Here is a 68,595-nt window from a genome sequence, read left to right on the forward strand (position 1 = left end):
ATGTCCAGTCTCCTCCCTAGCCCTCTCCCCCAGCCATGTCCAGTCTGCTCCCTAGCCCTCTCCCCAGCCATGACCAGTCTCCTCCCTAGCCCTCTCCCCAGCCATGTCCAGTCTCCTCCCTAGCCCTCTCCCCAGCTATGTCCAGTCTCCTCCCTAGCCCTCTCCCCAGCCATGTCCAGTCTCCTCCCTAGCCCTCTCCCCAGCCATGTCCAGTCTCCTCCCTAGCCCTCTCCCCAGCCATGACCAGTCTCCTCCCTAGCCCTCTCCCTAGCCATGTCCAGTCTCCTCCCTAGCCCACTCCCCAGCCATGTCCAGTCTCCTCCCTAGCCCTCTCCCTAGCCATGTCCAGTCTCCTCCCTAGCCCTCTCCCCAGCCATGTCCAGTCTCCGCCCTAGCCCTCTCCCTAGCCATGTCCAGTCCCCTCCCTAGCCCTCTCCCCAGCCATGTCCAGTCTCCGTCCTAGCCCTCTCCCTAGCCATGTCCAGTCTCCTCCCTAGCCCTGTCCCCAGCCATGTCCAGTCTCATCCCTAGCCCTCTCCCTAGCCATGTCCAGTCTCCTCCCTAGCCCTCTCCCAAGCCATGTCCAGTCTGCTCCCTAGCCCTCTCCCCAGCCATGTCCAGTCTGCTCCCTAGCCCTCTCCCCAGCCATGTCCAGTCTCCTCCCTAGCCCTCTCCCCAGCCATGTCCAGTCTGCTCCCTAGCCCTCTCCCCAGCCATGTCCAGTCTCCTCCCTAGCCCTCTCCCCAGCCATGTCCAGTCTCCGCCCTAGCCCTCTCCCTAGCCATGTCCAGTCTCCGCCCTAGCCCTCTACCCAGCCATGTCCAGTCTGCTCCCTAGCCCGCTCCCCAGCCATGTCCAGTCTCCTCCCTAGCCCTCTCCACAGCCATGTCCAGACTCCTCCCTAGCCCTCTCCCCAGCCATGTCCAGTCTGCTCCCTAGCCCTCTCCCCAGCCATGTCCAGTCTCCTCCCTAGCCCTCTCCCCAGCCATGTCCAGTCTCCTCCCTAGCCCTCTCCCCAGCCATGTCCAGTCTCCTCCCTAGCCCTCTCCCCAGCCATGACCAGTCTCCTCCCTAGCCCTCTCCCTAGCCATGTCCAGTCTCCTCCCTAGCCCACTCCCCAGCCATGTCCAGTCTCCTCCCTAGCCCTCTCCCTAGCCATGTCCAGTCTCCTCCCTAGCCCTCTCCCCAGCCATGTCCAGTCTCCGCCCTAGCCCTCTCCCTAGCCATGTCCAGTCCCCTCCCTAGCCCTCTCCCCAGCCATGTCCAGTCTCCGCCCTAGCCCTCTCCCTAGCCATGTCCAGTCTCCTCCCTAGCCCTCTCCCCAGCCATGTCCAGTCTCCTCCCTAGCCCTCTCCCTAGCCATGTCCAGTCTCCTCCCTAGCCCTCTCCCAAGCCATGTCCAGTCTGCTCCCTAGCCCTCTCCCCAGCCATGTCCAGTCTGCTCCCTAGCCCTCTCCCCAGCCATGTCCAGTCTCCTCCCTAGCCCTCTCCCCAGCCATGTCCAGTCTGCTCCCTAGCCCTCTCCCCAGCCATGTCCAGTCTCCTCCCTAGCCCTCTCCCCAGCCATGTCCAGTCTCCTCCCTAGCCCTCTCCCTAGCCATGTCCAGTCTCCGCCCTAGCCCTCTACCCAGCCATGTCCAGTCTGCTCCCTAGCCCGCTCCCCAGCCATGTCCAGTCTCCTCCCTAGCCCTCTCCCCAGCCATGTCCAGTCTGCTCCCTAGCCCTCTCCCCAGCCATGTCCAGTCTCCTCCCTAGCCCTCTCCCCAGCCATGTCCAGTCTCCTCCCTAGCCCTCTCCCCAGCCATGTCCAGTCTCCTCCCTAGCCCTCTCCCCAGCCATGTCCAGTCTCCTCCCTAGCCCTCTCCCCAGCCATGTCCAGTCTCCTCCCTAGCCCTCTCCCCAGCCATGTCCAGTCTGCTCCCTAGCCCTCTCCCCAGCCATGTCCAGTCTCCTCCCTAGGCCTCTCCCCAGCCATGTCCAGTCTCCTCCCTAGCCCTCTCCCCAGCCATGTCCAGTCTGCTCCCTAGCCCGCTCCCCAGCCATGTCCAGTCTCCTCCCTAGCCCTCTCCCCAGCCATGTCCAGTCTGCTCCAAAGCCCTCTCCCCAGCCATGTCCAGTCTGCTCCCTAGCCCTCTCCCCAGCCATGTCCAGTCTGCTCCCTAGCCCTCTCCCCAGCCATGTCCAGTCTGCTCCCTAGCCCTCTCCCCAGCCATGTCCAGTCTCCTCCCTAGCCCTCTCCCCAGCCATGTCCAGTCTCCTCCCTAGCCCTCTCCCCAGCCATGTCCAGTCTGCTCCCTAGCCCTCTCCCCAGCCATGACCAGTCTCCTCCCTAGCCCTCTCTCCAGCCATGTCCAGTCTCCTCCCTAGCCCTCTCCCCAGCCAAGTCCAGTCTCCTCCCTAGCCCTCTCCCCAGCCATGTCCAGTCTGCTCCCTAGCCCTCTCCCAAGCCATGTCCAGTCTCCTCCCTAGCCCTCTCCCCAGCCATGTCCAGTCTCCTCCCTAGCCCTCTCCCCAGCCATGTCCAGTCTGCTCCCTAGCCCTCTCCCAAGCCATGTCCAGTCTCCTCCCTAGCCCTCTCCCCAGCCATGTCCAGTCTCCTCCCTAGCCCTCTCCCCAGCCTGTTCTCCAGCCATGTCCAGTCTCCTCCCTAGCCCTCTCCCCAGCCTGTTCTCCAGCCATGTCCAGTCTCCTCCTTAGCCCGCTCCCCAGCCATGTCCAGTCTCCTCCCCAGCCCGCTCCCCAGCCTGTTCTCCAGCCATGTCCAGTCTCCTCCCTAGCCCTCTCCCCAGCCATGTCCAGTCTCCTCCCCAGCCCGCTCCCCAGCCTGTTCTCCAGCCATGTCCAGTCTCCTCCTTAGCCCGCTCCCCAGCCATGTCCAGCCCGCTCCCTAGCCCTCTCTCCAGCCTCTTCCCCAGCCCATTACCCAGTCATGACCAGCCTCCTCTCCAGCCTGTTCCCCAGCCCATTACCCAGCCATGACCAGCCTCCTCTCCAGCCTGTTCCCCAACCCATTACCCATCCATGTCCAGCATGCTCTTGCCCTTCCTAGGACCTCCAGGGTATAGGCTGGAGCATGACAGGGGAAGTTGCCCAGGGCATGGGGGTCTATTTGGGGGCTTGGATAGTATGTTTGACCCTACTGTAATAGATGGATGGATCTATAACCCTAAACCTACCCTCCAGATTGTATTTGAATTCCCATGCGGTTGATTTGGCTGGGTGATTTTAAGTTGACTGTGTCTCCAGTGTGTGTTTGGATGAGGGGTGTCTCCAGTGTTTGGATGAGGGGTGTCACCAGTGTGTTTGGATGAGGGGTGTTTCCAGTGTGTTTGGATGAGGGGTGTCACCAGTGTGTTTGGATGAGGGGTGTCTCCAGTGTGTTTGGATGAGGGATGTCTCCAGTGTGTTTGGATGAGGGGTGTCTCCAGTGTTTGGATGAGGGATGTCTCCAGTGTGTTTGGATGAGGGGTGTCTCCAGTGTGTTTGGATGAGGGGTGTCTCCAGTGTTTGGATGAGGGATGTCTCCAGTGTGTTTGGATGAGGGGTGTCTCCAGTGTGTTTGGATGAGGGGTGTCTCCAGTGTGTTTGGATGAGGGATGTCTCCAGTGTGTTTGGATGAGGGGTGTCTCCAGTGTGTTTGGATGAGGGATGTCTCCAGTGTGTTTGGATGAGGGATTTCTCCAGTGTTTGGATGAGGGGTGTCTCCAGTGTTTGGATGAGGGATGTCTCCAGTGTGTTTGGATGAGGGATGTCTCCAGTGTGTTTGGATGAGGGGTGTCTCCAGTGTGTTTGGATGAGGGATGTCTCCAGTGTGTTTGGATGAGGGATGTCTCCAGTGTGTTTGGATGAGGGGTGTCTCCAGTGTGTTTGGATGAGGGATGTCTCCAGTGTGTTTGGATGAGGGGTGTCTCCAGTGTGTTTGGATGAGGGGTGTCTCCAGTGTGTTTAGATGAGGGATGTCTCCAGTGTGTTTGGATGAGGGATGTCTCCAGTGTGTTTAGATGGGGGGTGTCTCCAGTGTGTTTAGATGAGGGATGTCTCCAGTGTGTTTGGATGAGGGAGGTCTGCAGTGTGTTTGGATGAGGGGTGTCTCCAGTGTGTTTGGATGAGGGATGTCTCCAGTGTGTTTGGATGAGGGATGTCTCCAGTGTGTTTGGATGAGGGGTGTCTCCAGTGTGTTTAGATGAGGGATGTCTCCAGTGTGTTTGGATGAGGGATGTCTCCAGTGTGTTTGGATGAGAGATGTCTCCAGTGTGTTTGGATGAGGGGTGTCTCCAGTGTGTTTAGATGAGGGATGTCTCCAGTGTGTTTGGATGAGGGAGGTCTCCAGTGTGTTTGGATGAGGGGTGTCTCCAGTGTGTTTGGATGAGGAGTGTCTCCAGTGTGTTTAGGTGAGGGATGTCTCCAGTGTGTTTGGATGAGGGAGGTCTCCAGTGTGTTTGGATGAGGGGTGTCTCCAGTGTGTTTGGATGAGGAGTGTCTCCAGTGTTTGGATGAGGGTAAACAGTGGAGCCTGCATGCCGTAGTGGTAGTGGCCCAGGGGAAGGGGCCTATTGTGGCCTGGGTGGTGATGCAGAGAGCTGCCTCTGGATCCCTGAGGGATATGAATGTTGATTAAACATGTGCTCAGCCTTGGATATTAAGTAATTGGACGTGGAGCAAATGTCAAGCGTTTGTTAATTTCGGTGTCATGCAGCTCCGGGTTTATGGGCTGTGATCAGACAGAGGGGTGAGTGGAGGGAGCGGAGGGAGCGATGGCTAAGGGGCTGATGAGGCGTGACCTTACGGCGGGGTGTTGAGGAGGAGTTGCTACATACTACGCGGATACAGACACACCCCGGATCTTAGAGCAAATCAAGGTCTGCCGTAGTAGTTACAGCTAAATGTACCTGTTTCACACTGTTGTGTCAATCTGAACGGTGCTGACTTGGATTCTGTTTTCACATTGTGCTGTACAGCATTGTTCCAGCAACTATGGTGGATGTGTAACCAGACCAGCGCAGTACAGCTCTACTCGGTTCAGCTTGGCTCAGCTCATTAGTGTGAAAATTGTATTTTCAGTAAGCAGTACATCATACAAGGAGAATGTATAATCAAAAGCCAATTCCACAGCCAATACCACAGCCAATTCCACAGCCAATATCACAGCCAATACCACAGCCAATACCACAGCCAATTCCACAGCCAATACCACAGCCAATTCCACAGCCAATATCACAGCCAATACCACAGCCAATACCACAGCCAATACCACAGCCAATACCACAGCCAATTCCATAGCCAATATCACAGCCAATACCACAGCCAATACCACAGCCAATACCACAGCCAATACCACAGCCAATTCCATAGCCAATACCACTGCCAATACCACAGCCCCTGATCCATCCATGCCAGCCAGGCGGAAGACAAGCTTTACCCTTCAGATTATGGAACTGCACACTCCTCCAGGTTTCTACCTCCATCTTCTCCGTTCAGTGTACTTTGAATGTGAACCCCGGTCTTCCTTTATTTCTCCCAGTTCAGTCTAATGAGTATCATCTCAGTCCCTGGATGCAACCCCCTCTCTCTCTCTTTCTTTCTTTCTTTCTTTCTTTCTTTCTTTCTTTCTTTCTTTCTTTCTTTCTTTCTTTCTTTCTTTCTCTCTCTCTCTCTCTCTCTCTTTATTTCTCTCTCCCACCCTCTCCCTTTCTCTTTCTTTCTCTCTCTCTCTCTCTTTATTTCTCTCTCCCACCCTCTCCCTTTCTCTTTCTTTCTCTCTCTATCTCTCTTTATTTTCTTTCTCTCACTCTCTCTTATTCTCATACTCTTTCTTTCTTTCTTTCTTTCTTTCTTTCTTTCTTTCTTTCTTTCTTTCTTTCTTTCTTTCTTTTTCTTTCTTTCTTTCTTTCTTTCTCTCTCTCTCTCTCTCTCTCTCTCTCTCTCTCTCTCACTCTCTCTTTCTTTTCTTTCTCTCACTTTCTCTTATTCTCTCACTCTTTCTTTCTTTCTCTCTTTCTCTCTCTCTCTCTCTTCTTTCTTTCTTTCTTTCTTTCTTTCTTTCTTTCTCTCTCTCTCTCTTTATTTTTTCTCTCAATCCTCTCTCTCTTTCTCTCTCTCTCTCTCTCTCTCTCTCTCTCTCTCTCTCTCTCTCTCTCTCTCCCTCTCTCACTTCCTCTCTATCTCTCCTTTGTGCTGGCTGGACAGGTGTCTAACTGAATGATGAATGTCCCTGTTTCTCCCCATATAATTGGCTCCTGGCTGTTTGGCCCGAGTCTGGCTCAATGTCTGCTGGGGCGGCCACCTCCATCTGTCAATCACCAACCTGCTGCAGCCTGGCTGGACCTCTGATAGCTATGCTAATAACCAGCCCAACAGACGATTGGTTGGGACCTGCGACGGACCAAACAACCAAGCTAATCCATTACAGCTCTGACAGTAATAATCTCCCCCCAAACACAGGGTCCCGTGTGCTAAATGTTATTTGACCGTTCCTGTCACGTCTGCGCTGTCTGGCGAACCGGGCTGGATGATGGATGACCCGGACCAGAACCCCCTCTCATTCATCAACTGCTGTCTGACGCTGGAGCTCTTCTCATTTTGGAAATCTGATGTTTCTTTGTGATCTTTAGATTACTTTAATTAAGATGTGTACCCACTATAACATTCACTAGAAGCATTGTAGGTGTGTGTGTGTGTGTGTGTGTGTGTGTGTGTGTGTGTGTGTGTGTGTGTGTGTGTGTGTGTGTGTGTGTGTGTGTGTGTGAGAGAGAGAGAGAGAGAGAGAGAGAGAGAGAGAGAGAGAGAGAGAGAGAGAGAGAGAGAGAGAGAGAGAGAAAGAGAGGCAAACCAGTTTAGGCACCACCTTTGCCCAGTCCTGATACGTCCATAACCAGTGAAGAAAACCTTAAGGCCGGAACTACCGCAGCTCGTTATCTCACGCATCCCATGCAGTCCCTGCAGATTATTCTGCCCATGAGCGATTAGTGTGTGTGTGTTAGTTTGTACACACGGTACATATGTGCATACTTATGTACTGTATGTACTGTACCTGTACTTGTGTATGTCTTGTGTATTTCCTTGCATTTCATCTTAACTCTGCCTTACATGTAAAACAGTATCATAACAACAGGACACTGGCGTGATGAGTTATGGATGGTTACAATGGAGCCGCCTCGCCATCCTTACAAGTGGCGAGTGGATCGGCAGACATGTTTATTTTGGAGAGTAATTGCAGTAGGCTCACTGTGGTAGATGTAATCAGAATCAAACGGCCTCACCTGACAAGGGCAAATCAACAGCTCCTAAACTATGGGGCACACCCAAAAACGCCAATGGTTTATTTTCTCACTCAGCAGCTGTGGACTCTCACACTGGACCTGGGATAGAATTCCACTTCTCCGCTGACCTGTATGAGAGAAATGTAATTAGATTCATAAAGAGTCTCTGTCAAAAGGTTCAGAAAATCCAAGACATAAAGAAGAAGAAGACTTTCCATGATCTGAAAATAAAATGTAGAACAAGATGTAAATTCAATTGTCCCAAGTCTTGCACATTTTTTTAACATGAACATTTAACCTGAAAAGGGTATTGAGAAATGAAGTTAAAACTAAACAATATCAGAAACATGTCTTTGGATCAAATGCCTGTTTTGTTATGGTGCTCTCTCTGTGAAAAGGCAAAACCACCGTTCTGCATTTCTGTGTTGTCGGCTCCTGTGGAGATTTATGTGATGTGAGTGGTCTGGGCACGTTTCCTCTCTGTGATGACCCTGTCAGATCCCATCGCAGGCGGAGGGCAGAGGCATTTGTCACACGGACACGGCCGTGAGAGATTCTCACCGCGGAATTTCATCCTATCCAAAAGAGGGGGAACTAATGTTTTTTGAAAATGGCGTTCACCCCTGACCCCTTCCAGAGAGACTCTGTCTTGGAGCAGTGTAACCCAGAGAAGATGTAGAGATCAAACACAGCGGTACAGCACTACTCATCCAGGATCACAGAAACTGCAAACAATCCATGATTCAAGCTTGAGCCAAAATGTAAGAATCTGTTATATAATTTACTATGTTAAATGTATTTTTGGCCAAAAGTTTTGAGAATGACACAAATATTAATTTTCACAAAGTCTGCTGCCTCAGTTTGAATGATGGCAGCAGTACAGAGCTTGCTCAGGAATGGCAGCAGGCAGGTGTGAGTGCATCTGCACGCACAGTGAGGCGAATACTTTGGAGGATGGCCTGGTGTCAAGAAGGGCAGCAAAGAAGCCACTTCTCTCCAGGAAAAACATCAGGAACAGACTGATATTCTGTAAAAGGCACAGGGATTGGACTGCGGAGGACTGGGGTAAATCCCCTTTCCGATTGGTTGGGACATCCGGAAAAAAGCTTGTCCGGAGAAGACAAGGTGAGCGCTACCATCAGTCCTGTGTCATGCCAACAGTAAAGCATCCTGAGACCATTCATGTGTGGGGTTGCTTCTTGGCCAAGGGAGTGGGCTCACTCACAATTTTGCCTAAGAGCACAGCCATGAATAAAGAATGGTAGCAACACATCCTCCGAGAGCAACTTCTCCCAACCATCCAGGAACATGTGTATGTGACAAATACATTTGATTTGATTTGAACAGTTTGGTGATGGACAATGCCTTTTCCAGCATGATGGAGCACCTTGCCATAAGGCAAAAGTGATAACTAAGTGGCTCGGGGAACAAAACATCGATATTTTGGGTCCATGGCCAGGAAACTCCCCAGACCTTAATCCCATTGAGAACTTGTGGTCAATCCTCAAGAGGCAGATGGACAAACTCCAAGCATTGATTATGCAAGAATGGGCTGCCATCAGTCAGGATGTGGCCCAGAAGTTAATTGACAGCATGCCAGGGTGGATTGCAAAGGTCTTGAAAAATAAGGCTCAACATTGCAAATATTGACTCTTTGCATCAACTTCATGTAATTGTCAATAAAAGCCTTTGACACTTATGAAATGCTTGTAATTATACTTCAGTATTCCATAGTAACATCTGACAAAAATATATAAAGACACTAAAGCAGCAAACTTTGTGAGAATTAATATTTGTGTCTTTCTTAAAAGTTTTGGCCACGGCTGTAGAGATGAAACAGACCCACTCACCAGCATGAACTTGAGGCAAAATGGAAGAATCTGCTGTATAATTCACTATACATAAACACATGTTCATCGTGTCAATATCACCTCAGAGTGAAATGGTGGTGGCGATGAACTACTCTGTGGATTAAGAGGGATAAGTTCCTGTTTATAAATACACTCTGGCCCAGTCCTCATCTGGAGCCTTGTCCTCTGTCTCAACCCAGACTGTTCCCCCTTAGAGGCCCCACTTTACCTCTGTCTGCCCAGGCACCCGTCAGGCCCGACCCAGACTTTATCGTTGTAATGGAGAACCAGATGAGCTCAGCGAGGTCACCTGGTGCTCACACTCACTCCTGTTTGGGGGGGGGGGGGGGGGGTTGTCGTCCTGCAGGAAGGGGGGTCCTGGCTCAGTTCAAGAGTGTGCATTTGTGTTTTTGTGGGAGTGTTAAGTCTTTGCTTCTAATGCATGTTGGGAACATATGAATGTTTAATTAATTATGGGTTTAATTAATAGTCAAATATTGTGTGACACTTGATCTGCAAGGACCTGAAAGCTAGAACATATAGGTATGAAATCATGTTCACCAGGTCAGTAAAACCGTATAGTGACCTAACGTCTGAATATCTAAATGTGCTTTTTAAAACAACAGTCCTTTCCTGTAGTATTAATTTGTCTTTTCGTCATGGTGCCTTAGACAATATGCCTAAACAAATCTCACTGCTGTAGCTCTCAGCCTCTCAGTGGTTGCCCAATGACTTGACTGCTTGTGACAGTTGTAGCCAAACAGAGGGGCCGGCTAATCAAAATCATGTGTGCGTTGTGAGGTCCCATTGTGACCTCTGACCTTTAATTTCTCATTAATTTGTGCTGACATACAATATCTCATTTGTCAATGCTTTCCCTATTCAGACTGTTCTGCATGTGCGATTAATTACGTTACACGTTGGTTGCTCATATAAACCTATGTTCAACCTTTTTGAGACTCAGTTATTAGGCTACCGATGTATTTTATTTTCTGTTACATTAACATTAGCATTATATACTATCCAGTGGAGGCTGCTGAGGGGAGGACGGCTCATAATAATGGCTGGAAGGGAGCAAATGGAATGGTATCAAACACATGGTTGTCATGTTTTTGATACCATTCCATTCACTCCATTCCAGACATTATTATGAGCCGTCCTCCCCTCAGCAGCCTCCACTGATACTATCACAAGTGTTACTACTGAAGGTAAACATTACCCCAGAAAGGGCAGACTATGGGTTTACTTTCATTATCAACAGAGACGTAAAACATTTAAAAGCTTATAATTGAATTACATACATTGACCTGATAGTACCTGAAGTTAATTGGAAACGAAAACGATAGTAAAGATTTAGGGCTAGATATTGTAGTTTTATAGGCTAATCATGAGCTGCTGAGGACAATTAAATAGGTGGTAAATGTGTCTGAATGAAGTAGGGTTCCGATGTGCCGGCTACAGTGTGAGAGTCTGTCACATAGACTGGACAACAGTGGAAACTAAGTTGTCAGGTGAATAACCTGGGACGATATCTGTCACTTTGATTGTCAAAGCAGCGTCCAGTGTTGCTAGATCACTGTCCAGCGTACCTGTGTGACTTCTCTCTCTCACCCTAATGTGAGTGAAGACCCTCATGTCTAAAGATCCTAGACGCAGAACGACAGGGCTTGAGGGAGAGGCTGGACAGGATGAAAGGAATTCTAGAATATCATCTGAAAATGGAAAGGATTCTGATGTCAACAGACATATACTCTAAATGCAATATAAACATAAACCCTTATGACATCAGAGACACTACACTGTTGTTAGGTAGCAAATCAATGTGCTCTCATCAGAAAATGTGACATTAATAAAATACCAAAATTATGCACTCCTGTCCTTTTTCCCAATCCAGTGGAAAACTTAACAGCATGTACTGAATAGCGAAATTAACAGGACATTCAAGTAACCATGGTGATCACTATTCAGTCCCTGTACTACCATTCTCTCAAATAAAATGGCTGTTGAGAGATTACAGAAGTGTTACAAGGTGTCTTTCCTCTGAAGGGAAAGTGTTTCATTGGAGATATGAGGTCACCATTCACTACAGAATGATATAATAGTATCTCCCTGCTTCGTGCCATGACACATCAAGGTCGATACCAGAGAGAATGTTTAGAAGAGATGACACATCAATCATCCCCATTCACCATCCTATAAAAATCCAAGCCAAATTGTCTTATTTCTGTATTGCTGGCCCCTCTCTCAACTTTGACCCCTGACCTCTGGCATGCATTGCTATAAAACAGATGAGAGTCCTCCTGCTGCCCCACCTGATTTTCCTTATCCCAAATATCCCCAATTTAAACCCCAATCGTTTCCAGACAGGGAATTGAACCGGGGGATGAACATCTATCCATGTTGCAGGGAGTCTCAAAGAAAACCTTCAGAGATTCCGAGAGAGGAGATATACACATATGAGATTGTGTTTGACAAGGCTGATTCAGGGGTCTGTAGCTGTTACTCGGGTTGCCTTAACTGGGATCAGCAGGTCGGTGAAATGATCCAGGGGGTGCAGAGTAATTATATGCATCTAACAAAAGGGGGTTTACTACTGGTGTTAGCCAAGTATGATTAGTGGGTGAATGTTGTCATTACTGCTCAAATCAATACATCAATCAATAAACCATTAATAAATACGGTCTTCTATTCAAATATCCTGCCATAAAAATGTGGCCTATTTTTAGGATATTTTAGGTGGATGACAGTGTCTCCAACTTAGAAGAAAAAAACTGAACCATCATCTTTTTTTTCGTCACAAACCTGTTTTTTTCATAACCCTTAACCCTGAGCACTGTTTTCTATAGCTTACATGTCATGGCAGTAAACGTGTTGACCCCCTGTGGATAATACCACATTTCCTGCCAGAGGCTAGATTCTCACAGCATCTTCCAGGCTGTAGGACTACCGGTACAGGGCCAGAGCCTGGAGACCTCCCCAGCCTGTTCTGGGTGATGTCAGTCTGTATCTGGGACATGTATGCCTGGCCTGCTGCCTTGACAGGATGAAGACATGACTGAACAGATGAGTTGGGCGAGTAGGCTACGATTTTGTGAAGTGAAACCACCAGCATCACCCTCCAACCATCATTGATTGAGGAGAGAGAGAGGGGGAGGTGTGCTTGTGTGTGTGTTGGGCAAAAAGGGTAATAGAGGGAGCAAGATCCTCAGATTAGAAATGACATTTGTTGATTTGGAATAAAAAACATTTAGAGCCATTTCAGAGGGCACAGTCGCTGTAGCCATAAGAGCATGGCTGTAGCGTGCAGAACATGTTGAACAGAGCGTTCACCTACTGTTCACTGTTCAATGTTGTTCTGCACGTGCAAACTTGTTGGAGAAAACACAGTGAACAGAGAAACATGGTGTTAATTTTCTGAGTGACTGTTTTCCAGATTTTTACCATGCATCTATCGTCTCGTTAATCTTTGTCAATGTATCTATATGGTATAAATTAACTGGACATCTGGCCTATTATAATTAATTCTTTATTGACTTATTTCGGTTGTAGAGGCGCAGGTACTTTCCATTTAGCGGAACAGAAGAGTTGGCAGTATTCATGCGCCAGAGAATGGATGTGTTCTGAAAATAAGAGTTTTCTCCCACGTGATGCTGCTTTCTGCGGGAGGAATGACCCATATTTCATGTGGATAGGCGCTTGTTTCCGGCACCCTTCAAAACGCATTTATCTACATCCGCGAAGGCTGCATGCGTTTTAGTATGCTCTTTGTTTTTATGTACAGTACGTATGGAAAATGCATGGGGTATCTAGACGTATGCAGAGGATGTATCACAATGGGTTTAGCTTGTATGCCGACTGTACATTTATATTTCTCTATTTTTCTGTTGTGGTTTTGAACTCATGATCATCTCCAATTTTAAAAAAATGTATTGGAATATTCAACCGTCCAAACGTTTTGTTGTTGGATAAGCAGGTTTGGTTTATAAGAATTTAAATAACACGACTATAAAGAAGCCAATGGTTGAACTTGTTTTATTTTTATAATTTAATTAGGCCTATATCAAGTTCATTTACAGCTATAAAATTACGAATTAAATAGCCTAACAAACAAATACATTTCCTTATCATGGATTAAACCACTAGCCTACGGCCATTGGTCTGAAATGGTTGTCGTCTTTATACGTCCATTTAATTGACATATCCATTTAAATCAATAAACGTTATCCGTAATGTTTGACTTACAAGCTGCTCTTTTGACTATCATATTTCATATTTGACAGAAAAAGTATCGCCATCAACTGATCAATGATGGTGCGACGCACGATTTTCGACGCAGGTTTAATGACACCAAAATCATTTCGAGAAAACAAGTTCCCTGGGTTTTCTTTTTAGCTATACCATTGCAAAACGAAAATACTACTATTTTTTATTTCGCATGCAGTTATCAGAGCTAGAATATTGAAATTAATTTGATTTTACAACGCAAAAAGCTCTTAAATAAAATCCTACATTTAATCTTAGAAAACCAATGGTAACTTTGATTAGTTATCTAAAATATTCACTGATGTGGAGGAATTTCTATTCGGTGAGAGATAAAAATATAGGCTAAATCTAAAAATAGCAAACCGTTTCAAAAGGCATGATTATTACATATTATGCCTATAATAAGATAAATATATTTTTAAAAACTACTGAAATAATTAGATGCCGATCAAATAAAAACAATAACAATAATAAGAATAAGAATAAGAAGTTAAAGATAAAATATTACAAATATGTATGAATAAAAATGAATAGGCCTAACTTGTATGCCTTACTCATAATAGCACATGAACCATTTGCCCATGAGTCGCTGCTCTCTTGCTTATGTAATTCTCCTCAACAATACACCAGCACACAAGATCCGTACACTGGCTGACGTTGATAAATGATCCATGCAGCCCACAGCATTTTTTCTCAGTCCACCTCACACCCTGCAATACAGACAGCAAACTAGTCGAACGAATATATCCTTCAAAAATACAGCAATATCAACGAGTCTCATAATAAATCCATATACGAACGAATGTTTCTCAATCCACGTTTTGTTTTAGGCTACAAGACCCAGCTTCAAATCATGTTTTTCCCTTTTGCCGGAGGAGTGACATCATACCAATTTATTTGAAAATATACGAAATTCTCGTTGCTTCCACGGTTATTTTTGTGGCATATGGCTATTGTTCTTTTAAAAGAGAGTGGCTTTGGGATTCACAGTAGCCTATCTCAGTATGTTTCGAAGCCCGGTAGGTCATCCATCATTCCTGCAAGCCTCAATCAATAAGAAATGGTCGTCTTATATCGTTCTATATCGACCAAACTGTAACGTGACCTCGTGTGTGAATACGAATTGTTGTTTGTTAATACGAAAAAATATATATTTACAGAGACATGCAATATTTAATAAATGTCACGAAGTAGGTAATATGCAAATGTCGCCCAAACAGCAAACCAAAAAAATGCATTTATTTCAAATGTTATCCAACTGAATTAGGTCACAGTATCATATTATAGTATTACCTCAAGCTCTAACTTTTCTTTCTCTCCTCAAAAGGTTTTTTCTTTCACAGGAGAAATGGAACATGTGCTGAAAAAAGACTCTGAGGTCAAGTTTTAAAATGTGTTTTTATTTTGGTCTTTAGTGCAGAAATCCTTTCCTTCTTCCTGTGTGCTATAAAACTATTGTAACATGATCTAAATGGAAGTCGGTCCAAGATCCACCTTACCAGTATGACGTCAATCCATCAGCTCGTTAGTCTGAATTCAGGACAACACAGAACAATCCAAATCAAAACAGAATAATAACAAATATATGAAATGCATTCAGTGCATGGGTAATAAAAGCATCTGGGCCTCATTCAGAATACAAATAAAAAGAGGGCTTGTTTTTTTGTTGGGAGCTGGATGTGGCTGCCGTCTGCAGTATCTGAGACAAGCTCCAGGCTGCAGACTCTGAGGCAATCGCTCTCTTTCTCTCTGTTCCACAGCACACAGGATTAGTGATAAACTCTCACTCCATAAACTAATGATCACAAAGCGCAAACATGGATAAAACAGTCAAATGAAAAAGCACAAGTCTATACACCACAACAGTTATTAAAACTCTTCATAATCTTTTTTAGATATTCCTCAGTGGTTGTTTTCAAATGGTGTGTTCATAAGATGAAGTGTGTGTATTTGTTTGAGTGTGTGTGTGTGAGAGAGAGAGAGGGAATGTGTGTTAGTGTGTGTGTGTGCCGGCTGTGTCAATATATCTCGGGCAAAGACTAAAAAGTTCTTGTCCCTATGGTCCACCATTGTAGAAAAATAAATAAATAATTTAAAAAAGAAAACAAAAAATGTGTCAAAATGTTGTTGAGGTCATTTTAGCTTCCGTTGTTCATACAGAAGTATTTTTTTGTTTTGGAAGATTGTTGTCTGCAAATTGTTGTTGTTTTTGTTGTTGTTTATTAGTAGATCCTCGTCTTCCTCCAGGCTGTGGGGTTATTAAAGGTCAATGTGGGCAGCGTTTGTGCAGATGTGGGTGTGGTCCTCTATGCTCCAGTGGGGAGGTGAGGTGGGCGTGGTCAGATGACAGGTACAGGTGTGACTGGGGCGGAGTCACACGCTCATTGGAACCAAGCGGCAGGATTTTCCCTGAGCAAACCATGGAGGCCTGTAACACGAAGAAGGAGCCTGGGTCAGTCTCTTATACAAACATACCCTAACACACTGCAAATACAGAAGCAAAATCTTATGAGGTAAAGACAATGCTACACGTGACTGAGTCAGACATGCATTTGGACATTGCTGGTGCAGTGGTGTAATTCTTAAGGGATCTTTTAATAGACAACTGTTATGGCTCTGACTCCAATATGCATGGAATAAGTGCATTTTACTGCAAAACAACCCCACATGGAACCCTGGGTAAATTTACAGCTGTCACAATCAGCATATGGTCTTGCCACAGATTAAATTAAGGGAGGAGAACAGCCTGTATTACGCCATTACAGTAACCGGTCAATGATTATTCAATGAGAAATGATTGGTTGAAATATTCTCAAAATGATATTATTATTCAGCTTGAGTGAATAAGATATCTCTATGTGGACTGTATTCTAAATGTTGGCTCTGCACCCTCGCTGCTATCACCCTCGTGCTCTTTGGACTTGATTAGCAAAATCAGTGAAATGTCGGAAAGGGAAAAGGGGCTGTGTTGGCGGAACTGGCATCCGGGGAAGATTGAGGCGAACGCGGGGCTCTCTATTTACATATAAAGAGCTCAATTAATCAAGGTAAGTGTCATTATAGCGTGGCTCATTGAGCAGTGGAGTGTGGGTGTTAAATAAAATCTGGTGAGCTCCAGTGCCTCCGGCAGGCAATACGTCTTGATTTGTGAACTGTCAGCAGGGCCCAGAGAGCTGATAGGGCTGGAGGGGGACCGAGGGAGTCCAGAACCCCACATTCTTAATCAGATTGAGCCCTGGAGAAGGAGAGGAGGATGGAAAGGAAAGAAAAATTGATAAAAAGGAATGGAGAGGGATAGAAGAACAATGGAGGAGGGGGTGAGAAGGGGGCAGATGAGGGAGAGAGGGTGAGCAATGTAGAGAGAGAGAGAGAGAGAGAGAGAGAGAGAGAGAGAGAGATGGAGCGGAATAGAGGAACAATGGAGGGGGGCTTGTGGGTGAAAAATGTAACAGGGGAGTGAGAATGAGGCTGTGCTTACTTCTCCATCTTCTTCTTCGGGCTTGCCTCGGTTGGACAGGGTTTACATGTAGTGCCACTGACCATCCATCCCCATATTCATTCCCATTCCACCCATTGGTCCTGCAGAATGAGTGACAGAGAGGGGAACTAATTACATGGTGCAATCACAGGTTCATATGACAATATACAATAATAACCCATGAATAGACAAACAGAACAGAAACAGATTTTAGGCTACATTGGTAGAAAGGGACAGATAACAGGGTGAGAATAAAGGTTGCTTATTTACCGCCAGGCCGAATCCCCAGGTGTTGCTGTCCGTCGAGGACAAAGCCTCCCATTGGTTGCCCATCAGGGCTGTATGCCGTCCCCTGGCCCACTGTGGATGTAACATTAACAAGACATGGGTCAGTATACTGTATACTACTAGATTATAATTATATTTCTATGGGTCAGTATAGAGATATAATACTAGATTATATTTATATTTATATTGGTCCGTATAGAGATATATAATACTAGACTGTAATTCTATTTCTATTGGTCAGTATAGAGATATAATACTAGATTGTAATTCTATTTCTACGGGTCAGTATAGAGCTATAGTACTAGATTACAATTATATTTCTATTGGTCAGTGTCGAAGCCAAAATACAGAAGAGATAAAGCATAAGAATAAAAGTGGCGTTCAAAACATCCTCATCTACATTACAAAATCATACAGTAATAGTACAATTAAAAACGTGACTGAAAAACAAAGCCATTGTATGTTATTAATTTGAACCAATTGAAATTGTGGTTTACCTGATCTGTTAGACTGGTCAATCATAGGCTGTACTATTCTCCTCCTGGCGTTGATGAACCTGGAGAGGAAGAGAGAAGGGGGAGAGAATTCAAACCAACATGGAATACACAGTACATGAAGCTTCTCCTTGCATTCATCTTCCTGGTCTGCTTAAAGGCCAACTCCACCCCAAAAACTCTTTGTCTTTGTCTCATTAGTCCCATCTGTCCATCATATGATGCATCATATGGGCAAGATTTCTGTATTTTGAAAGTTACATATCTTGAAAACTTCATTGTTGACACACAAAACATGTTGGGACTATATCAATAATGGAGTAATGAAACAAATAAAATGTACCGTTTTTGGGTGGAGTTCTTTAAGATAATCATACACAATCAAAATATTCAGCAATCAAACAGAATATGACAATTTCCTGCACCAGTTTTACTAGTATTCCAATGTCTTCAGGGATTAGGTTTATAATCGGTCTTATTCTTATTGACATGATCTGGGGAATTAGGAGACAGCCACATAGCTTACCAGATCTATTGATTTGGGTTTATCCCCTTCAGCCTCAGGCTGTAATAAGGCTAAACGTTTGGCCAATATCGGTCAGAGACATACTACTGTATCCAAAAGGACCCAACAGGAACCAGCAGGACCGGACAGATAGGTAAGCAAAGCATTCGCCTGCTTTGATAAGTGTATTGAATTAGATCCATTAATAAAACGAATAGAATTCTTAACTCCTCGGGATTGGAGGAGCACGTCTATGTAATTAAGTGTGTTGAGAACCCAATGTGGATTCTGGGATGGGGGAGGATTAATCACGAGAAGCCAAAGTCAAATCCTTTATTCCAAACCTGACCCTGTGTAAACTCAAAGTCAAATCCTTTATTCTAAACCTGACCCTGTGTAAACTCAAAGTCAAATCCTTTATTCTAAACCTGACCCTGTGTAAACTCAGTCAAATCCTTTATTCCAAACCTGACCCTGTGTAAACTCAAAGTCAAATCCTTTATTCTAAACCTGACCCTGTGTAAACTCAAAGTCAAATCCTTTATTCTAAACCTGACCCTGTGTAAACTCAAAGTCAAATCCTTTATTCCAAACCTGACCCTGTGTAAACTCAGTCAAATCCTTTATTCCATACCTGACCCTGTGTAAACTCAAAGTAAAATCCTTTATTCCATACCTGACCTTGTGTAAACTCAAAATCAAATCCTTTATTCTAAACCTGACCCTGTGTAAACTCAAAGTCAAATCCTTTATTCCAAACCTGACCCTGTGTAAACTCAAAGTCAAATCCTTTATTCCAAACCTGACCCTGTGTAAACTCAGTCAAATCCTTTATTCCATACCTGACCCTGTGTAAACTCAAAGTCAAATCCTTTATTCCAAACCTGACCCTGTGTAAACTCAGTCAAATCCTTTATTCCATACCTGACCCTGTGTAAACTCAAAGTAAAATCCTTTATTCCATACCTGACCTTGTGTAAACTCAAAGTCAAATCCTTTATTCCAAACCTGACCCTGTGTAAACTCAAAGTAAAATCCTTTATTCCATACCTGACCTTGTGTAAACTCAAAGTCAAATCCTTTATTCTAAACCTGACCCTGTGTAAACTCAAAGTCAAATCCTTTATTCCAAACCTGACCCTGTGTAAACTCAAAGTCAAATCCTTTATTCCAAACCTGACCCTGTGTAAACTCAGTCAAATCCTTTATTCCATACCTGACCCTGTGTAAACTCAAAGTCAAATCCTTTATTCCAAACCTGACCCTGTGTAAACTCAAAGTAAAATCCTTTATTCCATACCTGACCCTGCGTAAACTCAAAGTCAAATCCTTTATTCTAAACCTGACCCTGTGTAAACTCAAAGTCAAATCCTTTATTCCAAACCTGACCCTGTGTAAACTCAGTCAAATCCTTTATTCCATACCTGACCCTGTGTAAACTCAAAGTCAAATCCTTTATTCCAAACCTGACCCTGTGTAAACTCAAAGTAAAATCCTTTATTCCATACCTGACCCTGCGTAAACTCAAAGTCAAATCCTTTATTCTAAACCTGACCCTGTGTAAACTCAAAGTCAAATCCTTTATTCCATACTGGACCCTGTGTAAACTCAGTCAAATCCTTTATTCCATACCTGACCCTGTGTAAACTCAAAGTCAAATCCTTTATTCCAAACCTGACCCTGTGTAAACTCAAAGTCAAATCCTTTATTCCAAACCTGACCCTGTGTAAACTCAGTCAAATCCTTTATTCCAAACCTGACCCTGTGTAAACTCAAAGTCAAATCCTTTATTCCAAACCTGACCCTGTGTAAACTCAAAGTCAAATCCTTTATTCCAAACCTGACCCTGTGTAAACTCAGTCAAATCCTTTATTCCAAACCTGACCCTGTGTAAACTCAAAGTCAAATCCTTTATTCCATACCTGACCCTGTGTAAACTCAAAGTCAAATCCTTTATTCCAAACCTGACCCTGTGTAAACTCAGTCAAATCCTTTATTCCAAACCTGACCCTGTGTAAACTCAAAGTCAAATCCTTTATTCCAAACCTGACCCTGTGTAAACTCAAAGTCAAATCCTTTATTCCAAACCTGACCCTGTGTAAACTCAGTCAAATCCTTTATTCCAAACCTGACCCTGTGTAAACTCAAAGTCAAATCCTTTATTCCAAACCTGACCCTGTGTAAACTCAAAGTCAAATCCTTTATTCCAAACCTGACCCTGTGTAAACTCAAAGTCAAATCCTTTATTCCAAACCTGACCCTGTGTAAACTCAAAGTCAAATCCTTTATTCCAAACCTGACCCTGTGTAAACTCAAAGTAAAGTGATACCTTTTAGATAACACACCAGAAGTGCAATCTCGAAACCAAATTCCCCCCCCCCCCCCCCCCTGGATCTGTTCCTCTTTCTTCTGTGACCATTACATTGGACCCCGCCCCCCTTCCCAAAATTGGATAAGCCATCTACAAAGGGGCCAGGTTGCCGGGCCTTAAATATGCTTTAATCCATCATGTCATACATGTAAAATGAGGCTGAGGGATTGTAAGGGGACGAGAGGGGGGTTACATCTCCCTGTTAATGTTTCCCAGACAGTGAAGATAGATTGAGTATGTTTAACACTTCCATTTTAGTTCCCTTTCCAAAGAGCTGAACATAGAATGTGCACCCTTCGTCAAAAACATGGCTGTAGCATAAATTTAGATAGAAGCCTATGAGCCAGTCCTGGGAGGAGGTACGAAGGAAAGAAGGAAAGGAATCAAGGAGAGAATGAAGCACAAGGGTTAGGTTTAGGGTTTAGCGTTAGGATTAGGGTTAGCGTTAGGGTTAGTGTTAGCTTTATGGTTAGCGTTAGGGTTAGGGTTAGTGTTAGCTTTAGGGTTAGCGTTAGGGTTAGCTTTAGGGTTAGCGTTAGGGTTAGGGTTAGTGTTAGCTTTAGGGTTAGCGTTAGCGTTAGGGTTAGTGTTAGCTTTAGGGTTAGCGTTAGGGTTAGGGTTAGTGTTAGCTTTAGGGTTAGCGTTAGGGTTAGTGTTAGCTTTAGGGTTAGCGTTAGGGTTAGCGTTAGGGTTAGGTGGAACAAACTCTCTCACGACGCCAGGACAGCGGAGTCAATCACCACCTTCCGGAGACACCTGAAACCCCACCTCTTTAAGGAATACCTAGGATAGAATAAAGTAATCCCTCTCACCCCCCTTAAAAGATTTAGATGCACTATTGTAAAGTGGCTGTTCCACTGGATGTCATAAGGTGAATGCACCAATTTGTAAGTCGCTCTTGATAAGAGCGTCTGCTAAATGACTTAAATGTAAATGTAAATGTAAATGGTTAGGGTTATAGTGTTAGCGTTAGGGTTAGGGTTAGTGTTAGCTTTAGGGTTAGCGTTAGGGTTAGCTTTAGGGTTAGCGTTAGGGTTAGCGTTAGGGTTAGTGTTAGCTTTAGGGTTAGCGTTAGGGTTAGGGTTAGTGTTAGCTTTAGGGTTAGCGTTAGGGTTAGTGTTAGCTTTAGGGTTAGCGTTAGGGTTAGCTTTAGGGTTAGCGTTAGGGTTAGTGTTAGCTTTAGGGTTAGCGTTAGGGTTAGGGTTAGGGTTAGCTTTAGGGTTAGCGTTAGGGTTAGTGTTAGCTTTAGGGTTAGCGTTAGGGTTAGGGTTAGTGTTAGCTTTAGGGTTAGCGTTAGGGTTAGTGTTAGCTTTAGGGTTAGCGTTAGGGTTAGGGTTAGTGTTAGCTTTAGGGTTAGCGTTAGGGTTAGCGTTAGCGTTAGCGTTAGTGTTAGCTTTAGTGTTAGCGTTAGGGTTAGGGTTAGTGTTAGCTTTAGGGTTAGCGTTAGGGTTAGCGTTAGCTTTAGGGTTAGCGTTAGGGTTAGGTGGAACAAACTCTCTCACGACGCCAGGACAGCGGAGTCAATCACCACCTTCCGGAGACACCTGAAACCCCACCTCTTTAAGGAATACCTAGGATAGGAAAAAGTAATCCCTCTCACCCCCCTTAAAAGATTTAGATGCACTATTGTAAAGTGGCTGTTCCACTGGATGTCATAAGGTGAATGCACCAATTTGTAAGTCGCTCTGGATAAGAGCGTCTGCTAAATGACTTAAATGTAAATGTAAATGTAAATGGTTAGGGTTATAGTGTTAGCTTTAGGGTTAGCGTTAGGGTTAGTGTTAGCTTTAGGGTTAGCGTTAGGGTTAGTGTTAGCTTTAGGGTTAGCGTTAGGGTTAGGGTGGGGCCTTAGGTGTTAGCTACTCACCAGTTGTTCACTTGCAGGATGGTGAGGCCTGTGTCCTGTGCTAGCTGCTTCTTCTGTTCCTCTGAAGGGTAGGGGTGCTGTGGTACACAGAGGACAGAAAAAACTACATCTTCAATAAAAAAAATATAAAAAAACACCCAGCTTTCATTCATTTACAAACGATCAAACGATCATGTCTAGACAGAAACACACGTCACATACGACCAGGGGTTAGGGTTAGGGTTTAGACAGAAACACACCTCGCATACGACCATTAACAACCTAAGGTAAAGTCAAACTCAGGAAATGTAATCAAATGTAATGTAGACTCGCATCTGACCCTTGGCTAATATACACACAAGTCAATCTCCCTAGTTAGCATAAGCACAAGTGAACAACCAAGACTGACCACTGATTGGCCCATGAACACTTTGGGCTCAAAGCGTGTGGCATTGTTTGACATTATTTGACATGATTTGACAAATGATCAAATGCGATACAAAGGAACACAATGGAGACCTTTGTTCGGGCCTGAATAGGGCCTGGCCCCTGTCCCCCTGTCTCCCTGTCCCCTGCCTCTCTGCTGGCGGTGTGACAGTGGGAGGAGGGCGGCAGATTGCAGGCAGGGTACAGGGTGGTGGGCGCTGTCAGGGCTGCAGCCACCTCCTGTGGTCGCCGGGTGAGGAATGAGCTCGAAACAACTTCATTTTTAAACAGGTCTTTCAGTAACACACACACACACACACACACACACACACACACACACACACACACACACACACACACACACACAGGAGCACACACACACAGGAGCACACACACACAGTCACAGTCGCACACAAACACAAACACTGTCACACACACACACAGACACACATAAACCGCAATGGTGGTGACAAAAGCCATTGTTGCCACAAGTGATCGTCATGGTGACCTCCCAGCTTGGTGTCTGACAGTCTAGTGACGGATGGCTCAATGCTCCTCCCTCAACCCAGCAGAACGTCTCTATCTTCCTAAATAAAACCCTCTGCTAATGTTTCCAGTCCAATCCACAGTGTTGTCACATTGGGGCCTCTCTCCAATGCCTAACCCTTATCAGCTATGTTACTTTACTCAGGTCACCTGTCATTGAGCTGTGGTTAAACAAGACTTATTCCTCTGAGCTCCAACAGGGCATCACGGTGGAACAAGACTTATTCCTCTGAGCTCCAATTGGGCCTCAAGGTTGAACAAGACTTATTCCTCAGAGCTCCAATAAGGTCTCAAGGTGGAACAAGACTTATTCCTCTGAGCTCCAATAGGGTCTCAAGGTTGAACAAGACTTATTCCTTTGAGCTCCAATAAGGTCTCAAGGTTGAACAAGAGTTATTCCTCTGAGCTCCAATAAGGTCTCAAGGTGGAACACGACTTATTCCTCTGAGCTCCAATAGGGTCTCAAGGTTGAACAAGACTTATTCCTCTGAGCTCCAACAGGGCATCACGGTGGAACAAGACTTATTCCTCTGACCTCCAATTGGGCCTCAAGGTTGAACAAGACTTATTCTCAGAGCTCCAATAAGGTCTCAAGGTTGAACAAGACTTATTCCTCTGAGCTCCAATGGGGTCTCAAGGTTGAACAAGACTTATTCCTTTGAGCTCCAATAAGGTCTCAAGGTGGAACAAGACTTATTCCTCTGAGCTCCAATAGGGTCTCAAGGTTGAACAAGACTTATTCCTTTGAGCTCCAATAAGGTCTCAAGGTTGAACAAGACTTATTCCTCTGAGCTCCAATAAGGTCTCAAGGTGGAACAAGACTTATTCCTCTGAGCTCCAATAGGGTCTCAAGGTTGAACAAGACTTATCCCTCTGACCTCCAATAGGGCATCAAGGTTGAACAATACTTATTCCTTTGAGTTCCAATAGGGTATCAAGGTTGAACAAGAAATTCCTATGAGCTCCAATAGGGCCTCATGGTTGAACAAGACGTATTCCTTTGAGTTCCAATAGGGCATTAAGGTTGAACAAGAAATTCCTTTGAGTTCCAATAGGGCATCAAGGTTGAACAAGAAATTCCTTTGAGTTCCAACAGGGCATCAAGGTTGAACAAGAAATTCCTTTGAGTTCCAACAGGGCCTCATGGTTGAACAAGAAATTCCTTTAAACTCCAACAGGGCCTCATGGTTGAACAAGAGCACCCTTTTATAGCTGTGTTTTTGCGAAATGCAATGTATGTTTGTAGAAACTAATTCAATACTTTAGCATTAAAAAGAGAGCTTCACAAAGATCTGTCTAAGTCAGCATGTAGGTGGAGGTCTAAAACCAACAGTTACTGTATGACCATGCTAACAGGCCAATAATGAATCCTAGAATGAATCTAAATCTTCCATTGCTTCTTTCTCTGTACCGTTGTAGAGGAGGATCTTTAGAGTTCCTCCTCAGAACAGGAGCACAACAGCTGAAGGCTAAGACTATCTAGAGAAAGACCCTCTCTCCCCTTCTCAGACCCCAGCCTCAACGGTAAAGTCGGGACAAAACATAATCCGTCTCCTTCACCCTCTGTGGCCCGATGAATGGCTGATCGCCTGGGTGTTGCAATGGGACCATTCAGAGGACATCGACGGGCCAACGTCCCCCTTACACCGCGTTACACTGCCTAACCAGTGAGGCTGAAAAGAGACAGGGAACAGAGAGGGGATGATTCAATTAGCCTTCCTTTCCTTCTTCTTTGTTATCTGTCCAATCTAAAGGTTCTTACTTCCTGTACAGGAGGTGTGTGACAGATTTTCACCCAGAAAACAAATAAGGAGCTTTGAAAACATCTACGAGTGGAGAGGAGAAAAGTAGAAAACCAGAGAAGAAGGAGGAGGAGTCAGAGACTGCAGCACTGTCTATTGGGTCTGGAGATAAAAGGTGAAACTCTCCTCACAGGGGATTGGTTGGAAGTCGTTGGAATGTCAGATAGTCCTTCTGAGCCTGAACAGAGGAGTTGCATTCTGGTAAAGTAGTCTATTCTGTTTTTGTAAAAACGAAGTTCAGACGCTCAGTATAGTGGCATTATTCCTAAGTGTTGTATAATGGAGATTCTGCAGTTAGACAACATACACTACTTGTCTTTTATATAGCCCACTGTTCCCTTGAGCCACAATTACTGTTTTTTTACAAATAAAAAATCACAGGGAAAATCATTCGGCGAAGCACTACAATGTCACAGACCAATGTCCCTGTGTTGTGACATGACTGAGTGTTGGATGCAGTAACTTGTATTACTATTACCCCCAGGAGTACGTGGCCTACCCACATGGGGAACGTGGGAAGATTCAGAAGATGTCTACAAAACATGGGCCCCATGGTTAAATGCATGATAGTCATGACCAGTTGCACAAGAGGGTGTACTTTGGGCAGAGCAAGACGTGTTTGGGGTAACAGTAAGCAAAAAAGGTTGAGAACCATCCCAGTAGTGGAGTCTGGTTAGGGCTGGAGCTAGGGCCAGGTTGGGCCTGCTGTCTTACCGTGAGGTGCTGGAAGAGCCACGCTCGCATTATATTGGTGGCCACTTTGGGGAAGATACCTCTCTTCTTCTGTCTCTTCTTGTCCAGGTCATCCTCGTCTCCTGTACCCGGCGACGCCAGACTGTTGTCGAGGCCATCTCCTAAAACAAGAGAAAAAGTAGCCACAAGGGATATGTTAGGAGATGTCTTTAACTTAGACACATCACCTCCATTCGCCAGAAACACACACTGAAAGGGTAGCAGAGGTCTAGAGCAAAGCAATAGCATAGCAACAGCATAGCAACAGAAGATTCCACATCTTCCACATTTGCACAACCTCATCCACATTCTGCTACAGTTTTGGATAATGTAGAGGGGCATATACTGTAGTGACAGAGCTCAATAAAAAAATATGAGCCTTTAATTCAATCTGAGCAGCATGTAAGTTTCACATGAAGTACTGACTGTTAAAGCCAGGTTGTAAGTTTCACATGAAGTACTGACTGTTAGACCCAGGTTGCAGGCTTGACATGAAGTAAGAGCCGTGGCCAGACACAATGCACAGGCAGCATTTTAATTTAGCCACTGGGGAGCCAGGCCCAGCCAATCAGAACACATTTTTTCCCCACAAAAGGGCTTTATTGCAGACAGAAATACTCCTCAGTTTCATCAGCTGTCCTGGTGGCTGATCTCAGACAAGAGATGGACTTTTATTGTCCGCAGCACAAGGTGCACCAGTGTAATGATCATGCTGTTTAATCAGCGTCTTGATATGCCACACCTGTCAGGTGGATGGATTCTCTTGGCAAAAAAGAAATGCTCACTAAGATGGATGTAAACAAATTTATGCACAACATTTTCTGGGATATTTTATTTCAGATCATGAAACATGGGACCAACACTTTAAATATTGTGTTATATAGTTAAGGTATGACATCACAAAACATAACAAACCCCCTCACCTGTGAAGTTGAAAGCAGGGCGCTCCTTTTGTCTATGTGTGCTAAGGATGTTTGGGTGGATGGAGGGGGGTGTTATGGGGCGGGGGGGTTGCGGTCATTCCCCCTCAAGCCCCCCAAGTGTTCAGTGACCTACCCTACCCCTACCCCTTCCACCTTCACACCCCCTCCAGTCTGTCTGTGTTGGATTGTCTGACTCACACTGCGACGCGCGCATGCACACACACGCACGCACGCACACACGCACACACACACACACACACACACACACACACACACACACACACACACACACACACACACACACACACAGCCACACAACACACACACACACAGCCACACAACACACACACACACAGCCACACAACACACACAGCCTCTCTCTCTCCTACTGGCATTATTGTTTCAATAAGAACCTTCTCATGGATCAAGGCTCGAAGGCTCCCTTTTAAACTGAGATTTCCGCGGCTTCCGCCCCTGCCCTCGCTCCACATTGCTCTCCATCACAGAACCTTCTGTGCACTCTCTCTCCCTCTCTTTCTCTCTCTCTCCCTGTCTCTTTCCTTCTCTCTCTCCGCCATTAATTGTGCATCAGCCGAGATGATTTTCTTTTAACAGTGGTGGTTATTTTTCTTGCCCTCGGGGCAGAGATGCCTTGAAAGCCTGCCTGCAGGGGATGTGAATAATGCATCTGAGAGACTCCTCCCCGGAGGCGGGACTGGAACCCTACTTTTCATAAGATTTGCCCTGGCATGTCTTTTTGTTTTTGGGGATACATCAATCAAAGGGGCTCCTATATATGCACCCATAATCATGCATAAATATTTCAGCTAATGAATATTGACATTAAAAAGGATGACTTGGACTGAGTGGGGTTGGAGGGGAGTGGTGTGTTGGGTTGGGGATGGGGGCAGGGGCGGTGGTGTTCTGATGGATGGTGTAGTCCAAGTCAAGGACAGGGCAGGTTGTTTGACCACTGTCTCCTTTGCTTATGTGATGCTTTACTTTGTGTGTCCACTATTCCTTATCCTCTCTGTTCATAGATGTTATAACAAGCTTTTATAACAGGTTTCTTTTCTAAGATTTTGGTCTTATGACTGACAAAAATGAGGAGGTTTGTTGTGGGAAGAGAGGTCTTGGAGGATGGTGCTGAAGAGATCTGTCGTTTCAGAGAGGACAGTTAATATCCTTTCTCACAGGCTAGGAGAGACATTTTGTTCAGAAATACCTTGAGTGGTGAAATAATCAATGCAAAAACGATACCTATCAATGACTAAACATTTGGGCTGGTTCGGGTGATCAAAATGACAAAAATCCATGTTGGTCATTTTAAATGAGTTATGTATCTGTTTCTGTACCAAATAACTGAAACCAATGGAAGAGAGAATGAGGGAAAGAATGAAAAATAGGAAGTCACCAGCACGGCCTAATTATATCTAAGGAGCGTCAACCCCTCCTGGCCCCCCCTCCTCCTCTCCCCCCAGCCCTCTCTTTTTTCCTGCTCCAGAGAGGGAAGGCCGCAGGGCAGATCCTCTGCTACGCTAATCGCTTCTGACTGTTCCCTGGCAACTCAGCCAATCTAAGCAGTGTGACAGTGCACTACTCTCAAAATCGTACCCGTGGAACGCTCCTCCCGTGGCCTAGCCCCTCGCCTGCCTACCCCGCTCCCTCCCTGCTTGCCTGCCCCGCTCCCTTCCTCCCTCCCCCCCTGCGTGCCTGCCCCAGTGACCGGGGGCAAGGACTGCTGCCGTGGGGAAGGCTGGAGTACTGCCTCGGGCGCTTTAGGGAAAACAGCACCCTAAGATATGAAGAAGAGAGGCATCCTTGGCTGGCTTCCAACCCCCAACACCCTACTCTAAACCCCTCTCTCTCCCTCTCTCGGTCTCTCCTTCTCTCTCCCTCTACCTTCCTCTCTATGTCTCTCCTTCTCTCGCTCCCTCTCTCTTCCTCTCTGTCTCTCCTCTTTCTCCCTTTCTCTTCCTCTCTCTCATCAACAACATCAGCGACCAGTGCTCCTACAGTTAGGTATAAACTGGGACAGCTAGATGAGGCAAGAGAATCCACATGATGACATGGCCATATCAGACAAAGTGCAGGGTTGGTTATTAGCTAATAGAACTGATTGTTGTATTCCGGGCTGCATCAGTGATGGGAACCCAATGCAGCTTGCCTAATGAGCTCACTTGGACCTGATCCATCACCAATGACACTTCTCAGCCCCTCCTGTTATTACCCATGATGCACACTGCTAAATGGGAGATGTTGTCTGGAAGCTTTCCAAGACACTGGGAATCCTATACTGATGTTGATGAATAGATTTAGAATCGTTCCTCCCAGAGGCCTTTATCCTATTGATTTGGAGTGTAAGGGCTCGATTAAGATTAACACTTCTAGTTCATGTGCCTCTCTCCCTTGTTATTTGTGAGAGCATCTTGTCACAGATTATATGGGGACATTAGCCTGGAGTGTCATTGGTATGTCACCACCAGCAGTTCTGGATTCCATTTTGGGTGGTATCCGGAGGAGACAAAAAGATGCACTGACTGCATCCTGTTTCTTCCCGCTCTGCATTCCCCTCTTTGTAAACGCTAGTGTACAGCGGCTTCACAGCAGCTAGTTCCCCTTGGCTTCCTTTCCTTTTTTTACGATGGATATTCCAAGCCCCGCCCCCAAAAAACATTCCTAGGATAGCTCATCCCTTTTAGAACTGTCCCTGTGCCCTATCTATCTGAGAGTCACTCCGGGGGAGCTGGAATCAAAGACATTCCCCTCTGCATATCACACACCTTACAAGAAAACAACCAAAGACTACATAAGCCAATGGGGTGGCGGTTAGCTACATGGCTGACATTGCCACTAAGCCATAATCTGTGGTTGATACTAACCATACTAACCACAATTCTCCCCCATTAGATAAGACTGTAGGTTAACCCTTTTAAGGCTTTTATCATTGACCCACACAACCATGACTAATGTCCATTAGGACAATAGCAGCTCCCTCATAGTAGGTACTTTGAAGAGCATCAGTAATCTCATAGCCAGGCCTGCACTACTGACATAAAGGCCCCACTTTGGCCCCCAGGTCCCTTCCGATGTTAAAAGTGTTCGCTTTCCTCATCCCCTTTAATGAGTAAAGGGATGGAAACAAGGGATGAAAACAAGGGATGAAAACTAGGGATGAAAACATAGCAGTCCCCAGGAGGACTACGAGGAGCAGCAGGTGGGCAGGGTAGCATCAGATCCTGCTACCAGAGGACTGGGACTCCCCTTTGTTCCTCCATACATAAAGTGGCTCTGTCCTTCCCAGCTCCACGGCAGGGGTTATTGTGCTCCCCCAGCCTCTATGCGTTCTCTACCCAGGTCAAAAGGGCAGGGAGACGTGGACTTTGGATGTCCCCTCGCTTTTGTTTAAAAAAATAAACAACTCCAGAGGAACCAAGGAAAAAGCCATTCACACCATCCACTTCCCCTCTCTTTGCTGACAATACAATTCACATAGTCAGTTTTACTGTGTTAGGGCATACAATGACACTAAACATGACATGGATACTAGGCTAAGTGAAATTCGTTGAACATGTTTTTCATATAGTTAGGATAACTGAAGAAACTGTGGTAAAATCAGAACCAGGAATAAACTTAATCTTTGTTTCTGACTGTCCTTTCATCCTCTGAATTGCTCTTGTCTTGCAAAACATCCTGCCATTGTTTAGCTCAATGCCCTGCTATTGATGCCTGATGGGCAGAGGGTGGTAAGTTGCTTTAAAGTCTATTCTATTTTTACTGTGGCCATAGGAGAGAAAAACAAAAACAAGTCATAAAACCCTTATAGCCTCCAATGAGCTCATCACAGGCCAAATGAACAGCCGGCACACGGACAGAAAGCCAAGTAGGCTATTATACAGCAATACTGGACACAGTCATGCAAAACCAGTAATTGGCAATAAATACCCTCATCATATCAGATTCAACTTTTGAACTTTATCACCTGACCTGGATAAGTGATAAAACTACAAAGTCACCATCAAAACCCAACAAACTAGCTGTTGATTCAACAACAACCTCTTATCTCAACATTATCTGAATGATAAGGATGGAGAAACAATAACTGCTTATCATTATGATCTGCTTATCATTCATCTAAAGCCCACAAGTAGAGAAAAGACCACTGCATTTGTATGAGGTCAGCACTGAGGTTAACCTTTGATATGATGTTGAGTCTAAAGAGAAGCTGTGGTTCTCTTACCGAGTTCACTGCTGTTGTCCCCACTCTGGGAGATGTGGCCCCCGCTGGAGGGCCCCGGGGTGCCCACGGAGGGCGTGGAGTGGGCATCATCCAGGTCTCTCCAGGACGCTGGGTTCTGGGGTCCACAGAGAGGGTCATCAACATATCCCCCGTCCCGACCACACAACAGCAGAGGAGGGAGAGAAAGATAGAGAGAGAGGGAGAGAGAGAGAGAGAGAGAGAGAGAGAGAGAGAGAGAGAGAGAGAGAGAGAGAGAGAGAGAGAAAGAAAGAGAGAAAGAAAGAGAGAAAGAGAGAAAGAAAGAAAGAGATCACATTAGAGAACAGTGGATACAGTATGCCATAACTGAAAGTCAATGTAACTCCCTAACACACACACAAACATACACACTCACACACACAAACCCAGCCAATTTACCACAGCGCACAATATGACCATGTCGTCAATAAGAAAATAGAATATGTCCAAAAAAATCCATAATCCAATAATCCAACAATCTAAATTACCATTTTCCCTGAGACTGAGACGGTGGCAAAATCAAATCAAAATAAAATGTTAAAGCTGATATTCAGCTACTCTAGCTAATACTGTAGAGCCAAAGCAATCAGCACCAGAGCTCCTGCAACACTTCTTTCTTTCTTCTATCCTCCGGTGTCTTGACTGATTCTGAAGCCCAGTGGTCTCTCCGAACACCTATTTATTGGGCCATATATGCACAGGGACCAGGGTACTTAGACAGTCTAAAGCTGAGGGCCAAACAGCAGAGCAACCTCTTCAGCCTCTTGGCGTCAGCTGTTCGCCGGATGGTGCTCAGATGAAGAGCTCAGCCAACGACAAGAATAATCACAGCAACAATGGCAGCGCAGTGTGAATGAGGCCTCTCGACGAGCTCGACGAGCAGACCCCTTTTCCATCCCAACACACAGTAATTAGAAAGCTGTTTGTGTGGCGTCCCCATTCAAAGTGCCATGTGTTTCCACGTTTATCAAGCTAATGAAGGGGGTTCTTTACTCACTCACACCCCAGCTGTTAAGATTACATTAATTACAGATACAGTGCGGTCTATCCTTCTTTAAAACGTATCTTCCAAGATCCATAAAGGCAGAGAAGTTAAGATAATACAAATAGATCATAAATGATGACATAACTGATTCCAACTGATCTTCAATCACACATTTTTCAAGCCAGTCATCTCGTAACTCAGATGAGTCTTCTTACTCTGCAAGTTTGTGATATCAACACAAATATTGAGCTGTTCTCTCTTGGATATAGGCTGGGTTGTGGACTCCCTCAGACATTTCCAAAAAAGAGGCAGAGTTGGTGTGTCACAAAGAGAACCAACATACTGTAGTACTCTCCCTCATTGAGAGGTTTAGCTGCCTTCCCTGTAGAAATAGAACTGGTAGAGTGAACAGAATTCTAAACTCCTGAAGATTTGTCATTAACTTCTCACATGTAAACTAAATCAAATCAAATCACATTTTATTTGATCACATACACGCGTTTAGCAGATGTTATTGCAGGTGTAGCAAAATTATTGTGTTTCTAGCTCCAACAGTGCAGTAATATCTAACAAGTAATGTCGAACAATTTCACAACAATACACACAATACACACAAATCTAAGTAAAGGAATGGAATTAAAAATATATTTACACTACCGGTCAAAAGTTTTCGAACACCTACTCATTCAAGGGTTTTCTACATTGTAGAATAATAGTGAAGACATCAAAACTATGACATAACACATATGGAATCATGTAGTAACCAAAAAAAGTGTTAAATAAAGCTACAAATATTTTATATTTGAGATTCTTCAAATAAACCTACTTAGTATACAGGACAGCAATCTAATATGTGGAAAATCCCCAACACAAAGTTCATGCCATTGCTCCAGTACCGGAGGGTTATTAAGGAACCAGGATATCAGAATCGACATGTGGGAGGAGAAAGAGCCCGTGTAGGGGCACCCTATAGGCCCATGGATTGACAAAGACCCTCCTCTTTACCGACAATAGTAATCCAATTGGTTTAGCATTCAAGTGTAAAATCAAACACTAGTCCCCAACAGGACACACATCCAGCTGTACTCTTCATCATGCAGACTAAATAATCGTTACCACCATCATCAACATCAACCTCATCACCACCATCATCTTCATCATCATCCTCATCACCACCATCCTCATCATCATCATCACCACCACCATTAACATCATCATCACCATCATCATCATCTTCCTCATCATCATCACCATCATCACCATCATCTTCCTCATCATCATCACCATCATCATCATCAACCTATAAAATAGATGATTTGTACAATAGAGCTGAAAAAGGGGAACAATTCCTTTTCTCATTCCTCCTCTTTTTAAGAAGACATGAGAGCTCTACGAAACTTCCCTCAGTACACATCACCCTTAGCACTCATTTTTGCAGACATGTAGGTGCATTGAATTACTCTTTTGTTGATAGGTTATTAATACAATAATTGTTTAATAGTAACCAGTAAATTCAATGTTAGACCGTTTATTTTAAAAACTGTCGATTAAATTTGTTATATATTAAACTGACTCACAATTATGCTAAATTGCCCATTATCTTGAAATTATAGTTTTGTACATCCTAAACACCATGCTATTAGCAGCACCCCTTGCAAGAATTAGCACCAGTATGTAATTTCGAAGCCTAGACACTCACGTGATCTGCTAGATTTGTGGAAGATCCCGTCAGGTCATCTAAGTCAGATTTGCAGCCATCTCGATCGTCTATGACCAAGTCGATGGGCATTTTGCCTTTCAAACAACTGATGTACCGATGGCAGAAGTTGTCGCAGAGCTCATGCACCTATTCAATGAAAATTCCTGTTAGCAGCACCCTTACAAGATCTCCGTGCCACAGCCATGCGTAGGACTATGTGTGTTAGAGTAAAATATTACACTTCAAGAAGTTAAAGCTATGCTGTTATGAGTTATTGTATAATAACGTTCATACAAAAAAATATATAATAACAAAAAAGCAAAGAGTAAAGCATTAAATATAAGTTCACAATAAAACATAATTTACCTTCTCTAATTCTAAAAGATGAAATCGCAATACTTGAATAGCTTGGATCATCTGGAAAAAAATAACATAACATTTAGGATTTAGTTATGCTGACATGTTTGCCTCAAATGAATAGTAACTACATTTACATTTACATTTAAGTCATTTAGCAGACGCTCTTATCCAGAGCGACTTACAAATTGGAACTATGTAATAACACCATACATTAATGAATAGTAACTAGGCCTATGTAATAACACCATACATTAATGAATAGTAACTAGGCCTATGTAATAACACCATACATTAATGAATAGTAACTAGGCATATGTAATAACACCATACATTAATGAATAGTAACTAGGCCTATGTAATAACACCATACATTAATGAATAGTAACTAGGCCTATGTAATAACACCATACATTAATGATTAGTAACTAGGCCTATGTAATAACACCATACATTAATGAATAGTAACTAGGCCTATGTAATAACACCATACATTAATGATTAGTAACTAGGCATATGTAATAACACCATACATTAATGATTAGTAACTAGGCATATGTAATAACACCATACATTAATGAATAGTAACTAGGCATATGTAATAACACCATACATGAATTAATAGTAACTAGGCATATGTAATAACACCATACATTAATGATTAGTAACTAGGCCTATGTAATAACACCATACATTAATGAATAGTAACTAGGCCTATGTAATAACACCATACATTAATGAAGAGTAACTAGGCCTATGTAATAACACCATACATTAATGATTAGTAACTAGGCATATGTAATAACACCATACATTAATGATTAGTAACTAGGCATATGTAATAACACCATACAGGAATTAATAGTAACTAGGCATATGTAATAACACCATATATTAATGATTAGTAACTAGGCATATGTAATAACACCATACATTAATGAACAGTAACTAGGCCAACAACACCATAAATTAATGAGTGCACACTGTAGGCCTATACAGTAAAGTAGCCATATGTTACAGTATGTTACATGACTTAAAACAATGTATTTTCTTAATCAAATAGATGCTTTAGCAGAGCAATGGTTCCTAGACAGTCCCTGGTTTTGGGATGCCCAAGGCAAGGACCTCCGCGGCTACCCGCTGCAGAGGAGCAAAATAGGCCTTTGACCACGACTCGTCTGCGTTTCCTGTTGCTCCTTCAATGGAACGTTCTGAATTTTCGTGTTGTATTTAAACAAAGTGAAACAAGACAATATGACACGATTTATCCAGCTGCGCAATTGATGCGTAAAAAGTGGACATGCAAGTTAACTGGCTTACCAAATTGTCCACCTCTTGATTCGATGAAAATAACGGTTTTTCTGCCCGTATCTACAGAGAAAGCATCACATTAGTCTATTGTCTGCATACCGCAATCAATCAGATAGTCCATCAATCTATCAATCAAACAGGCAAGCAATCAAACAATCCATCCATCTGTCCATCAATTATCAAACATAAAAAAGGAAAATATTATTAACGTTTAAAAGCACAGATAATGTCTAAAGCAGGCTATACAACCCCCTATTCCTATCGTTATCTATAGTTTAGGTCATAAAAAAAGGGCTTATCATAAACCACAAGTACCTGTTTTGCAAAGACAGCGATGTCTTCGTTGAAGGAGTCTGAGGAGCAGACATCGCCACCCGCTACTCCAGGCTCCCTGGGCGTGCAGGTCGCCAACTCACACTTCTCAAACACCAAGGCGAGCAGAGGGAACAACGGGTGACTGCAACATGATGCAGACAAAACATCAACGTCAATTACACCAGGAATGTTAAATACACCTTTTGTTTAAGGGGACTGTATTGTATTTAAGGTTTCATAATCCGTGTCTTGTATTTGTTTTTAGCCTAGCATAGCTGATAAATGTGAAGTGTCTCCACTCAGGATACGGGCCACAATCTTACCCGTAAAACACATTATTTGCTAAATGTGGCATTGACATAAACTCGATTTATGCACGTAGCCTATGTCAAGTTAGGATTTGGTTCTAATTTCTCTAAATGTCGATAAATACCCCATTCACTACTAAATGTTATGAGTATAGGTCTAACAAGTATAAGAAAACAATAGCAGACACTAATGTGGAATATTTCTGATGCGCACCCATAGATTTGATCTTTGTCTCTTTTTAATGCGTCGTTCACCACGCTGCCCATGCTGGGCATGATGTTGTGGGGTGCGTGGGATCCATAGTGCTGGGTTGGATGTGCAGTCGGACCATGGTTCAAGTGGTGGACTTGCGGAAGCGGCCGGGGAGCATGCGGGTCTCCATACATGGACGCCGGGAGTCCAACTCCGTCCATCCCAACACCATAGTGGGACAGCTCATCGTACTGGATGGAGAAAGACAGAGTTACATGTGAGAAACTGGTGGACTGTCAGTTGGTATGCTTCTATCACGGATGTATCGTAGGCTACAGACATCCCCCAAACACAAGCCTTTACTCATGAGAATGACAGTGAACATTCATGTAATCCAATTTCCCATGGATGGAAAACAGAAGAACTAGTCTAATGCAGGCTGCAGACTGCTGAGAAAAGCTCAATTTGTAGGCTACTTGTATGTGGAGCGTTGAGATGTTCTCAACCTGTCCAGATTATTTATGGGTAAATTAGGTTCGATCAACATGAGGCAGAAGTTTAAAGTCAACTAAGAAATGATACATTGCAACTGCACTAAGGCCTACCCTTTGCGCCATCGACATGCGCCTGTCTTGGAGATAAAAAGGTAAGACACAGGGAATGTCAGTCCGCAGAGAAGGTGGTGTATCAAGTTGATGGTTTATACATCCAGTTGAGAATTGTAATCCACAGTGGCAATAAAGAAGAAACCCGCAGCAAGGTGAAGATGTGTCTTTTTCAACAAGAAAAAAAATATTGCAATAGCCGAAATGGAAAAATCACCATAACGGGTAAGACCAAGTAGAACCTTCGGTTCATAAAAGTTTTTTTAAGCGCATCAACAACTCGCATGTATCGGTCCTGCTGTCAATCACTGATACCGGTTGTCAAGGTAATCTAAATACGGTGTACAGAGATTATTAGTTCCAGAAGGCAATCTATTCCTCCAACGCATAGCTTCTGAATTAAATCTAATAAGAAAGACTATATCGATGCGTCGGTCCTCGTGGCCATTTCCTCCGGCTCTGAAACGTGAGGGTGTCAGCGAATGTTAGCAGGTTGGCTGTGAGCGCGCTTATAGAACAGACTGGCTACACTGATCAGCGGGAGAAGGTGATGACGGAACCCGGAAAGAGGGAGGGTGCAACCAGTCCCATACGGTTAAATAAAGGGGGATTGGAGCAATGCCTGTGACACGCCAACGAATGTTGTTTGCATTGGATAAGGCAGAGGGTGACGCAAAAATAACAGTCACCAAGAAAGGCATTTGGTAGATGGCAATTCAACACTTTAACTATTCCCCTTGAACGTTACCGTCAAGAAAACTGCATGTATTTGTTTTTAAATGACCTAACTTGCCCAATTGTCTGATGCTTTTAACGCAAGGTGCCTGGCGCAAGAGCGTTGAGATGGGAAAAGTGCAGTCTTGAGAAGAGATGAGAATGATAGCCCTAAGGGTTTGGAGTATGGTAAAAATGACAATTATTTCCCCCTTTCTGTGGTAATGATCCAGGTAAAATCATAGGCGTACATCATGCATAACATAGGCTATAGATAGGCACAAAACAGGAGTTGAATTTCTGCGCGAATAGCCCTCACTAAGCACTTGGTCACTCAGTCATATTTTTAATATGGCAAACATTTAGCCTATATTTAAAATATTTTGGGCACATAGTTTGGTCTATATGACAGATCGGGGTGCCTTGAAGTAGGCCTGCTGGTCGAGCGCATGGTTTGTATAACGATGTAGTTAACATAGTTTACACGAACAGACAATGTATAGAGTAGTCAGCGTATTGTGTCTGAGAATGTGGGAATGCTGTATGCGTGTTGGCTCGAATTATCCCAGTCTCTCGGCGTTCCCTTCCTTGAAATGGACACCATATACTGTTAGAAAAAATGGTTAATTTGGGCTCTATATATATAACATTGAGGGCTTCCGTGTGAAGCCAGCGAAATAACACATTTTGGTGATATAGAACATAAAAAATTAAAGAGGGTAACAAAAAATATATATTTTTCGACCAAAACTTGCCTTCTGGACGGACCAACAACATGTGCATCAAGGAATGTATGTGGTTTACAGAGAGATACTGGACAGATACAGAAAGATTACCTTATCATTTTGTTGTGACAAATGTTTGAAATACATTGTGAAACATCCTGATTTGAAGGTAAGGTTTAGTCGAAGTAAAACAATATTTGGACATGGGCAGTTATGAAATGCATTTATACATAATTATAAACTATTATTTACATACTAGGAAGATAGTTCATTTTATATGACTAATAATAGGCATATCTCATAATACTTTTTTAAACTTGACTGCAGGGAGGAAATAATGAACGTTTTTGAAGAACAGGAAAAGTAATAATAATAGATGTTGATATTGGAAATAGGTTTAAAATGACTGGAAATTAAATGTGTATTTTGTATTCGTCAATAATTTACGTTAGAATAAAACAATGCATGCAAAAACAGTATATACAAACCCAAATAACAAAATGTAAATATTCGCTTTATTATTAGATTGCAATAAAGAACAGACACATATTTTTATTCCAATGAAATTAAAGTGATTACATGTACATAAAGTCCATTGGAGTAAAACAAACTCGACATAATGACATAATATGGCCTAACGCATTTTGTTCCTCCCCTGAAGCTAATGGAGACAGCAATATGTTCGATTCCAATGTTTAAAACAACAGCAGCTGGGAAATGACCACATTTCTTCGAATGTTTTTTTAAAACGGTTCATACGCGGAATACAAAAATAAAACGTCTGATCTTGGTAAATCTGTCCCCTCTTAGCACTCCTGTTCGGGTAAATATAGCCAACCTAGCCAACCAAAACAATTGGTTCTGGTCAGCAAGAACATTAGCTCACTTCACTGACATATGATAACAGACCCTCAACTTTAAAAATGTCAGCCTGAGTGCTCATAGCTGCCTGAAGATCTGTAGGTTAGTCCTACGGCTACCAACTCAAGGCCTAGTATGACAGACCTGACTCTTCTGTAGGCTGCTCCAATTTCTCTGTGACGTTAGAGAATAATAGGAGTGACATCACTGATAAACCTGCCCTAACTTCTGAAGATGACACCTTATGAAACCAATTGGATCTGAAATGGTTACGAAGTTACTGAATTCCATTGCAATTTAGCGGCTTGAGGAAATTAGCCTCCCGACCTTTGAGGTTTGAACAATATTTTGTTTTAAAATTGTAAAAAAAATAAAACGTTTATATAACAACATGTTATGTGTAATTAATATTATCCATAACCTTATTGAAAAAAATACAGACTACCAAGCAAAGCATTCTCTTTATAGAATTAATCATGTACAATGTTACCTTAACTTTGATTGAAATTTACAAGCTACTTTGAGATAAGCTCATATGAATTGAAATAAAATGAAAAATAAACGACTCACTTTAATCTTCATTATTACAAACACTGTGCGGAGGAACAATAAATACTCTTAATCAGGTGGTAATTTCTTTTCGCCCAAATATGCATTTAATTAATTATTTTTTTCTGTGTTAAAAAAATCTTACACACGAACCTTTGATATTCTATGCTGGTGAATTACCATTTGAATTATAAATAGCCTAACTATACAGAAATAAGCAAAACATTCACCATGCCTGGGGCTAAATTCTCCCATCACACATTATTTCCTACTACTCTCCTCGATTTCCTCTTCTCCCCATTTCTCCTCCTTTGTGTTTACCTCCCCACCTCCCCTCCCACTCTCTCGCCCAGCCAGTGATCTGAACACAGGCTGATTCAGGGTGTCATGCCTGTCTTAAATGTAATACATTACCATCTTCCCCACATCTGAGCATCCTCCAACCTTCCACCATGCAGAAAGCAGGACCATGACCCACCACCATCCCTGAACCCCTCCACGGCGCCTCCCCCCATCTTCCCCACTTCCACCCCCACCCTCAGCCCTGGTCTGCCTGCCTCTGTCACACGTTATCCTGTGCCCCACTGAGAATCATTAGCAATGTCAGGACTGGACAGGGAAAGGAGGCCAGCAGAGACTGGGGTGGGGTGTGTGTGTGTGTATGTTTGCAGGCGTGTGTTTTTGCTGACATGCATGTGTCTGTGTGTATGTGTGTGAGGCAGGGTAGTGGATTGGTAAGCAATGGTCTGTGCAGGGAGATAGTGAGAGGTGGAGAGAGGGTGGGTGATGAATGGTAAACAGTATGCATGTGACAGGTCTCAGAGTTTGGCTGAGAGGAGCTGTTAGTGGTGCTGTGGAACTGTTTGTGGAGCTGTTTGTGGGGCTGTGTGTGGAGCTGTGTGTGGAGCTATGTGTGGAGCTATGTGTGGAGCTATGTGTGGAGCTGTGTGTGGAGCTATGTGTGGAGCTGTGTGTGGAGCTGTGTGTGGAGCTGTTTGTGGAGCTGTGTGTGGAGCTGTGTGTGGAGCTATGTGTGGAGCTGTGTGTGGAGCTATGTGTGGAGCTATGTGTGGAGCTATGTATAGAGCTATGTGTGGAGCTGTGTGTGGAGCTGTTTGTGGAGCTGTGTGTGGAGCTGTGTGTGGAGCTGTGTGTGGAGCTATGTGTGGAGCTGTTTGTGGAGCTGTTAGTGGAGCTGTGTGTGGAGCTGTGTGTGGAGCTATGTGTGGAGCTGTGTGTGGAGTTATGTGTGGAGCTGTGTGTGGAGTTATGTGTGGAGCTGTTTGTGGAGCTGTGTGTGGAGCTGTGGAACTGTGTGTGGAGTTGTGTGTGGAACTGTTTGTGGAGCTGTGTGTGGTGCTGTGGAAGTGTTTGTGGAAGTGTTTGTGGAGCTGTTTGTGGAGCTGTGTGTGGAGCTGTGTGTGGAGCTGTGTGTGGAGTTATGTGTGGAGCTGTGTGTGGAGTTGTGTGTGGAACTGTTTGTGGAGCTGTGTGTGGAGCTGTGGAACTGTTTGTGAAGCTGTTTGTGGAGCTGTTTGTGGAGCTGTATATGGAACTGTGTGTGGAGCTGTGTGTGGAGCTGTGGAACTGTGTGTGGAGTTGTGTGTGGAACTGTTTGTGGAGCTGTGTGTGGTGCTGTGGAAGTGTTTGTGGAAGTGTTTGTGGAGCTGTTTGTGGAGCTGAGTGTGGAGCTGTGTGTGGAGCTGTATGTGGAGCTGTGGAACTGTATGTGGAGATGTGTGTGGAGCTGTTTGTGGAGCTGTGTGTGGTGCTGTGGAACTGTGTGTGGAGCTGTGGAAGTGTTTGTGGAAGTGTTTGTGGAGCTGTGTGTGGAGCTGTGTGTGGAGCTGTGTGTGGAGCTGTGGAACTGTATGTGGAGATGTGTGTGGAGCTGTTTGTGGAGCTGTGTGTGGTGCTGTGGAACTGTGTGTGGAGCTGTGTGTGGAGCTGTGGAACTGTATGTGGAGATGTGTGTGGAGATGTTTGTGGAGCTGTGTGTGGTGCTGTGGAGCTGTGTGTGGAGCTGTTTGTGGAGCTGTGTGTGGAACTGTTTGTGGAGCTATTTGTGGAACTGTTTGTGGAGCTGTTTGTGGAGCTGTGGAACTGTTTGTGGAGCTGTGTGTGGAGCTGTGTGTGGAGCTGTTTGTGGAGCTGTTTGTGGAGCTGTTTGTGGAGCTGTGGAACTGTTTGTGAAGCTGTGTGTTGAGCTGTTTGTGGAGCTGTGTGTGGAGCTGTTTGTGGAGCTGTTTGTGTAGCTGTGTGTGGAGCTGTGGAACTGTTTGTGGAGCTGTGTGTGGAGCTGTGGAACTGTTTGTGGAGCTGTGTGTGGAACTGTTTGTGGAGCTGTTTGTGGAGCTGTGGAACTGTTTGTGGAGCTGTGTGTGGAGCTGTGTGTGGAGCTGTTTGTAGAGCTGTTTGTGGAGCTGTTTGTGGAGCTGTGGAACTGTTTGTGAGCTGTGTGTTGAGCTGTTTGTGGAGCTGTGTTGGAGCTGTTTGTGGAGCTGTTGGAACTGTTTGGAGCTGTGTGTGGAGCTGTTTGTGGAGCTGTGTGTGGAGGTGTGGAACTGTTTGTGAAGCTGTGTGTGGAGCTGTTTGTGGAGCTGTGTGTGGAACTGTTTGTGGAGCTGTGTGTGGAACTGTTTGTGGAGCTGTGTGTGGAACTGTTTGCGGAGCTGTTTGTGGAGCTGTGGAACTGTTTGTGGAGCTGTGTGTGGAGCTGTTTGTGGAGCTGTTTGTGGAGCTGTTTGTGGAGCGGTGGAACTGTTTGTGAAGCTGTGTGTTGAGCTGTTTGTGGAGCTGTGTGTGGAGCTGTGTGTGGAGCTGTTTGTGGAGCTGTTTGTGTAGCTGTGTGTGGAGCTGTGGAACTGTTTGTGGAGCTGTGTTTGGAGCTGTGGAACTGTTTGTGGAGCTGTGTGTGGAACTGTTTGTGGAGCTGTTTGTGGAGCTGTGGAACTGTTTGTGGAGCTGTGTGTGGAGCTGTGTGTGGAGCTGTTTGTGGAGCTGTTTGTGGAGCTGTTTGTGGAGCTGTGGAACTGTTTGTGAAGCTGTGTGTTGAGCTGTTTGTGGAGCTGTGTGTGGAGCTGTTTGTGGAGCTGTGTGTGGAGGTGTGGAACTGTTTGTGAAGCTGTGTGTTGAGCTGTTTGTGGAGCTGTGTGTGGAGCTGTGGAACTGTTTGTGGGGCTGTGTGTGGAGCTATTACTGGAGCTGTGTGTGGAGCTGTGTTTGGAGCTGTGAAACTGTTTGTGGAGCTGTGTGTAGAGCTGTGTGTGGAGCTGTGTGTGGAGCTGTGTGTGGAGCTGTGTGTGGAGCTGTGGTACTGTGTGTGGAGCTGTGGAGCTGTGGAGCTGTGTGTGGAGCTGTGTGTGGAGCTGTGGAGCTGTGTGTGGAGCTGTGGAGCTGTGTGTGGAGCTGTGGTACTGTGTGTGGAGCTGTGTGTGGAGCTTTGGAGCTGTGTGTGGAGCTGTGTGGGGAACTGTGGAGCGGTGTGTGGAGCTGTGTGTGGAGCTGTGTGTGGAGCTGTTTGTGGAGCTGTGGAACCGTTTGTGGAGCTGTGTGTGGAGCTGTGTGTGGAGCTGTTTGTGGAGCTGTTTGTGGAGCTGTGTGTGGAACTGTTTGTGGAGGTGTGTGTGGAGCTGTGGAACTGTTTGTGGGGCTGTGTGTGGAGCTGTGTGTGGAGCTGTGGAACTGTATGTGGGGTTGTGTGTGTAGCTGTGTGTGGAGCTGTGGAACTGTATGTGGGGTTGTGTGTGGAGCTGTTAGTGGAGCTGTGTGTGGAGCTGTGTGTGGAGCTGTGTGTGGAGCTGTGGAGCTGTATTTGGAAATGTGGAACTGTGGAGCTGTGTGTGGAGCTGTGGTACTGTGTGTCGAGTTGTGTGTGGAGCTGTGGAGCTGTGTGTGGAGCTGTGGAGCTGTGTATGGAGCTGTGGTACTGTGTGTGGAGCTGTGTGTGGAGCTTTGGAGCTGTGTGTGGAGCCGTGGAGCTGTGTGTGGAACTGTGGAGCTGTGGAGCTGTGTGGGGAACTGTGGAGCTCTGTGTGGAACTGAGGAGCTGTGTGTGGAGCTGTGGAGCTGTGTGTGGAACTGTGGAGCTGTGTGTGGAGCTGTGTGCGGAGCTGTGTGTGGAACTGTGGAGCTGTGTGTTGAGCTGTCTGTGAAGCTGTGGAGCTGTGTGTGGAGCTGTGTGTGGAGCTGTGTGGAACTGTGGAGCTGTGTGTGGAACTGTGGAGCTGTGTGTGGAGCTGTGTGTGGTGCTGTGGAACTGTGTGTGGAGTTGTGTGTGGAACTGTTTGTGGAGCTGTGTGTGGAGCTGTGTGTGGAGCTGTGGAACTGTTTGCGAAGCTGTTTGTGGAACTGTTTGTGGAGCTGTGTGTGGAACTGTTTGTGGAACTGTTTGTGGAGTTGTGTGTGGAACTGTTTGTGGAACTGTTTGTGGAGCTGTGTGTGGAACTGTTTGTGGAGCTGTGTGTGGAACTGTGTGTGGAGCTGTGGAACTGTTTGTGGAGCTGTGGAAGTGTTTGTGGAGCTGTGGAAGTGTTTGTGGAGCTGTGTGTGGCGCTGTTTGTGGAGCTGTTTGTGGAGCTGTGTGTGGAGCTGTGGAACTGTATGTGGAGCTGTGTGTGGAGCTGTGTGTGGTGCTGTGGAGTTGTGTGTGGAACTGTTTGTGGAGCTGTGTGTGGAGCTGTGGAACTGTTTGTGAAGCTGCTTGTGGAGCTGTTTGTGGAGCTGTATGTGGAGCTGTGGAGCTGTGTGTGGAGTTGTGTGTGGAACTGTTTGTGGAGCTGTGTGTGGTGCTGTGGAACTGTATGTGGAGATGTGTGTGGAGCTGTTTGTGGAGCTGTGTGTGGTGCTGTGGAGCTGTGTGTGGAGCTGTTTGTGGAGCTGTGTGTGGTGCTGTGGAACTGTGTGTGGAGCTGTGTGTGGAACTGTTTGTGGAGCTGTTTGTGGAACTGTTTGTGGAGCTGTGTGTGGAGCTGTGGAACTGTTTGTGGAGCTGTGTGTGGAGCTGTGTGTGGAGCTGTGTGTGGAGCTGTTTGTGGAGCTGTTTGTGGAGCTGTTTGTGGAGCTGTGGAACTGTTTGTGAAGCTGTGTGTTGAGCTGTTTGTGGAGCTGTGTGTGAAGCTGTGTAACTGTTTGTGATGCTGTGTGTGGAGCTGTTTGTGGAGCTGTGGAACTGTTTGTGGAGCTGTGTGTGGAGCTGTGTGTGGAGCTCTTTGTGGAGCTGTTTGTGGAGCTGTGTGTGAAACTGTTTGTGGAGGTGTGTGTGGAGCTGTGTGTGGAGGTGTGTGTGGAGCTGTGTGTGGAGCTGTGTGTGGAGCTGTTTGTGGAGCTGTGGAACTGTTTGTGGAACTGTGTGTGGAGCTGTGTGTGGAGCTGTGTGTGGAGCTGTGGAACTGTTTGTGGGGCTGTGTGTGGAGCTGTTAGTGGAGCTGTGTGTGGAGCTGTGTGTGGAGCTGTGAAACTGTTTGTGGAGCTGTGTGTGGAGCTGTGTGTGGAGCTGTGGAGCTGTATTTTGAAATGTGGAACTGTGGAACTGTGTGTGGAGCTGTGTGTGGAGCTGTGGAGCTGTGTGTGGAGCTGTGGAGCTGTGTGTGGAGCTGTGGTACTGTGTGTGGAGCTGTGTGTGGAGCTGTGGAGCTGTGTGTGGAGCTGTGGAGCTGTGTGTGGAGCTGTGGTACTGTGTGTGGAGCTGTGTGTGGAGCTTTGGAGCTGTGTGTGGAGCCGTGGAGCTGTGTGTGGAACTGTGGAGCTGTGGAGCTGTGTGGGGAACTGTGGAGCTGTGTGTGGAACTGTGTGTGGAGCTGTGGAGCTGTGTTTGGAGCTGTGTGTGGAGCTGTGGAGCTGTGCGTGGAGCTGTGTGTGGAACTGTGGAGCTGTGTGTGGAGCTGCGTGTGGAGCTGTGTGTGGAACTGTGGAGCTGTGTTTGGAGCTGTGTGTGAATCTGTGGAACTGTGTGTGGAGCTGTGGAGCTGTGTGTGCAGCTGTGTGTGGAACTGTGGAACTGTGTGTGGAACTGTTTGTGGAGCTGTGTGTGGTGCTGTGGAACTGTGTGTGGAGCTGTGTGTGGAACTGTGGAGCTGTGTTTGGAGCTGTGTGTGGAGCTGTGCGTGGAGCTGTGTGTGGAGCTGTGCGTGGAGCTGTGTGTGGAGCTGCGCGTGGAGCTGTGTGTGGAGCTGTGTGTGGAGCTGTTTGTGGAGCTGTGTGTGGAACTGTTTGTGGAGGTGTGTGTGGAGCTGTGGAACTGTTTGTGGGGCTGTGTGTGGAGCTGTGGAACTGTTTGTGGGGCTGTGTGTGGAGCTGTTAGTGGAGCTGTGTGTGGAGCTGTGTGTGGAGCTGTGTATGGAGCTGTGTGTGGAGCTGTGTGTGGAGCTGTGGAGCTGTATTTGGAAATGTGGAACTGTGGAACTGTGTGTGGAGCTGTGGAGCTGTGTGTGGTGCTGTGGTACTGTGTGTCGAGCTGTGTGTGGAGCTGTGGAGCTGTGTGTGGAGCTGTGGAGCTGTGTGTGGAGCTGTGGTACTGTGTGTGGAGCTGTGTCTGGAGCTGTGTGTGAAGCTTTGGAGCTGTGTGTGGAGCCGTGGAGCTGTGTAGCTGTGTGGGGAACTGTGGAGCTGTGTGTGGAACTGAGGAGCTGGGTGTGGAGCTGTGTGTGGAGCTGTGTGTGGAGCTGTGGAGCTGTGTGTGGAACTGTGGAGCTGTGTGTGGAGCTGTGTGGAACTGTGGAGCTGTGTGTGGAACTGTGGAGCTGTGTGTGGAGCTGTGTGTGGTGCTGTGGAACTGTGTGTGGAGTTGTGTGTGGAACTGTTTGTGGAGCTGTGTGTGGAGCTGTGGAACTGTTTGCGAAGCTGTTTGTGGAGCTGTTTGTGGAGCTGTTTGTGGAACTGTTTGTGGAGCTCTGTGGGGAACTGTTTGTGGAGCTGTGTGTGGAACTGTGTGTGGAGCTGTGGAAGTGTTTGTGCAGCTGTGGAAGTGTTTGAGGAGCTGTGGAAGTGTTTGTGGAGCTGTGTGTGGCGCTGTTTGTGGAGCTGTTTGTGGAGCTGTGTGTGGAGCTGTGGAACTGTCTGTGGAGCTGTGTGTGGAGCTGTGTGTGGTGCTGTGGAGTTGTGTGTGGAACTGTTTGTGGAGCTGTGTGTGGAGCTGTGGAACTGTTTGTGAAGCTGTTTGTGGAGCTGTGTGTGGAGCTTTGGAGCTGTGTGTGGAGCCGTGGAGCTGTGTGTGGAACTGTGGAGCTGTGGAGCTGTGTGGGGAACTGTGGAGCTGTGTGTGGAACTGAGGAGCTGGGTGTGGAGCTGTGTGGGGAACTGTGGAGCTGTGTGTGGAACTGAGGAGCTGGGTGTGGAGCTGTGTGTGGAGCTGTGGAGCTGTGTTTGGAGCTGTGTGTGGAGCTGTGGAGCTGTGCGTGGAGCTGTGTGTGGAACTGTGGAGCTGTGTGTGGAGCTGCGTGTGGAGCTGTGTGTGGAATTGTGGAGCTGTGTGTAGAGCTGCGTGTGGAGCTGTGTGTGGAGCTGTGTGTGGATCTGTGGAGCTGTGTGTGGAGCTGTGGAGCTGTGTGTGCAGCTGTGTGTGGAACTGTGGAGCTGTGTTTGGAGCTGTGTGTGAATCTGTGGAACTGTGTGTGGAGCTGTGGAGCTGTGTGTGCAGCTGTGTGTGGAACTGTGGAGCTGTGTGTGGAACTGTTTGTGGAGCTGTGTGTGGTGCTGTGGAACTGTGTGTGGAGCTGTGTGTGGAACTGTGGAGCTGTGTTTGGAGCTGTGTGTGGAGCTGTGCGTGGAGCTGTGTGTGGAACTGTGGAGCTGTGTGTGGAGCTGCGCGTGGAGCTGTGTGTGGAGCTGTGTGTGGAGCTGTTTGTGGAGCTGTTTGTGGAGCTGTGTGGAACTGTTTGTGGAGGTGTGTGGAGCTGTATGTGGAGCTGTGGAACTGTTTGTGGGGCTGTGTGGAGCTGTTAGTGGAGCTGTGTGTGGAGCTATGTGTGGAGCTGTGAAACTGTTCGTGGAGCTGTGTGTGGAGCTGTGTGTGGAGCTGTGTATGGAGCTGTGTGTGGAGCTGTGTGTGGAGCTGTGGAGCTGTATTTGGAAATGTGGAACTGTGGAACTGTGTGTGGAGCTGTGGAGCTGTGTGTGGAGCTGTGGTACTGTGTGTGGAGCTGTGTGTGGAGCTGTGTGTGGAGCTTTGGAGCTGTGTGTGGAGCCGTGGAGCTGTGTGTGGAACTGTGTAGCTGTGTGGGGAGCTGTGGAGCTGTGTGTGGAACTGAGGAGCTGGGTGTGGAGCTGTGTGTGGAGCTGTGTGTGGAGCTGTGGAGCTGTGTGTGGAACTGTGGAGCTGTGTGTGGAGTTGTGTGTGGAACTGTGGAGCTGTGTGTTGAGCTGTGTGGAACTGTGGAGCTGTGTGTTGAGCTGTGTGAAGCTGTGGAGCTGTGTGTGGAGCTGTGTGGAACTGTGGAGCTGTGTGTGGAACTGTGGAGCTGTGTGTGGAGCTGTGTGTGGAGCTGTGGAACTGTGTGTGGAGTTGTGTGTGGAACTGTTTGTGGAGCTGTGTGTGGAGCTGTGGAACTGTTTGCGAAGCTGTTTGTGGAGCTGTTTGTGGAGCTGTTTGTGGAACTGTGTGTGGAGCTGTGGAAGTGTTTGTGGAGCTGTGGAAGTGTTTGTGGAGCTGTGGAAGTGTTTGTGGAGCTGTGTGTGGCGCTGTTTGTGTAGCTGTTTGTGGAGCTGTGTGTGGAGCTGTGGAACTGTATGTGGAGCTGTGTGTGGAGCTGTGTGTGGTGCTGTGGAGTTTTGTGTGGAACTGTTTGTGGAGCTGTGTGTGGTGCTGTGGAAGTGTTTGTGGAAGTGTTTGTGGAGCTGTTTGTGGAGCTGTGTGTGGAGCTGTGTGTTGAGTTGTGGAACTGTATGTGGAGATGTGTGTGGGCCTGTTTGTGGAGCTGTGTGTGGTGCTGTGGAAGTGTTTGTGGAAGTGTTTGTGGAGCTGTGTGTGGAGCTGTGTGTGGAGCTGTGTGTGGAGCTGTGGAACTGTACGTGAAGATGTGTGTGGAGCTGTTTGTGGAGCTGTGTGTGGTGCTGTGGAACTGTTTGTGGAGCTGTGTGTGGTGCTGTGGAACTGTGTGTGGAGCTGTGTGTGGAGCTGTGGAACTGTATGTGGAGATGTGTGTGGAGCTGTTTGTGGAGCTGTGTGTGGTGCTGTGGAACTGTGTGTGGAGCTGTGTGTGGAACTGTTTGTGGAACTGTTTGTGGAGCTGTGTGTGGAACTGTTTGTGGAGCTGTTTGTGGGGCTGTGTGTGGAGCTGTGGAACTGTATGTGGAGCTGTGTGTGGAGCTGTGGAACTGTTTGTGGAGCTGTGTGTGGAGCTGTGTGTGGAGCTGTTTGTGGAGCTGTGTGTGGAGCTGTGTGTGGAGCTGTTTGTGGAGCTGTTTGTGGAGCTGTTTGTGGAGCTGTTTGTGGAGCTGTTTGTGGAGCTGTTTGTGGAGCTGTTTGTGGAGCTGTGTGTGAAACTGTTTGTGGAGGTGTGTGTGGAGCTGTGTGTGGAGCTGTGTGTGGAGCTGTTTGTGGAACTGTGGAACTGTTTGTGGAACTGTGTGTGGAGCTGTGGAACTGTTTGTGGGGCGGTGTGTGGAGCTGTTAGTGGAGCTGTGTGTGGAGCTGTGTGTGGAGCTGTGAAACTGTTTGTGGAGCTGTGTGTGGAGCTGTGTGTGGAGGTGTGGAGCTGTATTTGGAAATGTGGAACTGTGGAACTGTGTGTGGAGCTGTGTGTGGAGCTGTGGAGCTGTGTGTGGAGCTGTGGAGCTGTGTGTGGAGCTGTGGTACTGTGTGTGGAGCTGTGTGTGGAGCTGTGGAGCTGTGTGTGGAGCTGTGGAGCTGTGTGTGGAGCTGTGGTGCTGTGTGTGGAGCTGTGTGTGGAGCTTTGGAGAGGTGTGTGGAGCCGTGGAGCTGTGTGTGGAACTGTGGAGCTGTGGAGCTGTGTGGGGAACTGTGGAGCTGTGTGTGGAACTGAGGAGCTGGGTGTGGAGCTGTGTGTGGAGCTGTGTGTGGAGCTGTGGAGCTGTGTTTGGAGCTGTGTGTGGAGCTGTGGAGCTGTACGTGGAGCTGTGTGTGGAACTGTGGAGCTGTGTGTGGAGCTGCATGTGGAGCTGTGTGTGGAGCTGTGGAGCTGTGTGTGGAACTGTGGAGCTGTGTGTGGAGCTGTGTGGAACTGTGGAGCTGTGTGTGGAACTGTGGAGCTGTGTGTGGAGCTGTGTGTGGTGCTGTGGAACTGTGTGTGGAGTTGTGTGTGGAACTGTTTGTGGAGCTGTGTGTGGAGCTGTGGAACTGTTTGCGAAGCTGTTTGTGGAGCTGTTTGTGGAGCTGTTTGTGGAACTGTTTGTGGAGCTCTGTGGGGAACTGTTTGTGGAGCTGTGTGTGGAACTGTGTGTGGAGCTGTGGAAGTGTTTGTGCAGCTGTGGAAGTGTTTGAGGAGCTGTGGAAGTGTTTGTGGAGCTGTGTGTGGCGCTGTTTGTGGAGCTGTTTGTGGAGCTGTGTGTGGAGCTGTGGAACTGTATGTGGAGCTGTGTGTGGAGCTGTGTGTGGTGCTGTGGAGTTGTGTGTGGAACTGTTTGTGGAGCTGTGTGTGGAGCTGTGGAACTGTTTGTGAAGCTGTTTGTGGAGCTGTGTGTGGAGCTTTGGAGCTGTGTGTGGAGCCGTGGAGCTGTGTGTGGAACTGTGGAGCTGTGGAGCTGTGTGGGGAACTGTGGAGCTGTGTGTGGAACTGAGGAGCTGGGTGTGGAGCTGTGTGGGGAACTGTGGAGCTGTGTGTGGAACTGAGGAGCTGGGTGTGGAGCTGTGTGTGGAGCTGTGGAGCTGTGTTTGGAGCTGTGTGTGGAGCTGTGGAGCTGTGCGTGGAGCTGTGTGTGGAACTGTGGAGCTGTGTGTGGAGCTGCGTGTGGAGCTGTGTGTGGAATTGTGGAGCTGTGTGTAGAGCTGCGTGTGGAGCTGTGTGTGGAGCTGTGTGTGGATCTGTGGAGCTGTGTGTGGAGCTGTGGAGCTGTGTGTGCAGCTGTGTGTGGAACTGTGGAGCTGTGTTTGGAGCTGTGTGTGAATCTGTGGAACTGTGTGTGGAGCTGTGGAGCTGTGTGTGCAGCTGTGTGTGGAACTGTGGAGCTGTGTGTGGAACTGTTTGTGGAGCTGTGTGTGGTGCTGTGGAACTGTGTGTGGAGCTGTGTGTGGAACTGTGGAGCTGTGTTTGGAGCTGTGTGTGGAGCTGTGCGTGGAGCTGTGTGTGGAACTGTGGAGCTGTGTGTGGAGCTGCGCGTGGAGCTGTGTGTGGAGCTGTGTGTGGAGCTGTTTGTGGAGCTGTTTGTGGAGCTGTGTGTGGAACTGTTTGTGGAGGTGTGTGTGGAGCTGTATGTGGAGCTGTGGAACTGTTTGTGGGGCTGTGTGTGGAGCTGTGTGTGGAGCTGTGGAACTGTTTGTGGGGCTGTGTGTGGAGCTGTTAGTGGAGCTGTGTGTGGAGCTATGTGTGGAGCTGTGAAACTGTTCGTGGAGCTGTGTGTGGAGCTGTGTGTGGAGCTGTGTATGGAGCTGTGTGTGGAGCTGTGTGTGGAGCTGTGGAGCTGTATTTGGAAATGTGGAACTGTGGAACTGTGTGTGGAGCTGTGGAGCTGTGTGTGGAGCTGTGGTACTGTGTGTGGAGCTGTGTGTGGAGCTGTGTGTGGAGCTTTGGAGCTGTGTGTGGAGCCGTGGAGCTGTGTGTGGAACTGTGTAGCTGTGTGGGGAGCTGTGGAGCTGTGTGTGGAACTGAGGAGCTGGGTGTGGAGCTGTGTGTGGAGCTGTGTGTGGAGCTGTGGAGCTGTGTGTGGAACTGTGGAGCTGTGTGTGGAGTTGTGTGTGGAACTGTGGAGCTGTGTGTTGAGCTGTGTGTGAAGCTGTGGAGCTGTGTGTGGAGCTGTGTGGAACTGTGGAGCTGTGTGTGGAACTGTGGAGCTGTGTGTGGAGCTGTGTGTGGTGCTGTGGAACTGTGTGTGGAGTTGTGTGTGGAACTGTTTGTGGAGCTGTGTGTGGAGCTGTGGAACTGTTTGCGAAGCTGTTTGTGGAGCTGTTTGTGGAGCTGTTTGTGGAACTGTGTGTGGAGCTGTGGAAGTGTTTGTGGAGCTGTGGAAGTGTTTGTGGAGCTGTGGAAGTGTTTGTGGAGCTGTGTGTGGCGCTGTTTGTGGAGCTGTTTGTGGAGCTGTGTGTGGAGCTGTGGAACTGTATGTGGAGCTGTGTGTGGAGCTGTGTGTGGTGCTGTGGAGTTTTGTGTGGAACTGTTTGTGGAGCTGTGTGTGGTGCTGTGGAAGTGTTTGTGGAAGTGTTTGTGGAGCTGTTTGTGGAGCTGTGTGTGGAGCTGTGTGTTGAGTTGTGGAACTGTATGTGGAGATGTGTGTGGGCCTGTTTGTGGAGCTGTGTGTGGTGCTGTGGAACTGTTTGTGGAGCTGTGTGTGGTGCTGTGGAACTGTGTGTGGAGCTGTGTGTGGAGCTGTGGAACTGTATGTGGAGATGTGTGTGGAGCTGTTTGTGGAGCTGTGTGTGGTGCTGTGGAACTGGAGTGTGTGGTGCTGTGGAACTGTTTGTGGAGCTGTGTGTGTGCTGTGGAACTGTTTGTGGAGCTGTGTGTGGTGCTGTTGTGTGGAGCTGTGTGTGGAGCTGTGGAACTGTATGTGGAGATGTGTGTGGAGCTGTGTGTGGAACTGTTTGTGGAACTGTTTGTGGAGCTGTGTGTGGAACTGTTTGTGGAGCTGTGTGTGGAGCTGTGTGTGGAGCTGTTTGTGGAGCTGTTTGTGGAGCTGTGGAACTGTTTGTGAAGCTGTGAGTGGAGCTGTGTGTGGAGCTGTTTGTGGAGCTGTGTGTGGAGCTGTGTGTGGAGCTGTGTGTGGAGCTGTTTGTGGAACTGTGGAACTGTTTGTGGAACTGTGTGTGGAGCTGTGGAACTGTTTGTGGGGCGGTGTGTGGAGCTGTTAGTGGAGCTGTGTGTGGAGCTGTGTGTGGAGCTGTGAAACTGTTTGTGGAGCTGTGTGTGGAGCTGTGTGTGGAGCTGTGTGTGGAGGTGTGGAGCTGTATTTGGAAATGTGGAACTGTGGAACTGTGTGTGGAGCTGTGTGTGGAGCTGTGGAGCTGTGTGTGGAGCTGTGGAGCTGTGTGTGGAGCTGTGGTACTGTGTGTGGAGCTGTGTGTGGAGCTGTGGAGCTGTGTGTGGAGCTGTGGAGCTGTGTGTGGAGCTGTGGTGCTGTGTGTGGAGCTGTGTGTGGAGCTTTGGAGAGGTGTGTGGAGCCGTGGAGCTGGGTTTGGAACTGTGGAGCTGTGGAGCTGTGTGGGGAACTGTGGAGCTGTGTGTGGAACTGAGGAGCTGGGTGTGGAGCTGTGTGTGGAGCTGTGTGTGGAGCTGTGGAGCTGTGTTTGGAGCTGTGTGTGGAGCTGTGGAGCTGTACGTGGAGCTGTGTGTGGAACTGTGGAGCTGTGTGTGGAGCTGCATGTGGAGCTGTGTGTGGATCTGTGGAGCTGTGTTTGGAGCTGTGTGTGAATCTGTGGAACTGTGTGTGGAGCTGTGGAGCTGTGTGTGCAGCTGTGTGTGGAACTGTGGAGCTGTGTTTGGAGCTGTGTGTGAATCTGTGGAACTGTGTGTGGAGCTGTGGAGCTGTGTGTGCAGCTGTGTGTGGAACTGTGGAGCTGTGTGTGGAACTGTTTGTGGAGCTGTGTGTGGTGCTGTGGAACTGTGTGTGGAGCTGCGTGTGGAGCTGTGTGTGGAGCTGTGTGTGGAGCTGTGTTTGGAGCTGTGTGTGAATCTGTGGAACTGTGTGTGGAGCTGTGGAGCTGTGTGTGGAGCTGTGTGTGGAACTGTGGAGCTGTGTGTGGAACTGTGGAGCTGTGTGTGGAACTGCTTGTGGAGCTGTGTGTGGTGCTGTGGAACTGTTTGTGGAGCTGTGTGTGAAGCTGTGGAACTGTGTGTGGAGCTCTGGAGCTGTGTGTGGAGCTGTGGAACTGTGTGTGGAGCTGTGTTTGGAATTGTGGAGCTGTGTGTGGAACTGTGGAGCTGTATGTGAAGCTGTGTGTGGAGCTGTGGAGCTGTGTGTGGAGCTGTGTGTGGAGCTGTGTGTGGAGGTGTGTGTGGAGCTGTGTGTGGAGCTGTGTGTGGAGTTGTGTGTGGAGCTGTGTGTGATGCTGTTTGTGGAACTGTGGAACTGTGTGTCGAGCTGTGGAACTGTGTGTGGAGCTGTCTGTGGAGCTGTAGGGCTGTGTGTGGAGCTGTGTGTGAATCTGTGGAACTGTGTGTGGAGCTGTGGAGCTGTGTGTGCAGCTGTGTGTGGAACTGTGGAGCTGTGTGTGGAACTGTTTGTGGAGCTGTGTGTGGTGCTGTGGAACTGTGTGTGGAGCTGTGTGTGGATCTGTGGAGCTGTGTGTGGAGCTGTGGAGCTGTGCGTGGAGCTGTGTGTGGAACTGTGGAGCTGTGTGTGGAGCTGCGTGTGGAGCTGTGTGTGGAGCTGTGTGTGGAGATGTGTTTGGAGTTGTGTGTGAATCTGTGGAACTGTGTGTGGAGCTGTGGAGCTGTGTGTGGAGCTGTGTGTGGAACTGTGGAGCTGTGTGTGGAGCTGTGTGTGGAGCTGTGGAGTTGTGTGCGGAGCTGTGTGTGAAGCTGTGGATCTGTGTGTGCAACTGTTGAGCTGTGTGTGGAGTTGTGTGTGGAGCTGTGTGTGAAGCTGTGTGTGGAACTGTGGAACTGTTTGTGGAGCTGTGTGTGAAGCTGTGGAACTGTGTGTGGAGCTGTGGAACTGTGTGGAGCTGTGTGTGGAACTGTGGAGCTGTGTGTGGAACTGTGGAGCTGTATGTGGAGCTGTGTGTGGAGCTGTGGAGCTGTGTGTGGAGCTGTGGTACTGTGTGTGGAGCTGTGTGTGGAGCTGTGGAGCTGTGTGTGGAGCTGTGGAGCTGTGTGTGGAGCTGTGGTGCTGTGTGTGGAGCTGTGTGTGGAGCTTTGGAGAGGTGTGTGGAGCCGTGGAGCTGTGTGTGGAACTGTGGAGCTGTGGAGCTGTGTGGGGAACTGTGGAGCTGTGTGTGGAACTGAGGAGCTGGGTGTGGAGCTGTGTGTGGAGCTGTGTGTGGAGCTGTGGAGCTGTGTTTGGAGCTGTGTGTGGAGCTGTGGAGCTGTACGTGGAGCTGTGTGTGGAACTGTGGAGCTGTGTGTGGAGCTGCGTGTGGAGCTGTGTGTGGAGCTGTGTGTGGATCTGTGGAGCTGTGTTTGGAGCTGTGTGTGAATCTGTGGAACTGTGTGTGGAGCTGTGGAGCTGTGTGTGCAGCTGTGTGTGGAACTGTGGAGCTGTGTTTGGAGCTGTGTGTGGAACTGTGGAGCTGTGTGTGGAACTGTTTGTGGAGCTGTGTGTGGAGCTGTGTGTGGAACTGTGGAGCTATGTTTGGAGCTGTGTGTGGAGCTGTGTGTGGAACTGTGGAGCTGTGTGTGGAGCTGCGTGTGGAGCTGTGTGTGGAGCTGTGTGTGGAGCTGTGTTTGGAGCTGTGTGTGAATCTGTGGAACTGTGTGTGGAGCTGTGGAGCTGTGTGTGGAGCTGTGTGTGGAACTGTGGAGCTGTGTGTGGAACTGCTTGTGGAGCTGTGTGTGGTGCTGTGGAACTGTGTGTGGAGCTGTGTGTGGAACTGTGGAACTGTTTGTGGAGCTGTGTGTGAAGCTGTGGAACTGTGTGTGGAGCTCTGGAGCTGTGTGTGGAGCTGTGGAACTGTGTGTGGAGCTGTGTTTGGAATTGTGGAGCTGTGTGTGGAACTGTGGAGCTGTATGTGGAGCTGTGTGTGGAGCTGTGGAGCTGTGTGTGGAGCTGTGTGTGGAGCTGTGTGTGGAGCTGTGTGTGGAGGTGTGTGTGGAGCTGTGTGTGGAGCTGTGTGTGGAGTTGTGTGTGGAGCTGTGTGTGAAGCTGTTTGTGGAACTGTGGAACTGTGTGTCGAGCTGTGGAACTGTGTGTGGAGCTGTCTGTTGAGCTGTAGGGCTGTGTGTGGAGCTGTGTGTGAATCTGTGGAACTGTGTGTGGAGCTGTGGAGCTGTGTGTGCAGCTGTGTGTGGAACTGTGGAGCTGTGTTTGGAGCTGTGTGTGAATCTGTGGAACTGTGTGTGGAGCTGTGGAGCTGTGTGTGCAGCTGTGTGTGGAACTGTGGAGCTGTGTGTGGAACTGTTTGTGGAGCTGTGTGTGGTGCTGTGGAACTGTGTGTGGAGCTGTGTGTGGAACTGTGGAGCTGTGTTTGGAGCTGTGTGTGGAGCTGTGGAGCTGTGTGTGGAGCTGTGTGTGGAATGTGTTTGGAGCTGTGTGAATCTGTGGAGCTGTGTGTGGAGCTGTGGAGCTGTGTGTGGAGCTGTGTGTGGAACTGTGGAGCTGTTTGGAGCTGTGTGTGGAGCTGTGGAGTTCTGTGGAACTGTGTGGAGCTGTGGATCTGTGTGAACTGTTGAGCTGTGTGTGGAGTTGTGTGTGGAGCTGTGTGTGAAGCTGTGTGTGGAACTGTGGAACTGTTTGTGGAGCTGTGTGTGAAGCTGTGGAACTGTGTGTGGAGCTGTGGAACTGTGTGTGGAGCTGTGTGTGGAACTGTGGAGCTGTGTGTGGAACTGTGGAGCTGTATGTGGAGCTGTGTGTGGAGCTGTGGAGCTGTGTGTGGAGCTGTGTGTGGAGCTGTGGAGTTGTGTGCGGAGCTGTGTGTGAAGCTGTGGATCTGTGTGTGGAACTGTTGAGCTGTGTGTGGAGTTGTGTGTGGAGCTGTGTGTGAAGCTGTGGAGCTGTTTGTGGAACTGTGGAACTGTGTGTCGAGCTGTGGAACTGTGTGTGGAGCTGTGTGTGGAGCTGTAGGGCTGTGTGTGGAGCTGTGTGTGGAGGTGTGTGTGGAGAGGAGAGATGCTGCTGTGTTCATATTTGGATGCGTTAACGACCTCCTTGTTAAAGCATCCTGGACATAGAAAGTAATTGTCACGTTCTGACTTTAGTTCCTTTGTTTTGTCTTTGTTGGTCAGGGCGTGAGTTGGGGTGGGCAGTCTATGTTCTTTTTTCTATAATTTGGGATTTCTGTGTTTGGCCTGGTACGGTTCTCAATCAGAGGCAGCTGTCAATCGTTGTCCCTGATTGAGAACCATACTTAGGTAGCCTGGTTTCACCTTTGAGTTGTGGGTGATTATTTTCTGTTCTGTGTTTTGCTGCACCACTCAGGACTGTTAGTTTTTGTCGTTTTATTGTTTTTGTTCAAGTGTTCAGTATTCACATTAAATACAATATGCACACTTACCACGCTGCGCATTGGTCTGACATTTCTTACTCCTCACTAGAGGAGGACGAAGACAAGCGTTACATAATCACCCACCACAAACGGACCAAGCAGCGTGGTAACCAGGAGCAGCAGGTTCAAGACTCCTGGATTTGGGAGGAGATCTTTAATGGCAAGGGACCCTGGGTACAGCCGGGAGAATATCGCCGCCCCAAGGCAGAGCTGGAGGCAACAAAAGCCGAGAGGCGGTGGTATGAGGAGGCAGCACGGCAGCGCGGCTGGGACGAGAGGCAGCCCCAAAAATGTATTGGGGGGGCACACGGGGAGTGTGGCTAAGTCAGGTAGGAGACCTGAGCCAACTCCCCGTGCTTACTGTGGAGAGAGGTGGACTGTTATGCCGTGAGGCGCACGGTGTCCCTGGTGCGAAGGCATAGCCCGGTGCGGTACATAGCAGCGCCTCGTATCGGCCGGGCTAGAATGGGCATCGAGCCAGGTGCCATGAAGCCGGCTCAGCGCATCTGGTCTCCGGTCTCCTCGGGCCGGGGTACATGGCAGCAGCCCTGCGCATGGTGTCCCCGGTTCGCCAGCACAGCCCAGTACGGTCAATTCCACCTTGCCGCACTGGCCTGGCTACGGGGAGCATCCAGCCAGGTAGGGTTGGGCAGGCTCGGTGCTCGAGACCTCCAGCGCGCCTCCACAGTCCGGTCTATCCGGTGCCTCTTCCACACACCAGGCCTCCGGTGGCAGCCCCCCGCACCAGGCTGTCTCTCCGTCTCCTCCCTACAGGTGCTCCTGCCTGTCCAGCGCTGCCAGAGTCTCCCGCCTGTCCAGAGCTGCCAGAGTCTCCCGCCTGTCCAGAGCTGCCAGAGTCGCCCGCCTGTCCTGAGCTGCCAGAGTCGCCCACCTGTCCTGAGCTGCCAGAGTCGCCCGTCTGTCCTGAGCTGCCAGAGTCGCCCGTCTGTCCTGAGCTGCCAGAGTCGCCCGTCTGTCCTGAGCTGCCAGAGTCGCCCGTCTGTCCTGAGCTGCCAGAGTCGCCCGTCTGTCCTGAGCTGCCAGAGCCGCCGGTCAGTCAGGAGCTGCCAGAGCCGCCGGTCAGTCAGGAGCTGCCAGAGCCGCCGGTCAGTCAGGAGCTGCCAGAGCCGCCGGTCAGTCAGGAGCTGCCAGAGCCGCCGGTCAGCTGCCAGAGCCGCTGGTCAGTCAGGAGCTGCCAGAGCCATTTGTTACTCCGGTGCTGCCGGAATCGCCCGTCACTCTGGCGCTGCCGGAATCGCCCTTCACTCCGAAGCTGCCGGAGTCTCCCGTCCATTCGGGACCCGTTGCTAGGGTCCCCAGTTCGAGGTCGGCTGCGAGGATCGCCATTCTTAAGAGGTCACAGAGGCGGGTTGAGAGGCGGACAAAGACTATGGTGGAGTGGGGTCAGAGCCGATACCGCTGACAGACGCCCACCCAGACCCTCCGCTGTAGGTTCAGGTTTTGCGGCAGGAGTTTGCACCTTTGGGGGAGGGGGGAGGTACTGTCACGTTCTGACCTTAGTTCCTTTGTTTTGTCTTTGTTTTAGTATGGTCAGGGCGTGAGTTGGGGTGGGCAGTCAATGTTATTTTTTCTGTAATTTGGGATTTCTGTGTTTGGCCTGGTATGGTTCTCAATCAGAGGCAGCTGTCAATCGTTGTCCCTGATTGAGAACCATACTTAGGTAGCCTGGTTTCACCTTTGAGTTGTGGGTGATTATTTTCTGTTCTGTGTTTTGCTGCACCACTCAGGACTGTTAGTTTTTGTCGTTTTATTGTTTTTGTTCAAGTGTTCAGTATTCACATTAAATACAATATGGACACGTACCACGCTGCGCATTGGTCTGACATTTCTTACTCCTCGTTAGAGGAGGACGAAGACGAGCGTTACAGTAATCATGCATGAAGACCGGAAAGAATAAAAACACATGGTTTGTTTTGGGTTTCTTTAATATGAATTTATATGCATTGATACACAAATATTAGTAGCCTAACCATACAACAGATTTTTGGTACATTTAATAATATGCTATCAAAGGCGAAGAGTTGCTTATAAATCCCCAAACAGATTGTGAACAGTCAGCATGGGTTCTCCCAGCAGTCATGGGTTCTCCCAGCAGTCATGGGTTCTCCCAGCAGTCATGGGTTCTCCCAGCAGTCATGGGTTCTCCCAGCAGTCATGGGTTCTCCCAGCAGTCATGGGTTCTCCCAGCAGTCATGGGTTCTCCCAGCAGTCATGGGTTCTCCCAGCAGTCATGGGTTCTCCCAGCATGGGTTCTCCTATAATACAACCCACCAATAAATCCAGCAATCTAAGGGGTTAACACATCATCAGATTATCAATGAGCACTCTGTGGGACTGAAAATATAACCTATTGCTTTGCTTCAGTCTGTAACAACACATCATTCCACGCAGAGCATATTTTTTTTTACAGTGTCTGCATGTGCATAAGAGACGTGAGTGAAGAGAGTTCTCACTAACCAGAAATCCAGACCATACCTATTATACAGTGCCTTGTAAAATTATTTTTATTCATTTTTTATTTATTTCACCTTTATTTAACCAGGTAGGCCAGTTGAGAACAAGTTCTCATTTACAACTGCGACCTGGCTGTCACGCGGGACTAGGTGTGTGAGGTAAGAATCAGGCGCAGAGAGCAGAGAGTTCCAAGGGAGAAGTGCACTTTAATGTGGCACCAAAATACAATGCCCAAACACAGGGCGCGAAAATTACGGACCAACCCAAAACACAGGGTACCCAGTCCGGAGCACGAACACACCCAACAACTCAACACGTAACACTAGAACAATCCCACACAAAACAAGGGTGGGTTTACTAGCCTTAAATAAGGACTCCCATCAGGAAAACATAATAGGACACTAATAAGACAAAACAAACAGAAAAGGGAAAAGGGGATCGGTGGCGGCTAGCACCGCCCGAACAGGCAGGGGAGCCAACTTCGGCGGAAGTCGTGACACTGGCCAAGATAAAACAAAGCAGGGCGACAAAAACAACACAGAGTTACACATGGGATAAACAATTGTACAGTCAATAACACAATATGAAAAGCTGTCTACAGTGTGTGCAAATGAAGTAAGGAGGTAAGGCAATAAATAGGCCAAAAGTGGCAAAGTAAATGACAATTTAGCAATTTACACAGGAGGATATGTGCAGATGAGGATGCGCAAGTAGAAATTCTGGTGTGCAAAGGAGCAGAAAAACAAAAACACATATGGGGATGAGGTAGGTAGGTAGTTGGTTGATGGATGGGCTATTTACAGATGGGATGTGTACAGCTGCAGCAATCGGTAAGCTGCTCTGACAACTGACACTTCAAGTTAGTGAGGGAGATATAAGTCTCCAACTTCAGTGATTTTTGCAAGTCGTTCCAGTCATTGGCAGCAGAGAACTGTAAGGAAAGTCGGCCAAAGGAGGTGTTGGGTTTGGGGATGACCAGTGAAATATACCTGCGGGAGCACATGCTACGGGTGGGTGTTGACCAGCGAGTTGAGATAAGGTGGAGCTTTACCTAGCCACAACTTATAGATGACCTGGAGCCAGTGGGTTTGGCGATGAATATGTAGCGAGGGCCAGCCAACGAGAGCATACCGGTCGCAGTGGTGGGTAGTATATGGGACTTTGGTGTCAAAATGGATGGCACTGTGATAGACTGCATCCAATTTGCTGAGTAGAGTGTTGGAGGCTATTTTGTAAATGACATCGCCGAAGTCAAGGATCTGTAGGATAGTCAGTTTTACGAGGGTATGTTTGGCAGCATGAGTGAAGGAGGCTTTGTTGCGAAATAGGAAGCCGATTCTAGATTTAACTTTGGATTGGAGATGCTTAATGTGAGTCTGGAAGGAGAGTTTACAGTCTAGCCAGACACCTAGGTATTTATAGTTGTCCACATATTCTAAGTTGGAACCGTCCAGAGTAGTGATGCTAGTCAGGCGGGCAGGCGCGAGCAGCGATTGGTTGAAAAGCATGCATTTAGTTTTACTAGAATTTAAGAGCATTTGGAGGCCACAGAAGAGTGTTGTATATAGTGTCATCTGCGTAGAGGTGGATCAAAGAATCACCCACAGCAAGAGCGAAATCATTGATATATACAGAGAAATTGAATTGAATTGAACCCTGTGGAACCCCCATAGAGACCTCCAGAGGTCCGGACAACAGGCCCTCCGATTTGACACACTGAACTCTAAATGAGAAGTAGTCAATGAACCAGGCGAGGTAGTCATTAGAGAAACCAAGGCTGTTGAGATAAGATAAGAATACTGTTATTGACAGAGTCTAAAGCCTTGGCCAGGTTGATGAAGACGGACGAACAGTACTGTCTTGAATCAATGGTGGTTATGATATCTTTTAGGACCTTGGGAGTGGCTGAGGTGCACCCGAGAATACACCTCCACCTCCACCGCTAGAGGAGATGGGAGACTCCACCTCCACCACTAGAGGAGATGGGAGACTCCACCTCCACCTTTAGAGGAGATGGGAGGCTACACCTACACCTCCACCTCTAGAGGAGATTAGAAACTCCACCTCCACCACAAGAGGAGATGGAAGACTCCACCTCTACCTCCACCTCTAGTGGAGATGAGAGACTACACCTCCACCCGTAGAGGAGATGAGAGACACCAACTACACCTCTAGAGGAGATGAGAGACTCCACCTCCCCCTCTAGAGGAGAAGGGAGTCTCCACCTCCACAGGAGATGGGTGACTCCACCTCCACCTCTAGAGGAGATGAGAGACTCCACCTCCAACACTAGTGGAGATGAGAGACTACACCTCCATCTCTAGAGGAGATGGGAGACTTCACCTCCACCTCTAGAGGAGATGGGTGACTCCACTTCCACCTCTAGAGGAGATGGGAGACTCCACCTCCACCTCCACAGGAAATGGGTGACTCCACCTCCACAGGAGATGGGTGACTCCACCTCCACCTCTAGAGGAGATGGAAGACTCCACCTCTACCTCCACCTCTAGAGGAGATGAGAGACTACACCTCCACCCCTAGAGGAGATGAGAGACACCAACTACACCTCTAGAGGAGATGAGAGACTCCACCTCCCCCTCTAGAGGAGATGGGAGACTCCACCTCTACAGGAGATGGGTGACTCCACCTCCACCTCTAGAGGAGATGAGAGACTCCACCTCCAACACTAGAGGAGATATGAGACTCCACCTTCACCTCTAGTGGAGATGAGAGACTCCACCTCCATCTCTAGAGGAGATGAGACACTCCACCTCCATCTCCACCTCTAATGGAGATGAGAGACTTCACCTCCACCTCTAGAGGAGATGGGTGACTAGAACTCCACCTCTAGAGGAGATGGGAGACTCCACCTCCACCTCTAGAGGAGATGAGAGACTCCACCTCCACCACTAGAGGAGATAGGAGACTCCCCCTCCACCACTAAAGGAGATGGGAGACTCCACCTCCATCTCCACCTCTAGTGGAGATGAGAGACTCCACCTCCACCTCTAGAGGAGATGGGAGACTCCACCTCCACCTCTAGAGGAGATAGGTGACTAGAACTCCAGCTCCACCGCTAAAGGATATGGGAGATTCCACCTCCACCACTAGAGAAGATGGGAGACTCCATGTCCACCTCTAGAGAAGATGAGAGACTCTACCTCCACCTCCACAGGAGATGGGTGACTCCACCTCCACAGGAGATGGGTGACTCCACCTCCACCTCTAGAGGAGATGGGAGACCCCACCTCCACCTCCACAGGAGATGGGTGACTCCACCTCCACCTCCACAGGAGATGGGTGACTCCAACTCCACCTCTAGAGGAGATGAGAGACTCCACCTCCACCACTAGAGGAGATAGGAGACTCCCCCTCCACCACTAAAGGAGATGGGAGACTCCACCTCCACCTCTAGAGGAGATGGGAGACTCCACCTCCATCTGTAGATGAGATGAGACACTCAACCTCCATCTCCACCTCTAGTGGAGATGAGAGACTTCACCTCCACCACTAAAGGAGATGGGAGACTCCACCTCCATCTCCACCTCTAGTGGAGATGAGAGACTCCACCTCCACCTCTAGAGGAGATGGGAGACTCCACCTCCACCTCTAGAGGAGATAGGTGACTAGAACTCCAGCTCCACCGCTAAAGGATATGGGAGATTCCACCTCCACCACTAGAGAAGATGGGAGACTCCATGTCCACCTCTAGAGAAGATGAGAGACTCTACCTCCACCTCCACAGGAGATGGGTGACTCCACCTCCACCTCCACAGGAGATGGGTGACTCCACCTCCACCTCTAGAGGAGATGGGAGACCCCACCTCCACCTCCACAGGAGATGGGTGACTCCACCTCCACCTCCACAGGAGATGGGTGACTCCAACTCCACCTCTAGAGGAGATGAGAGACTCCACCTCCACCACTAGAGGAGATAGGAGACTCCCCCTCCACCACTAAAGGAGATGGGAGACTCCACCTCCACCTCTAGAGGATATGGGAGACTCCACCTCCATCTGTAGATGAGATGAGACACTCAACCTCCATCTCCACCTCTAGTGGAGATGAGAGACTTCACCTCCACCACTAAAGGAGATGGGAGACTCCACCTCCATCTCCACCTCTAGTGGAGATGAGAGACTCCACCTCCACCTCTAGAGGAGATGGGAGACTCCACCTCCACCTCTAGAGGAGATAGGTGACTAGAACTCCAGCTCCACCGCTAAAGGATATGGGAGATTCCACCTCCACCACTAGAGAAGATGGGAGACTCCATGTCCACCTCTAGAGAAGATGAGAGACTCTACCTCCACCTCCACAGGAGATGGGTGACTCCACCTCCACCTCCACAGGAGATGGGTGACTCCACCTCCACCTCTAGAGGAGATGGGAGACCCCACCTCCACCTCCACAGGAGATGGGTGACTCCACCTCCACCTCCACAGGAGATGGGTGACTCCAACTCCACCTCTAGAGGAGATGAGAGACTCCACCTCCACCACTAGAGGAGATAGGAGACTCCCCCTCCACCACTAAAGGAGATGGGAGACTCCACCTCCACCTCTAGAGGAGATGGGAGACTCCACCTCCATCTGTAGATGAGATGAGACACTCAACCTCCATCTCCACCTCTAGTGGAGATGAGAGACTCCACCTCCATCTCTAGAGGAGATGGGAGACTTCACCTCCAACTCTAGAGGAGATGGGAGATTCCACCTCTACCACTAGAGGAGATGGGTGACTAGAACTCCAGCTCCACCGCTAGAGGATATGGGAGATTCCACCTCCACCACTAGAGGAGATGGGAGACTCCACGTCCACCTCCACAGGAGATGGGTGACTAGAACTCCAGCTCCACCGCTAGAGGATATGGGAGATTCCACCTCCACCACTAGAGGAGATGGGTGACTAGAACTCCAGCTCCACCGCTAGAGGATATGGGAGATTCCACCTCCACCACTAGAGGAGATGGGAGACTCCATGTCCACCTCTAGAGAAGATGAGAGACTCTACCTCCACCTCCACAGGAGATGAGTGACTCCACCTCCACATCCACAGGAGATGGGTGACTCCACCTCCACCTCTAGAGGAGATGGGAGACTCCACCTCCACCTCCACAGGAGATGGGTGACTCCACCTCCACAGGAGATGGGTGACTACACCTCCACCCCTAGAGGAGATGGGAGACTCCACCTCCACCACTAGAGGAGATAGGATACTCCCCCTCCACCACTAAAGGAGATGGGTGACTCCAACTCCACCTCTAGAGGAGATGGGAGACTCCACCTCCACCTCCACAGGAGATGGGTGACTCCACCTCCACCTCCACAGGAGATGGGTGACTCCAACTCCACCTCTAGAGGAGATGAGAGACTCCACCTCCACCACTAGAGGAGATAGGAGACTCCACCTCCACCACTAAAGGAGATGGGAGACTCCACCTCCATCTCTAGAGGAGATGGGAGACTCCACCTCCATCTGTAGATGAGATGAGACACTCAACCTCCATCTCCACCTCTAGTGGAGATGAGAGACTCCACCTCCATCTCTAGAGGAGATGGGAGACTTCACCTCCACCTCTAGAGGAGATGGGTGACTAGAACTCCAGCTCCACCGCTAGAGGATATGGGAGATTCCACCTCTACCACTAGAGGAGATGGGTGACTAGAACTCCAGCTCCACCGCTAGAGGATATGGGAGATTCCACCTCCACCACTAGAGGAGATGGGAGACTCCATGTCCACCTCTAGAGAAGATGAGAGACTCTACCTCCACCTCCACAGGAGATGAGTGACTCCACCTCCACATCCACAGGAGATGGGTGACTCCACCTCCACCTCTAGAGGAGATGGGAGACTCCACCTCCACAGGAGATGGGTGACTCCACCTCCACAGGAGATGGGTGACTACACCTCCACCCCTAGAGGAGATGGGAGACTCCACCTCCACCACTAGAGGAGATAGGATACTCCCCCTCCACCACTAAAGGAGATGGGAGACTCCACCTCCACCTCCACAGGAGATGGGTGACTCCACCTCCACAGGAGATGGGTGACTACACCTCCACCCCTAGAGGAGATGGGAGACTCCACCTCCACCACTAGAGGAGATAGGATACTCCCCCTCCACCACTAAAGGAGATGGGAGACTCCACCTCCACCTCTAGAGGAGATGGGAGACTCCACCTCCACCTCCACAGGAGATGGGTGACTCCACCTCCACCTCCACAGGAGATGGGTGACTCCAACTCCACCTCTAGAGGAGATGAGAGACTCCACCTCCACGACTAGAGGAGATAGGAGACTCCCCCTCCACCACTAAAGGAGATGGGAGACTCCACCTCCACCTCTAGAGGAGATGGGAGACTCCACCTCCATCTGTAGATGAGATGAGACACTCAACCTCCATCTCCACCTCTAGTGGAGATGAGAGACTCCACCTCCATCTCTAGAGGAGATGGGAGACTTCACCTCCACCTCTAGAGGAGATGGGTGACTAGAACTCCAGCTCCACCGCTAGAGGATATGGGAGATTCCACCTCTACCACTAGAGGAGATGGGTGACTAGAACTCCAGCTCCACCGCTAGAGGATATGGGAGATTCCACCTCCACCACTAGAGGAGATGGGAGACTCCATGTCCACCTCTAGAGAAGATGAGAGACTCTACCTCCACCTCCACAGGAGATGGGTGACTCCACCTCCACCTCCACAGGAGATGGGTGACTCCACCTCTACCTCTAGAGGAGATGGGAGACTCCACCTCCACCTCCACAGGAGATGGGTGACTCCAACTCCACCTCTAGAGGAGATGAGAGACTCCACCTCCACCACTAGAGGAGATAGGATTCTCCCCCTCCACCACTAAAGGAGATGGGAGACTCCACCTCCACCTCCACAGGAGATGGGTGACTCCACCTCCACCTCCACAGGAGATGGGTGACTCCAACTCCACCTCTAGAGGAGATGAGAGACTCCACCTCCACCACTAGAGGAGATAGGAGACTCCCCCTCCACCACTAAAGGAGATGGGAGACTCCACCTCCACCTCTAGAGGAGATGAGACACTCAACCTCCATCTCCACCTCTAGTGGAGATGAGAGACTCCACCTCCATCTCTAGAGGAGATGGGAAACTTCACCTCCACCTCTAGAGGAGATGGGTGACTAGAACTCCAGCTCCACCGCTAGAGGATATGGGAGATTCCACCTCCACCACTAGAGGAGATGGGTGACTAGAACTCCAGCTCCACCGCTAGAGGATATGGGAGATTCCACCTCCACCACTAGAGGAGATGGGAGACTCCATGTCCACCTCTAGAGAAGATGAGAGACTCTACCTCCAACTCCACAGGAGATGAGTGACTCCACCTCCACATCCACAGGAGATGGGTGACTCCACCTCCACCTCTAGAGGAGATGGGAGACTCCACCTCCACCTCCACAGGAGATGGGTGACTCCACCTCCACAGGAGATGGGTGACTACACCTCCACCCCTAGAGGAGATGGGAGACTCCACCTCCACCACTAGAGGAGATAGGATACTCCCCCTCCACCACTAAAGGAGATGGGAGACTCCACCTCCACCTCTAGAGGAGATGGGAGACTCCACCTCCACTTCTACAGGAGATAAGAGACTCCACCTCCACCTCTAGAGAAGGTGAGTTACTCCACATCCACGACCACCTCCACTGCTAATAGAGATGGGAGACTACACCTCCACCCATAGAGGAGATGGGAGACTCCACCTCCACCTCCACCTTTAGAGGAGATGAGAGACTCCACATCCACGACCACCTCCACTGCTAATAGAGATGGGAGACTACACCTCCACCACTAGAGGAGATAGGAGACTCCCCCTCCACCACTAAAGGAGATGAGAGACTCCACCTCCATCTCTAGAGGAGATGGGAGACTCCACCTCCACCTCTAGAGGAGATGGGAGACTCCACCTCCACCTCTAGAGGAGATGGGTGACTAGAACTCCAGCTCCACCGCTAGAGGATATGGGAGATTCCACCTCCACCACTAGAGGAGATGGGAGACTCCACGTCCACCTCCACAGGAGATGGGTGACTCCAACTCCACCTCTAGAGGAGATGAGAGACTCCACCTCCACCACTAGGGGAGTTAGGAGACTCCCCCTCCACCACTAAAGGAGATGGGAGACTCCACCTCCACCTCTAGAGGAGATGGGAGACTCCACCTCCACTTCTACAGGAGATAAGAGACTCCACCTCCACCTCTAGAGAAGATGAGTTACTCCACATCCACGACCACCTCCACTGCTAATAGAGATGGGAGACTACACCTCCACCCCTAGAGGAGATGGGAGACTCCACCTCCACCTCCACCTTTAGAGGAGATGAGAGACTCCACATCCACGACCACCTCCACTGCTAATAGAAATGGGAGACTACACCTCCACCCCTAGAGGAGATGGGAGACTCCACCTCCACCTCCACAGGAGATGGGTGACTCCACCTCCACCTCCACAGGAGATGGGTGACTCCAACTCCACCTCCACAGCTAGAGGAGATGGGTTACTCCACCTCCACCTCTAAAGGAGATTAGAGACTCCATCTCCACCTCTAGAGAAGATGAGTTACTCCACATCCACGACCATCTCCACTGCTAATAGAGATGGGAGACTACACCTCCACCCCTAGAGGAGATGGGAGACTCCACCTCCACCTCCACCTTTAGAGGAGATGAGAGACTCCACATCCACGACCACCTCCACTGCTAATAGAGATGGGAGACTACACCTCCACCTCTAAAGGAGATGAGAGACTCCACCTCCACCTCTAGAGTAGATGAGAGACTCCACCTCCACCTCCAACGCTAGAGGAGACTGGAGACTCCATCCCACCGTTAGAAGAGATGGGAGACTCCACCTCCACCAATAGAGGAGATGGGAGACTCCACCTCTCAAGGAGATTATAGACTCCACCTCCACCGCTAGAGGAGATGGGAGACTCCACCTCCACCTCTAAAGGAGATGAGAGACTCCACCTCCACCTCTAGTGTAGATGAGAGACTCTACCTCCACCACTACAGGAGATGGGAGACTCTAACTCCACCGCTAGAGGAGATGGGAGACTCCACCTCCACTTCTACAGGAGATAAGAGACTCCACCTCCACCTCTAGAAAAGATGAGTCACTCCACCTCCACTTCTACTGCTAGAGGAGATGGGTGACTCCACTTCC

The 68,595-nt window shown here is 48.0% G+C and overlaps 1 protein-coding gene across 2 annotated transcripts; it reads right to left on the reverse strand.

Annotated features, from left to right (window-relative positions):
* Nucleotides 1-14,751: 14,751 nt before the first annotated feature.
* LOC115139167 (homeobox protein Meis2-like) lies at nucleotides 14,752-37,350 on the reverse strand. 2 transcript variants are annotated; one of them, XM_029676299.2, is made up of 13 exons: nucleotides 36,815-37,350; nucleotides 36,231-36,460; nucleotides 35,709-35,850; nucleotides 35,403-35,453; nucleotides 34,092-34,142; nucleotides 33,726-33,872; nucleotides 31,024-31,138; nucleotides 25,843-25,982; nucleotides 22,376-22,452; nucleotides 17,636-17,694; nucleotides 17,121-17,210; nucleotides 16,851-16,951; nucleotides 14,752-15,800 (listed from the first exon to the last, which is right to left on the reverse strand). In XM_029676299.2, the coding sequence occupies exons 1-12, from the start codon at nucleotides 36,830-36,832 to the stop codon at nucleotides 16,893-16,895; spliced, it is 1,179 nt and encodes a 392-aa protein (XP_029532159.1). In that variant the 5' UTR covers nucleotides 36,833-37,350; the 3' UTR covers nucleotides 14,752-15,800; nucleotides 16,851-16,892. The 2 variants fall into 2 exon arrangements, with proteins under 2 accessions (XP_029532159.1, XP_029532160.1); XM_029676300.2 differs by lacking the exon at nucleotides 14,752-15,800 and adding an exon at nucleotides 15,807-16,607.
* Nucleotides 37,351-68,595: the final 31,245 nt, after the last annotated feature.

The sequence above is a fragment of the Oncorhynchus nerka genome, linkage group LG13 (genome assembly GCF_034236695.1).
Source record: "Oncorhynchus nerka isolate Pitt River linkage group LG13, Oner_Uvic_2.0, whole genome shotgun sequence".
In the NCBI taxonomy this organism is placed as follows: Eukaryota; Metazoa; Chordata; class Actinopteri; order Salmoniformes; family Salmonidae; genus Oncorhynchus; species Oncorhynchus nerka.

Coding starts and splice junctions, on each gene's coding strand:
- LOC115139167 (XM_029676299.2), bottom strand. Junction 22,453..25,842: donor GGCTCTTCCAGCACCTCACG/GTAAGACAGCAG, acceptor TGTGTACCACAG/CACCCCTACCCTTCAGAGGA. Junction 17,211..17,635: donor TGACCAGTCTAACAGATCAG/GTAAACCACAAT, acceptor TTACATCCACAG/TGGGCCAGGGGACGGCATAC.